The sequence below is a fragment of the Lactuca virosa genome, chromosome 1, assembly GCF_052849685.1.
Source record: "Lactuca virosa cultivar CGN04683 chromosome 1, Lactuca_virosa_CGN04683_v6, whole genome shotgun sequence".
NCBI lineage: Eukaryota > Viridiplantae > Streptophyta > Magnoliopsida > Asterales > Asteraceae > Lactuca > Lactuca virosa.
Genome location: NC_136426.1, coordinates 129,694,291 through 129,766,379, shown reverse-complemented (window position 1 = coordinate 129,766,379; position 72,089 = coordinate 129,694,291). Strand labels below are relative to the sequence as shown.

The 72,089-nt window shown below is 37.9% G+C and overlaps 3 protein-coding genes, 1 long non-coding RNA gene and 1 pseudogene across 6 annotated transcripts; 3 read left to right on the top strand and 2 right to left on the bottom strand.

Moving 5' to 3' along the window:
* Nucleotides 1-3,748: 3,748 nt before the first annotated feature.
* Nucleotides 3,749-11,038, top strand: LOC145158035 (uncharacterized). 2 transcript variants are annotated; one of them, XR_013737235.1, is made up of 5 exons: nt 3,749-5,394; nt 6,350-9,198; nt 9,584-9,665; nt 10,461-10,516; nt 10,859-11,038. It is a non-coding gene; the product is annotated as an uncharacterized LOC145158035 (long non-coding RNA). The 2 variants fall into 2 exon arrangements; XR_013737234.1 differs by lacking the exon at nt 3,749-5,394 and having other exon boundaries at nt 5,401-9,198.
* A 26,339-nt stretch (nt 11,039-37,377) lies between these two features.
* LOC145158016 (E3 ubiquitin-protein ligase SIRP1-like) lies at nt 37,378-39,094 on the top strand. The gene is made up of 2 exons (XM_079076981.1): nt 37,378-37,602; nt 37,932-39,094. The coding sequence occupies exon 2, from the start codon at nt 37,961-37,963 to the stop codon at nt 38,993-38,995; it is 1,035 nt and encodes a 344-aa protein (XP_078933107.1). The 5' UTR covers nt 37,378-37,602; nt 37,932-37,960; the 3' UTR covers nt 38,996-39,094.
* Nucleotides 39,095-39,404: 310 nt separating this feature from the next.
* Nucleotides 39,405-48,139, bottom strand: LOC145158024 (cytochrome P450 Tp4149-like). The gene is made up of 2 exons (XM_079076988.1): nt 47,042-48,139; nt 39,405-40,121 (listed from the first exon to the last, which is right to left on the bottom strand). Exons 1-2 carry the CDS (start codon nt 47,456-47,458, stop codon nt 39,513-39,515), a joined length of 1,026 nt encoding a protein of 341 aa, XP_078933114.1. The 5' UTR covers nt 47,459-48,139; the 3' UTR covers nt 39,405-39,512.
* An 11,093-nt stretch (nt 48,140-59,232) lies between these two features.
* LOC145120609 (E3 ubiquitin-protein ligase SIRP1-like) lies at nt 59,233-60,683 on the top strand (annotated as a pseudogene). Its single transcript, XR_013714263.1, has 2 exons — nt 59,233-59,315; nt 59,644-60,683. The product of XR_013714263.1 is annotated as an E3 ubiquitin-protein ligase SIRP1-like (transcript).
* Nucleotides 60,684-61,063: 380 nt separating this feature from the next.
* On the bottom strand, nt 61,064-63,577 carry LOC145158028 (cytochrome P450 Tp4149-like). Its single transcript, XM_079076992.1, has 2 exons — nt 62,618-63,577; nt 61,064-61,772 (listed from the first exon to the last, which is right to left on the bottom strand). The coding sequence occupies exons 1-2, from the start codon at nt 63,549-63,551 to the stop codon at nt 61,222-61,224; spliced, it is 1,485 nt and encodes a 494-aa protein (XP_078933118.1). The 5' UTR covers nt 63,552-63,577; the 3' UTR covers nt 61,064-61,221.
* Nucleotides 63,578-72,089: the final 8,512 nt, after the last annotated feature.

Sequence of the window (72,089 nt, the reverse complement as noted above, 5' to 3'; positions counted from 1 at the left end):
CTAGACCAAGATAATTATCACAAAGACAATCATCTTCTAAATAATCCTCTTTGGTGGGCCGGCATTGTGGCCTTAGACCCACCCCTACTGGAAGGTAACTCACCTCGTACGAGAAGCTGCTGATAATCTGTGCGGGAAATCTCCGTCCGCTGCTGCTCCGGAAATCCTCCGGCTACAACCCCCACAAAACACTCGGTTAGAAACTGATATCTACTCTTAGGGTAAAATGATCATTTTACCCCCAACCAAGTTCAAGTTAAAGTCAACTTCCAGTTGACCCGACTCGTCGAGTTGGGCCGTCAACTCGTCGAGTCCCTTCCCTTTACTCGACCTTATCCACGACTCGACTCGTCGAGTTTGGCGATGACTCGACGAGTTCCCCTTCCTTACGAACATCAATGAACCTTCATCCGACTCGCCGAGTCGGATGAACACTCGCCGAGTTCACCTTCAACTGATGAACAAGTCCTGGCCTTGACTCGCCGAGTTGTATGAACAACTCGTCGAGTTCATCTTCAAACATAAGGAGATTGCCTTGGACTCGCCGAGTCTGTTCTAGCACTCGTCGAGTCCCATGAACTCCAGGTCTGAAATTAAGTCCAATGCATTGGGTCACTCTTTCTGTCCTGCTACAACCCTTCTAACACCCAACTGAGTCCTTTTGACCCTCAACATATATGAGACTCAAAGCCTAGGACTCGTCGAGTCCCAAGAACGGACTCGCCGAGTCGGTAACGTCCACTACCAAAATCCTCGATTTCTGATGTACAACCCTTAACCAAAAGATAGATCTAAGCTCCTCCAATCGTTCTAGCACGTAAAGTTACAAACTTTACGTGCATGCATGGGACTTTGAGCTCAAAAGGACATAAAATGAGCTCTTATGATGCATGGGACCTTTCTTGGGTGCAAAAGCAACCCAAATCTGCCTTGTGACTCTTCCCAAGTGCTAGATCCGAAGCCTTGACCCCCAACCATGTTTGCAATCATGGTTGGTTACCAAAATGGCTTATAAAAGCCCTAAATCTCCCCAAAAGGGATCTATCAAATGAAAGAGCAAGGTTACAACTTTATACCTCCAATGGACTGTAGATGATGCACAAACTCGGTTTCCCCTGGTCTTCACTTGTTTCCTCAAGCCTTTCCCTTCCTTCTTATGGTCCCAACTAGCAAGATCCAACAAAATGCTTTAGCTCTTATAAAAAACGGATAGGGTTTGCTTATGGGGAGTTCTGGAAGCATTGGGGACGAAAAGGAGGCTGAATAAGTGGTTTCAATAGGGTGCAAACCCTCAGATTAGGGTTTTGTCCAAACAGGGCCTACTCGTCGAGTCCGGGACTCGACTCGACGAGTCTATCACTTAAATCCCGCGTCTCATCCCACTTCTACTCGGCGAGTTGGGCCTTCAACTCGCCGAGTCCCAGGCCAAAAATGCAAAATCACTTAAATAAAATACATACCAGGAACCAGGTGCTACAACACCGTATCGGCTGGCTCCCCCCAAGATGCAAGAATTGTCTACTGATGATATATGGTCCACTAGCATGGCCCAGACTGCTTTAGCATGCCAGCCTAGCCTGGCGCGCTCCTGCCAGCCTTGCCTGGCGTTCTCCTGCCAACCTTGCTGGGGACTCCCTTGTCAGCCTCGCTGGGGACTCTCCTGTTGGTTTATATGACTAGTTCCAGTCCGATGTCATTGGCCGTGTACCAATAACACCAGACTGGGGGGACTTGATGATATATGGTCCATTGTCATGGCCTAGACTGCTCCAGCGCGCCATCCTGGCCTGGCGCGCTCCTGCCAGCCCTGCCTGGCGTTCCCTTGCGAGCCTTGCTGGGGACTCCCTTGCCAGCCCTGCTGGGGACTCTCCTGCCGGCTCGGCCAGGTGCTCCCTCGCCTGGCACTCGCTTGGCATCCTCTCCTGGTGCGCGCCCGCCAGCCCCGCCAGGCGCCTCCGGGCGGCCTTGGCCAACTCCTTGCTAGTTGGGCCTGAATTGGGCTGGCCCAAGGCCTGACCTAATTGTCCCCTATATAATCAATAGTATCTCCTCCACGGAGAGGGATCTTTCCCGAGTGGCTCAGCCGCCACCATACTCCGGCCGGGTGGCTTAGCCGCCACCCGCCGCCGTCAGCCACCCTACACCACCACCAGCACCAAGATGGTTCTCTCTAGCTAAAGGGAGCCATCTCAGATCTACCAGATGATCTAACTTGACCGTCGGAGTGTGCTCCCGGGGCACAGTCCCTGGGGCGGCTCTAACGACTTGGCACAGTCCCGGAGGTCGATGTCGCATCATTTGTCGCCATCCCGGATTCGAGCAAGTAGCAAAAGCCTCAGTTGGTCTCAAGCTTGTTTTTGCCCAGATCCCTTCAGATTTGATGTGTTCTCATCTAAGGTTTGCTCAGATCTGTTCAGTTTTACATTCCTTAGTTCAGATCCGTTTGGATCTTGGCAAAAAACTACCCAGATCTGATTAGCTATGTTTCAGATCTTTCGATCTGATGCACCTTTTGTTCAGATCTGTAGATCTACTTCATTTTTAGCTCGGATCTTTAGATCCAAATGTTTTTGTTCACTTAATCACCTCTCAAGTTCAAAAACACCAACTAAGACCCGTTTTTACTGATATTTTCGGGGAGGGAAGAGGTTTTTAGGAACTCTTCTCCATCTTTGTTCATATTTTGGTGCTTTATCCAAGCAACTTGAGAGTTGAAGAACATTTTGGTTACTTTATGTCAGTCTATGTTGTGGAGAAATCATCTTCAATTTATGTTTTCTTTGCAAAACTCTTTCAAAGCTGTCTATTTTCTTTAAAAGATTAGAAAATGAAACACAAATTTGTTGCTCATATTATGATAGCTTGTTGAGCAAGTTGTAGAGGAAAAAGGTTTTATGAGAAGGAAACCGCATCAGATCCGTTTGGCCTTTGCCAAGATCTGTTTAAGATCCATTTGGTTCTTGCTAAGATCTTTTCAGATCTGTCTTAGCATCATTTGGCCTTTCAAACATTCCCCAAGCTTGCAAAAACCTTTTTAAATCCGTTTTTGTTTATATGTTGGGGGATTGTTGAGCAACTTCAGAAAAAAGAAATTTTTATGAGTTATTACTTCATTTTCTTTTTATATGTTACAGAAAAACGATTTTAGTTTAGATTTTCTGTAAAGAACTTCAATTCCTGAAGCTTTTATTTGTACATACAGCCATATGGCTTGTACATTTCATAAAAACCTTCAAAAAAAAAAAAAAAGGAGGAGAAGTCTTGATGGGTCTTAACCCACTTTCAGTCCATGTATTTTTCTGAAAATCTCATTTAGTTTACGATTTTCAAGTTCACTCAAGTTGTCTAAAAACTTGAAGTAAAAATAAATGAACTTTTTTATGTTCTTAAACTTCTCAGCTGAGAATTTCGTATGCTTTTCACCCACCATTTATTTATTTTTAGCCCATCTCAAAGTTACCTTTATGTTTTAGTTACCATTATAATAAATAGTTTTCAGAAAAAAAGGTACAAGAGTTATTAGTCAACAAGAATACGCATGGCTCAACAGCTATGTAAAGGACAAAATAACAGAAATGGTGTAGTATATCAACATCACATGTACAGTATAGAACAGTAATTCCCAAAAAACGTGTGGCCTACGCTATTCAAAAGTTGGCAGTGAAATAAAAAAAAAGATGAAAAGTGTGCTTTGTGTTTCTTGAAGGAAAAAGAAAAAGAATGGGTATGGGTGTATACCCAAAAGACAAAAGCATTTTCGGGTGGGACCCATTTGGTCCAATTCTTGATATACATAAAAGTTAAATGCAACCGGCCCCACTAGACTCTTTCTACTCACAGACGAGAGCCTCTTTAGTTAACCCAATCAACAGGCTTCTTCAATAAGTCACAATTTCAGTCGCCGGCGAACGAAACCAAGGCGTCACCGTTCGAATCCCCGGTAGTCACTCCCAACAACAGCGCCGACCAACGAAGCTACGACACTCCTGTAAAGACCAGCTGCAAACGGCCGATTTCAGCATCGCTTTCTCTCACTGCTCCAACCTCCTACAGCTCTAGCCCCGATCTCTTATCACCACGGTTTTACCAGTTAAATCGCCACCGGTTTCGATCGGCAACCACGGTTCCTTGAGCCGTCGCCGCTCCAGTCTCCACCTACGAACCAAAACCACCAGTCCGATGACCCACCAACTCAACTTCACCAGTCATCGACTACAGCTGCCGGTCCCCTTCAATCGCAACCTCCGTTTTCCCGCTTCGTCATTGGGTGGTGACTGTCAATCCGCAACGCAACAAGGGACCACCATCGGTAGCAATTGAGGCCTTGAGGGTCCCTGTCTTATGGATCGGACGCTGCGTCGCCAATCGACCGCCCCTGCTAACCTGTCACGATCGCCTTCACGAAACGATTCAACGAACCATCGTTGCCGGAGGAGCTCGTGGCTTCGATCCCTGTCACAATTGACAGATTCCGACGAGGAACAGCAAATCTATCACCTCCGGCCGCCATTCCGTCGGCCCAGCAAATCGGCGTTGTCGGCGAACTCGCTCGGATGTCCTCTGGGGAGGAGGTCGCCGTTTTCTTCTTCTTTTTGTCACCCTTAGTGCAGATCGCGAAAACGAGGGGGAGAGGCGTCAAGATTTTTCAACTAATGAAGAAGAATAGTGGGCCAACGTAGTAATTTGGGAATTCAATCAGTTTGCGTACGTAGGGTAAACGAGAAGATTGACGTTGGGCTCACAAACCTCCAGATGGGCCGTTTTAGATTTTATTTTATTAGGCTGGTTCATTTAAATGGCCTAGATTTTTCAATAATAAATTAGACAATCAACCATTCAAACGCTCAAGTACTACAATTTCATTCAACACAATCTGATTTTGGAAGTGTTGTTGTCTTTTCAGAAAAACGCTTCGCGACACTCAGAGTGCGCCAACAGCAAACTCGCAGAGCAAAGCTCGGTCTGTAAAATATTTACTGGGGACTTGCGAAGTGTGCACCGCTGACCAGTCACTCAAAGTTCCCATCTAGCGGGCATAGAAATATAACTCCCCACCCGGTGTTGGCTGCGGGTCTCGTCCCCCTCACCGGGGTGCGCGCGCGACGCTCAGAGCGTCTATTTCTATGAACAACTTTCAGCTGTGACTGGAACGCGGGAATCATGGACCAAATACGTTGTATCTATTTACAGACTTCGGAGCTCGACAACGGTCTTAGAGACTGTATGACGAGGTTATGCTTCTTAGCTACCCCGACCCGACATTTTATCGACATCAGTGTCGCGTAACACTCTTTAGCAACCTCGCACTCCTCTCAATGAAGGAATATCAAGTCAGCTCAAGTTGCATAAGCAATGCTTGGCTCATCACGCAACCCCACGACTCTCGTGGCTGAGGTTCGATCGTTCTCTCTATTATTTAATGTATTGGTGCTTTATCTAGTCTGATCTGATTGTCAGCAACCCAATCGTATCAGACTAGGGGGACTTGACGACGCACAGTTTATATGACTAGTTCCAGTCCGATGTCATTGGCCGTGTACCAATAACACCAGACCGGGGGGACTTGATGATATATGGTCCACTAGCATGGCCCAGACTGCTCTAGCGTGCCAGCCTAGCCTTGCGCGCTCCTGCCAGCCTTGCCTGGCGTTCTCCTGCCAACCTTGCTGGGGACTCCCTTGTCAGCCTCGCTGGGGACTCTCCTGTTGGTTTATATGACTAGTTCCAATCCGATGTCATTGGCCGCGTACCAATAACAGCAGACTGGGGGGACTTGATGATATATGGTCCATTGGCATGGCCTAGACTGCTCCAGCGCGCCAGCCTGGCCTGGCGCGCTCCTGCCAGCCCTGCCTGGCGTTCCCTTGCGAGCCTTGTTGGGGACTCCCTTGCCAGCCCTGCTGGGGACTCTGCTGCCGGCTCGGCCAGGCGCTCCCTAGCCTGGCACTCCCTTGCCATCCTCTCCTGGTGTGTGCCCGCCAGCCCTGCCTGGGGCGCGCCCGCTAGCCCCGCCCGGCGCCTCCGGGCGGCCTTGCCCAGCTCCTTGCTAGTTGGGCCTGAATTGGGCTGGCCCAAGGCCTGACCTAATTGTCCCCTATATAATGAATAGTATCTCCTCTACGGAGAGGGATCTTTCCCGAGTGGCTCAGCCGCCACCATACTCCGACCGGGTGGCTCAGCCGCCACCCACCGCCGTCAGCCACCGTACACCACCACCAACACCAAGATGGTTCTCTCTAGCTAAAGGGAGCCATCTCAGATCTACCAGATGATCTAACTTGACTGTCGGAGTCCGCTCCCGGGGCACAGTCACTGGGGCGGCTCTAACGACTTTGGACTGTGATGTCAGATCTCCGCCGCAGCAGAAGACCAGAAGACTTGCCGGAGGTCAATGTCGCATCATCTACACAGCTGCAGGAGCTGTTAGACTAGGGATTTGTTAGGCCGAGCAGTTCGCCTTAGAGAGCCCCGATTCTGTTTTGAAGAAGAAGGACGGGTCTCATCGGATGTGTATCGACTATCGGGAGTTGAATAAGGTAACGGTGAAGAACCGTTATCCACTCCCGAGGATTGATGATATTTTAGACCAGCTTCAAGGTGCATCTTGGTTCTCCAAGATTGATTTGCGATCGGGTTATCATCAGATGCGGGTCTAGGATGAGGATGTGCAGAAGACAGCTTTCCAGACTCGATATGGTCATTATGAGTTCGTGGTGATGACTTTTGGGATCACCAATGCTCCAGCCGCGTTCATGGATCTCATGAACTGTGTGTGCAGACTGATGCTGGATCGGTCTGTAATAGTATTCATTGATGATATCTTGGTTTATTCCAAAACTCAGGAGTAACATGAGGAGCACTTGAGGGAGGTGCTGGAGACCTTGAGGAGGGAGAGACTTTTCGCAAAGTTCTCCAAGTGCGAGTTATGGTTGCACGAGGTGCAGTTTTTGGGGCACCTTGTCAACCAGAAGGGTATTCTGGTCGATCCGACCAAGGTCGAGGCCGTGATGCAGTGGGAGGTTCCGAGGTCTCCATTTGAGATTCAGAACTTTCTTGGTTTGGCTGGTTATTATCGGAGATTCATTTAGGATTTCTACAAGATCGATGTTCCCTTGACCCGACCGACCAAGAAGTCGGTGACTTTTCGCTGGGGGCCTGAGCAACAAGCAACTTTTGAGACTCTTGGCAGCGGTTGTATGAGGCGCCGATTCTGACCCTACCGGAGGGTGTTAATGACTTCGTGGTTTATTTTGATGCATCGATCACAGGTTTGGAGGCAGTGTTGATGCAACAAAGTCGTGTGATCACTTACGCTTCGAGGCAGCTGAAGCCTCATGAGGCGAATTATCCGACGCATGATTTGGAGCTGGGGGCTATGGTTTTCGCCCTCAGGATTTGGCGGCATTACCTCTATGGGGTCCGGTGTACCATCTACACTGATCACAAGAGCCTGAGGTACTTGATGGATCAACCAAATCTGAACATGAGGCAACATCGATGGTTGGATGTGGTGAAGGATTATGATTGTGAGATCCTATACCACCCGGGGAAGGCCAACGTGGTAGACGATGCTCTCAGCCGCAAGGCGGTTGCGGCTCCGATCAGAGACCTATGTTTGAGGATGATCGTGATTACTCCGTTATTGGAGTGGATTCGTGAGGCACAGGTGGAAGCTATGATGGAAGAGCACCGGAAGAGCGAACGTATTGTAGGGCAGGTGGATTCCTTCGATTATGATAGTCGCGGATTGTTGACTCTGCATCGGAGAGTCTGGGTTCCGTATTGGGGCGGTGTCTGCCAGGTTCTGATGGAGGAGGCTCATAAGTCGAGATTCTCCATTCATCCCGGGGCGACGAAGATGTACAGGGATCTTCGTCCTGATTATTGGTGGCCCTGCATGAAGCAGGATGTATCATGGTACGTGGAGCGGTGCTTGACTTGCAGGATTGTCAAGGTCGAGCATCAACGACCTCAGAACAAGATGCAGCCGTCGGAGATTCCCATATGGAAATGGGAAGACATCACTATGGATTTTATCACGAAGCTTCCTAGGAATGTGCGTGGAGTGGATTCTATCTAGGTCATCGTGGATCGATTGACCAAGAGCACGCATTTCATTCCGATCCAGGAGAGTATTTCTGCAGAGAAGTTGGTCGAGATTTATGATCGGGAGGTCGTGGCACATCATGGGGTGCCGGTATCAGTGGTTTTAAACCGGGATGTTCGCCTTACTTCCATATTTTGGAAGCAGTTTCATGACGATATGGGCACTCGTCTCCATTTATGTACAACATTTCATCCGCAAATCGATGGGCAGAGTTAGCATACTATTTAGAATCTTGAGGATATACTGCGTGCGTGCGTGTTGGATTTTGGTGGGAGTTGGGATACGTATCTTCCGTTAGCAGAATTTTTGTATAAAAACAGTTATCACTCCAACATTGATCGACCTCCTTTTGAGATTCTCTATGGGAGGAAATGCAGGACCCCAATTTGTTGGGGCGAGGTCGGTCAGCGAGTTATGGGGAGTACCGAGGTGGTGTTCAAGACCACTGAGCTGATTCAACAGGTTCGGAGCAGGTTCCAGACAACTTAGAGTCGAAAAAAGAGCTATGCCGACAGGCGCCGATCAGACTTGAAGTTTCAGGTGGGAGATATGGTTCTCCTGAAGGTGTCACCTTGGAAAGGTGTCATCCGTTTCTGGAAGCAAGGCAAGCTGGTCCCCGGCTCCCCATTCATCTTCTGTCTCCCACGGATAGGTGCTTTTCGGGAACGTCTCTCTCCGCTACTCCCAAGTATATTGGTCCCTTCAGGGTTTTGGCTCGGGTGGGCCGGGTTGCATATCGTCTTGATCCTCTAGCCGAGCTCAGTCAAATTCATAACACATTTCATGTCTCTCAGTTGCGGAAGTGTTTAGTGGATGATTCCGCAGTTGTACCTTTGGAGGATATTCAGGTGGATGACCGTCTAAATTATATTGAGAGGTCAGTGGCAATTTTAGATCGGAGGACGAAAACCTTGAGGAACAAGGTTGTGGAGCTGGTAAAGGTGCAGTGGCTGCACCGCAAGGGGTCAGAGTGGACGTGGGAGCCTGAGGAGGAGATGAGCGAGCACTATCCAGAGTTGTTCGGGACAGCGAACTTCGAGGACGAAGTCTGATCCAAGTGGGGGAGAATCGTAACGCCTGATGGTTCCAAGGTATTATTCTCTTTTAATCATTTATTTAATTATTTTAATCATGTAAGTTATTGTTGGGCTTTGAGGATTTGGCCTTCATGGGTGGGCTTTGTTGAGGCCGTACGCTGGGCGTAAGCCTGGTCTACGCGGGGCGTAGATGAATCAAAAGGATCGCGGAGGCATGCACGTACGCACATCGTACAAGGTGGTACGCGCAGTGTACGTGGTCAGACCCCAAAAACCCTAATTTTAGGGTTCAAGCCCTATATAATGTCATTAAGTCCCAAGTGTTAGCCTCCTTTTTAGCCTCTTATGTCTAGAAACCCTAAAATCGAGTCCTATCTTCCATTCTTGAGTGTGTAAGCTTTTGGAGAGCTTTTGGTGTTCATTTTTGTGCATTTTGAAGGAGTTGAAGAAGCTAGAAGTTGCTTAGCCTGAAGAGGAGGTCTTGGATTCAGAACCTCTACCCATTTTGCAAGAAGTTTGAGGTATTAAGTTCTTATCTTGGTTACTAGATGTTTAGATCTCCTTTTTGGTTAAATAGTTATGTTTTTAGCCATGGTTTGGATGAATGTTGGGATTAGGACGTCCCAAAGGCTTATTCTTTCAGATCCAAGGTCTTCATGGACTCCTTTGGCATAAAGGTGCCAACTTTATGGATTTTAGGGGCTTCATGCATCCATTAAGTCCTCCATTAGGTCCTTTTTGAGCTTTAGAGCTTCTTATGGTCATGCATGGACGTAAAGTTGGCAACTTTACATGGTATTTCAACTTAAAGGGGGTCATATATACATTCTGGAACAAAGTCTTAAGGGGTTAGGAGCTTAATCTTGAAGTTGGCTGAATTGGTTGAGTACGTTGGGCGTACAAGCCTGTACGCACAACGTACAAGCCCTCGATACAGTACGCTTAGCGTACCAGCTGAGTACACCCAAGGTACTCAGTCTGATGGCATTTCGATAATGGACTTTCGGTTTGGGCCTTGGTTTGGGCTTGGAAGGTTAGGGTTAGTTGGGCCATCTGATTTTGGTAGTTTTTGGGCCAAGTATGTTATTGGGCCTTGGGCTAAGGCCCATGTGAAGGAGTTAGGCCCAATTGGAAATTAGGCCATATTTTGGGCCTTGATGGATTGTTTAACTTTTGGGCCCATTGGATTGTGGTCATGGGCTCCATTCTTGGGCCAAGCTAGGGTAGGGGTAAAATGGTCTTTTTACCCCAAGTAGAGATTTTTGGTTATAATGTTGATCCCAAATGTTAATTAGTTTTTATGTGGTAATTGATAGCTCAGGGAGCTGTAGGACCAGCAGCCAGAGATATTCGTTTCATTCAACTTTTCGAGGTGAGTTTCCTCATCTGGTTTAGCTGGTCTAAGGCAACAAGGCCGACCCTTGATTGATTATGTTGATATACTTGTTGTCTGTGTGATACTTGTATGTGCTTGATATGTATGTTTATAGGGCGGGGCCCGTATTGTGAGTGTGGTCGGGGCCAGTATCTCATTGGGCGGGGCCCATTATGCGAGTGTGGGCAAAGCCCGTATCTCATTGGGCGAGGCCCGTTATGCGAGTGTGGGCAGGGCCCGTATCTCTTTGGTCGGGGCACGTTATGTGATATGTTTGGTATGCAGTATCTTGGGTAACTCACTAAGATTTGTGCTTACGGTTTATAGTTTATGTTTCAGGTACTTCTGGTTCCAAGGGGAAGAGCTCGGGTTGACTGCATTACACACACCATATGGATTTTGTTTATGGGACACACTCTGATTTTCATGATGTTGACATATTTATTTGTTTGGGATGTATGAACAATGTTGTGGAATACTGTTTTTACTTAAATCAAAAATGAAATTTTTGGGTCATAATTTTTGGATGTTTAAGTTTTAGAAGGTCTTTGTTCTTAAATATACAAAGACATTCAATCTTTTGATGATTGATGTCTACCATCTGTGATGGGATATCTTCATTAACATCAACTGGACATGCTGGCAGAGGGGGCATACCATAAAAAAGGTTGTCGGTAAACTTAGTTTTACGTTCATCACCCAACTCATCTCCATCAAAATTGCTTTCTAAGTCAGTTATATCTAAAGCTACATCAGCAACATCAAAAAAATCCCCATAAGCATGTGCATTTTCATCTTTCTAAATCATAATTTTTTTCTTTTTACTATTATCTACTACACCCCCTATTCATAACTTTAACTTCTTGTTGGGGAACATCAACATAACGATCACCCACGTCATTAAGATATGTACCAACATCATCATCACCAACGTACTTGTAATTTTCAGGATCCACATAGTAAATGAGTGAATACCTCACATTAACATTTTCAGCAACACTATGAAACCGAGGTACATTAGGAGTCATGAAAATACCTATTGGATTGTTTCTCCCTTTATCGATGCATAAGTTAGCAACCGACTCATTTCCACTCTCGCCACTCTCCATAACCGCATCACCTTCATCAGCCACCACAAAGACTTTCACAGCCCTTCCTCCAATCGTTTTGATTACGTTGATCAACATTCTAACATCCATTTCTTCAACTATGGCTATATAACGATTCAGTTCAGGATGATGGAAACGAAGACTAATTTTACATTTGTTTAACAAACCGGTTTTCCTTCTCACCAAAGATACAAACTCACGATAACTAATATACTTAGAAAATATCAAAACGAATTCAGAAATACCTCCCTGTGGACATACATATTCAAGATTTGTTTCCACAACTTTCCACCTCCCACTAGTTACAACGCAAACCAAATATTCATTCATTTTATTAGAGAGGGTTTAAAGATATTTTCCAAAGAAATAACAACTAAACTGATAATTTTTTGCAAAACTTCATATATAATAAGGTTGTTTTGTAGTCAAACCCTATCAATTTCGTTGTCAAAATAAAAATAAAAAAATAAATACAAAATTGTAATTGGAATGAGAGGAAATCGTAGAAGAACTTAGTTCATCTGCGATTTTAGTCATAGATTACAGGTATTTATACGGAAAAAATAAAAAAACCTAAAAAAAACCTAAAAAAAACCATCTGCGAACGTACAAGTCACTAAAGCACGACTGTGCTTTAGCGACTTGTACGTTCGCAGATGGCTTGCTAAAATTGCAGATGAGCTTAATCGATCTGTGATTTTAATGGATAAAATTGTAATTTGGGTTTTTTTGGCTATTTTCCACAAAGTAATTAATAGATTAGGCTATATTTGTAATTTTCTTTTAAAATATTCCACAAAACTTTATTTTCGGTCACTTTGACATTCTATAGCTCGTTAAAATGGTAACAATAGAAAAAATTAACAGAATTGAGTAGTTTTAGTCAAATATTTTGATTCTAAACATAAGAATGGTGACCAAAATATAGTAACTAATTTGCTTTAATTCATAATTTTTTCTAGGTCGATCATTTTGACCTCCATGAAGGCCACCACCCTTTTTAATCCTTCATTTTTTTAACAATACTTGAAATCGATTCTAATAATTAAGTTTGACATAAATGCAATGATCTTAGTTTTATGCTTCACAAAATAAGTGGACAATGGTTCTTTCATTGTGAGGACACTTAGGTTGGCGAAGTCAATGGTGGAGCCAGGGTCAAAATAAAGAGGTATCCCAAACTTTTTTTCCAGGGTATCACCGCAATGGCTGAGCATGGGCCAGGTTGGGTCGATTTTGACCTAAACTGAACCCAAAACCGACAACCCCGATTTTGAAACTTTTAAAACCAAACTGAACCCAAACCCACCAGTTCGTTGTTTCGGTTTTTAGTTTGTACTTGGGTTTCCCCGGTTTGGTTTTGCTTTTAAACCCAAACCTTAATTGAATCCTTAGCTAACCTCAAGTCTTGTTATATAAACATGAAGTTGAAGTATCGTTTGATACTTGAATCGATGTGAGACTCAAAGTAGATATCAAATGAAGTATGAAGATAACAACTTTATATAATATATGAAAATGGCTGAGTTTACATGTGTTTGACAATGTGGGATAGAATAGCTAGGAAAACAAACGCATAGAATAGCTGGAAAAATAAAAGAAAGGTAAACAAAGGATATGCAAGGAGCAAGAATCGATCTTGAGACATTTCCTTCAATAAGTCAATTCCTTAACCAGTAGACTAGCTATTTGAATGGTGTTTGGTGACGAAATGTGAGGTGAATGCTCTACAAATGTTTTTTACATTTAATTAGTCTTTCCCATCAACCAAACATGTGGAAGTGACATTTAGGGTCCACGAATGAGCATATAGTTTATTCCTTTAGAAGATTTATTGATGACGAGACTTTGATTGTAAGGGGAAGAAGCTACTCCTTGTAATATAGTTCTTGTCCGAATAATGTTTACTATAACCGATCTTTCAATGATATGACACCATTTTATCCATATATATTGTAATGTACTTCTACTTCGGGTATAATTTTTCATTTTGTGTAATGTCACTTGTATATTTTGGAAAGGTTCTTTGACTCGATGCTTGAAATGTATTTTTCAACATTTATACTCCAAAATTACATCACATATATTATTATTCTTGTTATATTGCGTAGGCTTTATAGAAAAGAATAAATATTTTCGGTTTATGCCCTTGAATTGGACCATTTCAGACATCACTTTCGAAGACCTTCAAAATTTGGAGTATGGAATGCATTTTTTTTAACATTTGTACTATAAATTGACATCATTCATGTTTCTTTTCTAGTTATAATGTAGCATCCGAGTTTCAAGTAAGATTTTATACATTAAGTTTGGGAGGGGGGGGGGGTGAGTTTTGCTTGGTCGCGGCGTGGTGGTGGAGACCTATTGCTGCGCAACCATATCATTTAAGTAGCGTCGCAGTCAGGAATTGGACCGCGACGCGGTGGCGGCTGGGCATAAAACCTTAAATTTCGGAATCTATGCCCTATATAAGTGCACTAACTTCTAGGGTTTGCAGATTCTCTACGCCTCCATCCCCAGAAGATAAATCCTAGACTTGAGAGAGTGGATATGGTGTGTTTGTGTTGAAGAATTTGAGCCTTTGGGAGCGCTTTTGAGAAGAAGGGGGTGCTTGTGATGGGTTTTAAACATTACAAACAAACTTAAATCCTTAAGTGTGCATGCAACCTAAAACAAAAGATCTATGTTTTCTCTATTGAACCTATAACTATGAACATCAAAACAAGATCTATAGAAACCCTAGGTTATTTCGAAAATACTAAGGAAAAGATTACATACCTTATTCTTGTTATTGTAAAAAAGTCAAAAAACCTCTTCTTGATCTTTTGGAAGCAAGCACCACAAATGTCGTGCCTCTGATGGTTCACACCCAAGCTAGCAAGAAGGATATTTAGGAGAGAGGAGGGAGGAGTGAAATTTCGGCCCTTGCTTTAATAATAGAGTGGCCGAAATTTCCATGGTGTAGGACTCCTTATATAGTGCTAATAGGAAACCCTAGATAAGTCCCAAACCAATAAAATAACATTATCATATTTTTGGTAATTATCTAGCTTCCTAATTATCCTCCAAGGATAATTCTAGAGCCCCATTTATCTCCTCAAAACCGTCCACCCTCCTTGGTGGAAGGTTCTGGAGTCTTTTGCTCAACTATTTAATAATTATACTTTAGTCCCTGCACTTTTAATTAATTCAATTAATCCCAAAATTAATTCCAATTAATTTCTGATTAATTATTAATTAAATAATATGATTTCTAATGAATATATTATTTTCACAATACATTAATAAATCATTTATTTCAATTTATTACTTAAATAATAAATCAACATCAATCTTTCCAAAATCGTCCTGTCCAATTGCTAGGTTTGAGGGCAACCAAAAGGACTGTGCTACTATCAATTCAAGTATATACCAATTATAGTTATGGGCTTAGACACCCAATCCAATAGTCTCCCACTTGGATAAGTCTGTAACTATAACTGCCAGTATAACTTCCAAACTAATCAGCAAATTGTAGCTTCCAAAAGCCGCTGTCGAACTCTGACCCAGTCAGTTACGTGTCCTAAGATAAGTGATCAAATATTCCTCCGTTTTACAAGATATCGTACGGACATGAGACATGGATTATAATCAATCTCATTGACCAAGTGTTGTTGCCCGATTTCTGATTTGTGATGACGACATAAGACTTCTAATTGAACACATCAATTTAGTATTGGCTAGGCCTAACACTTATAAGTCAACACCAAATCACTGAGGGACCCAATGATATCACTTTTCCCGTTAGGGAAAAAGGAACGAATAAAATTTGACTTATATGTTTGCACTATTTACTCATCAAATCATGCACAACAATACGTTTTATAACATCAAGTTACTAATGTGTTTACATATTATCAATGCACAACTGACTTGTAAACCACAACTCATATATCTCCGTTTCAAGAATATAAGATATTATTGTCTCATAATTACTCGTGATAAAATCCATGAAGTAATTCTATGAGTGTGGGTTTATCCAATACTTATAATCCCCATTACTAAGTACTCATGAACATTGCATCAAACAATTGCTATGTGTAAAACTCTTTAGACAATCTACAATCCAGTTCATGATAGTCTTAATTCGCTACTTACTTCCAAAAGTACAAGATTGTTGAATTTCGAATAATCAAATCATTCAGGAAGTAAAACATGCAAAGTGAAACACACTAATAACCTAATTAACTATGGTATCAAAACTATTGAATATAAATAAAACTCTCATTATTTAATCACCATATTAATTAAGACTTTATTCATTGTATAATGTTTCGAGTAATTAACTAACCTTTTGAATTAAACATCAGTCATGCCTTGTTATAAACATGCATACTATGTTTCTCTATGGTCCTTCCTTTGTGAACAGATGGAATGGACACTATTCCAATGATGCTCATTTCACAAATCGAAATTCTTGTCACTACTAAAACGTGTTGGGATTCCAACCTTACATGCATTGTCCTTCTATGATGTCGAGGCTTTAAAGTCACATACTTAGCCAACGATATTACAAATGTCCCATTGGAACTTTGTTACTAGAAACAATTCCATGGTAATGAAGTTTTTAAATTCAAGGTACACTCTTTGAACAATTTTTTTGCGTTAAAGTTTCCAACTCACATATAGATTCAACAATCAACTCTCATTATGGAAACATTTCCATATTCCCACACGACCATCAATTTTTATCAAGAATCATCTCAATCTAAAACATGTCACTATGGTCCTTCCAAACAATACCATACTTCAATCTGTCCATAAGCAACCAATCTTTTGGTATAACCTTAGAACGTTCTTGACAGTTGTTTAACAACTTTAGTCACACAAAGTTCTAATCATTTTTCCCTTTTCAATGCCCAAGGAATTTGAAAAAATTAGAACAAGTGAATATTATAGCATATGAAGTCGATCCTATATCCGAAGCATATGGGTCTCGATTCATAATGTCTTACATAACGACCTTGTATCTCTTGCTATAATACTTCTATATATCGAAATTCCTATGTTGAATCATTTCAACATGATATTCATATATGTTTATGACTAAGTTCTCTTAAACTATGTAATCTAAACTTTTAGATTCGAAATGAAGTATGAGTGCCCTCTCCCTTAAGTCTATCATAGAGAAACAATTCCCAAACTTTGCAATTTGCAAATTGAAAACTTTGTTCCCTACGAATAGTATTGTCAACGTATAATACTAGCATAACAATTCTGCTCCCACTAGTATAACAGTTATGCTCCCACTAGCTTTAATATGTACCTAAAAATCAACTGGACTTCTAGAAATCAATACTCTTGACTTTCTTACCGAAAGTGCAAATTTCTGATACGTGATGCTTCGATAAGTCTCCAACTAGACTTCATAAGCTTATACACCTTCATTAGATAGCATATGTGTGTGTTCAAACCCTTTCATAACTTATAGCTAAATGTATTGAAAGTTCAAACAATTCCTTGCCATTTCTCATAATTCGAACTATGAAAAGGGATGCCGTAATCATATTGCGAATTTGAGAATGCAATTAAGACAACCACTAACCATAATGATGTTTATCAGATCTTTAAAATCTACTAGTGAAAGGGTTTCCTCAAAATTAATCTCATAAATTAGAGCGAAACCTTTTTCCACCTAGATTTTATAGTGCATATGTTCCCATCCATGTGAATCTATTATTTCCAACCTACAATCATAAGATAAGGTTTATGACAAAGCCAAATTCAAATTTAGCTTTCCTTTCATGGACTGATGCTTCCGTATTGTTAAGCAGCTCACCCATATTGATTAATGTTCATTCACTGACCAACGTGCTCTGCCTTTTGCAGTCAAATGAGAACCACATAACTTATAATTATTGCCAACTCAAATGGAATGTGCACAAAAATAAGAAAGTGTCAACTGAACACGATAGGTTATCAACCCCAGGTCGTGTGCTAGTGATGAATAAAAGGTTTATTCTTAATTGACTCCTGAAACTCTCAAGATCAATAAGACTCCTACTGACTTCTTGTCATATAAGTCTCTCTCTCTCTCAAGGAATATTCCTTGACGAGCTAAAATAAATTGTTAAAAAGTAAGTGTGGATTCCCGACAGGAAAACACTTCATGAAATTGGTCTTGGTTTATCATTTGTTTTAACCAAAACATCATAAATTCCAATTCCAAACGTGCTAGAGTAAGAAAACATTATTACTCCACATTTCATGAGGTGTTATAAACCTACTTAGTACAAAATAAGTTTTTCAAGATACGATCTGTAGTAACTAGAGCATGGCTCTAAAATTTGATTGGAAACAACGTATGACTCATCTCTCGATTCAACCATTTCAAGAATATCAGATCCCTATTCTTAGTCATACAATTGCACTAAGATGTTCTTCAAGGATCAATCGTGATATAGTTCCACAATCATTAAGACGATCACAAAACATGATACTAAAGTACTCTCATTTCCTTTCAGATTGGAGAAACTTTTATCTTTATGCCTAATAGATTCTTCTATCTGTTCTACTACTATTTGAGACTTTTCAAAGCATCAGAATTATGATTAATCTTATAAACATAACCATATTTACTAAAACATTAGTAAATCATGTCAAATTGTGTTTTCATACTTTGTGGTGGATCTGAAGAGTCCATATCAACATGTACTAGATCCATTAGTCATTCACTTGATTCACATAAATATGTGATCATTGAATTAGTCATAATCTTCAACAATCAAGATTCTCATACATCATGCAATTCAAATTGCATGGCTCCAAGTTTTTATCCAATTGAAATTTTGGTGATGAGAATTCTTTATTACTTAGTCAATTATGACATTTCCACAAGCGATGTATAACAAGAATCAAATCCACAATTAACATTGCTAATAATAGAAATGTAACCAACACTTTCATAAATGCCATTATAAAGTAAGCAAACCAGATAAAACAAAATTTCACTTTTATTGATAATAAACAAAAAATTGGAACTTGTCCTTACAATGCATAAAATTGAAAACTATGTTTCTAGACATTTCCTAAGCAATCTATTAAATTATCCTAACTCTCAAGTAGCAGCTCCAAATTCTGATCATTGAACAATGTGACTGAAGCCCATCTTTCACGATCAAATTTAGCTCAGTCTTCTTAGGCTTCTTTCTTTCTCTTAGATCCTGCAATAACATCAAAATGTGATCATCACATCATGTATTAAGAGTCTATGAATAGGAATTTATTAAGATAATGAAGTTAGATAATGGATGTACCTGAAGTAGAGTCATTCAACTTGACTTCACTGTCTCTGAGATCTTTCAGGTAGTTTGGGCAGCTTCGCAACCAATGTCCCTTCAATTGGAAATAAAAACATATGGACTCTTTAGGGTTAGCACATAGAATTATCTCAGAACTAGCCTTTCTCTTTACCATACAATCAAACAATTTGACCTTTTCCGACCCCTTTCCATTGGGAAGAGAAATATTTTCTGGACCACCATTGTCACCATTTTCAATGTTCATGGAAACTTTGGAATTAGACCCTTTAAGCACCTTTGCTTCATTTATGCTCTTAAGCATTTCTGCTTCAACAACAATGAACATCTGGGTCAGATCAGTTAGGGTCACGTCGAGGTTCCTCATATAAAAATTCTCAATGAACTGATCATATGAATTAGGAAGCGAAAGAAGAAGCAAGTCAATGGCTTGCTCCCTTGGGAAAACGACACCCATTCTATCCAATTCGTCAATGTACGATTTCATTTCCCGAACATGCGCACACACAAAATTTCTATCTTGATGTCTACATGCCAATAGGGCTTGAGTAGTTTCGTATCTTTCAACTCGAGGAAAACGTGATGTGGGGAGAGTCACTGGAGGAGGAGGAGGAGGAAGAGTTGGAGAAGCATGACGTCTAATTCCACCATTTCCCGAAGAAGAGAAAATATTTTCACCTTGATTAGAAAGTGGAAGATCATCTTCTGAAGGAAGAGGAAGACCATTTCCAAAGGAATGAGAAAGACCATTATTGTCTTGACTTGACATCTATAATAGGATACAAGAGTGTTGGGTCAAAATTATGGTTTATACTTTGCTTTTCTAGGAAAATATATTTTTTTTGTTAAGTATTATGTGTGTACGGTTGTGTGTACGGCCAACTGTCTCATATATATATATATATATATATATATATATATATATATATATATATATATATATATATATATATATATATATAGGGTGAGGAGTGCATGAGAGTAAGAGGCTAAGAGAAGGAGAGCATATTGTAGAGAGAGAAAACTAGAGAGAAGAATTGTGTGTGAGAGAGAACCTAATGTATGAAGCATCACTCATATCTTTGAATACATCATAGATTCAAGTTTGAGTGCATGATAGTAAGAGGCTAAGAGAAGGAGAGCATATTGTAGAGAGAGAAAACTAGAGAGAAGAATTGTGTGTGAGAGAGAATCTAATGTCTGAAGCATCACTCATATCTTTGAATACATCATAGATTCAAGTTATTCTTCTTCTTATTCTCTTCTATTTTGATCTGGCATCATCCGTTTGATTGGGATTCCGCACCATAAAACAGATCTGATTGATACACAAGCAGATTTGGCACTTTCAATTGGTATCAGAGCTTGGATTGTATCAATCAAATTTTCCAGATCTGGAGCTTATTTGATCTTATTTTTGAAGGATTTTTGCGTTTTTAGATAGATCTTGGCAAAATAAGGGGGTTTGTTCTTCGCGTTTTTGATAAAAACGAGTTCTGGATCGAGTTTTGGAGCAAAAAGGGTGAAAAACGTTGTTTTTCTTCGCATCTGTTGAAGGTGTACGGCCGTACTCGCGTGTATGACTAGGGTTTCTCGAAGTGTACGACTCGGTGTGCGGCTCGGTGTACGGCTTGGTGTGCGGCTCGGTGTACGGGCCGGTGTACGGTTCTCGGACGTTTGCGGTCTTCGGTGTATGGCCATACACGGGAGTCCGGCTTCGGAGTTTACGGCTCAGCAACAAAAGTCCTCGCAGCGTGCTTCCATTAAAAAAGAAGCGATTTTGGGGGTGCCGGGGATCGAACCCGGGTCTCCTCCCTAATCAACCAGCGCCTTACCAATTGAGCTACCAAGTCACACGCTTCTCTCCTTCCGAATTTAACTCATACGGCGTCCTTATTTCAATCCAAGTTTCACAATTTTGACATTTTTAACCCAAAAATCAATTTCTTTTAATTTTAAATTCCATTTTCAACCCAAAAATTTAGTTTTTAATTTTTGACATTTAATTTTGACTTTTTACTTAAAATTTTGACTTTGACTTTCAAGTTTGACATTTGACTTTAAACTTTGACTTTCTCGTTTAACCTTTAAATTTTCAAATTTAGCTTTTCGGTTTGACTTTTAAGTTTGACTTTTTAAGTTTGACTTTTAAGTTTGACTTTTTAAATTTGACTTTTAAGGTTGACTTTTGAGTTTTTAGTCAAATGCCATATTTTTAAAACAATGAGTTCTTTAAACACCAAAGTCAATGAAATTTCTTGTTCTCAAACATGCATTGATAATGTTAAAAATTTACTTGGGCATATCAAATTATTACGCAGAGAGAACGAGGACCTAAAGTACAATGGATATCAACTTAGGAAGGCACAAAAACCCCTAAAAGAACAATTAGAGACCAAAACCAAGGACTTCCGAAAACTACAAGAAGAATATAGCAATAAATGTGCAAACTATAGATATGTGACATAACAACTTGCTGAATTAACTGCTGAACTTGACACATTGAAAAATAAGTTTGAAAATGCAAATTTTAATTTCAGAAAATTTGATGTGTCAAGTGAAGTAGTTGCGTCAATGATGGAAAATAGTTTGAGATTTAAAACTAATCAGTCAAAGGCTTTAGGGTATGATAAAGTGCCTCCTCATTTTAATCACACCTATCAATATAACCCTTTGACAAAAGAGGAAATGGACAGAAAGGTACATCTCAAATATGGCAAACCTGCTGTATTTGTGTCGGGAAGTGGTCCTAAGGTTGAGAATACTAATGTTTCTACTTCTTATGCAGATCAACCACTAAGTCATTGCAAGCAAGCAGCTGAAGAGAGTGTGTCTGATAATAAAATTGTATTAAAGTCTGATGACTTAAATTTTTTCGATATATTTGATGATATCTTTGATAATACTTCCATGGTTGTGCCAGAAAGTGTCAGGCTGAACGATTCTAATGCTTCTACTTCATGTGCAGGTAAAGTAACGGAAGATGAGAACAAGGAGAAAACTGTTGAACAAACCAATGTCTCCTTGAACTCTGAATCTGTTGCTTCGAACTTAGTTGCTACTAATCAACCTGCTGTTGGTAAATACAGGCCACCAGTTCAAGCTAAACAGAGTGCCTGTTGCAAGTGTGCATGTAGGAACAACCTGAAGTGAGGCAAGGGTACGCCACTAGGGGCAGGAAGAAACAACTTCCCAGTGAAGAAAAAGACATGTTTTCACTATGGAACACCTGGAAAAATTGCCAAAAATTGTCCAAATAGCGCATACGTTCCCTACCACGCACAAGGCTGGCAGAACACGCCAAGAGGGAGATACCCGAAAAGAAGCCCTTCAAGGTCAAAATCACGAAATGGCGACTGGAATGCCAACAAGGCCAAGTATCCAAATCCCAAGACCAAGAATCAAAATCCCAAGGGCAAGAAGGGAATGTCGGCCAAGAAGTCCAATCCAAGAGATGCTCCAGTAAAATCAAGACCGGTTAGGTCAAAGTCATCTCAACGATTGGCTTCCAGTTCAAAATCAAGTGCCGAGGCATCCATCGGATCGAAAAAGAAATGGGTTAAACCCAACTACAGATGGGTACCAAAGGTTAAATCTCCCAAATCACCCAATGACTCTAATATTTCTTCATCTTCTGTTTGTGTTAAACAGGATATGTCATGGGAGAGAGTACGGTGCAAGGATGAAAAAGGTCAACCCAATTTCAAAATGGACTGGGTTCCAAAGGCCAACTGATCCCGCTCTGTGTCGGAGCAGCTATGGAGGCATATTATCAGACTTCGGTTTGTTGATAGTGGTTGCTCCTGGCACATGATTGGAGACATCTCTCAACTGTACAACACTCAGAACTTTGTTTGAGAGTATGTGTCCTTTGCGGGAAGGGAAGAAAGTAAAGGATCACACATGGGGTGGGTGCTTAACGATGTGAAGAATTTTCGAATCTGTTCTGAGATTATGTGTGCTGTTCTCAGACCTTCTGGATGCAATTTCAATCGGTGACTTATGGTTTGAGTTTTCTTCTCTATACTACTGAGTTTATCTTAAACTAATTCATTCTGAAGACAATCTTTTATTTTCTTATAGTCTTTCGTTAGTAGGTATTATTGGGAAGTGATATGAAGTATAGTGCTAAAGGGCAATTTATGATGCGTGTAATGCACTAAAGCCGAATTGTCTAGAATCTGTATTCAATGTGCTGGTAGGCACAAAGGATTCAAAAGGACTAGACATTGATTGACCATGAAAGGACTAGATAATATAGACTTAGATAGTTTCATTTGGACTGACCATACGACGCTCGGGTAGATTGAGCAGTGAGATAAACACGGGAACCCACGAGATACACTAAATTAATACGCATGTAGAACTGTGGCTTAACTCTTCCTTGATGTACGTGTTGGATTAATGTCTAAGTCCATAACTATAATTGGTAAGACTTGACCCGACCCGACATGGTCCATTTGGGTTGCATGGCATCATGCATTTGGATAGACTATAATGAGAGAAATAACACTTAAGGTTTGTTAATATATTATAAGTTATAATATATTAATAAGATTATTTAATTAGTATTGATCAAGAATTAGTTTCGAATTAATTAAGTGATCAAAAGAAGACTAATTAAATATATGGGTTGATTGTGTAAATCACCCATACTTGTATAGTGGGCTAGTGCTCCATGGATTGTCAAGTTGGGCTAAAATCCATAAGATGCTCCATGGATGCTCCATGGTATGTTTGAACCCATGGATCCAAGGAAATGGAAAGCCATGACAATTAGGGTTTACCCTAATTGTCACTAACTATATAAGCATCTTATTGTTGACAAAATCGGCGACTATGTGTGATAGAAAGGGCTAGCCGATTTGATGAAGTGTTCCAATTCTCTCAAGTTATTCCAAGTGTATTTGGTGTTGTGTGAACCATTTGAGGTGTCACACTTGGGGCACTAGGCACTCAAGCTTCATGAAGTCATTCTACATCAAAGAGGTATGTAATTCTAACTTGATATATTCATACGAATCAATGTTATTATGCTAGTTAGGATGAATACCTTGGAAAGTTCATATTTGCATGTATAATAAAGAAAACATAGATCCAAGGTATTTAGGGTTGCATGTACACTTAGGAGTGTTAGAATGCTCAAAACCCAACAGTGGTATCAGAGCCTAGACTTGTTTTCTTGTTATACTTGCAAAAATGGCTGAAAAATCGAATTTTGTTGCTGTCTGAACAACAGACTCGCCGAGTCCATAAAGGGACTCGACGAGTCTAAGGCAAAATACATCCAACTCGCCGAGTTGGTTCATGCACTCGACGAGTTGGACCCCCTGACAGCATATATTCGACTGTTTTGGCTGGAATTGGACTAGGAACATTACCCTAAGCTGTTTTTGACCTTATAAACTTGTTTTTGATGTGGTAATGTTCATGCTAATCCAATTTCAAAGATAATTGTCAATAGATTCATGTTTTGTATTAGTTTAAGTGTTATGCTAATTACATGAAAAAGTTTGATTCCAATTATCTTGTTCATATGAGTTGCTTAGATTAATAGAAAAGGTTGATTGATTATGTGTCTTTGATCCATTTTAATCTAAGAGTGGATTCTAAAATGTGTTTGTGTAACTTGTCCTCAAGTTACATGAAAAGTCACATTAAAGTTTCTTAAAACTCATAAAAGTTGGCAATGGTTACAAAATGAAGAGTCTTGTCCTCTTAAATGGTTTTATGACTCCATAACTTGTCCTCAAGTTATGGAGGTTCAAGAGTCACTTCAATAAATAATAAAAATGTGTAACCTTAATTAGTTCCATAAGATACAAAAGAAGAAGAGTTACATTCTTTAATAGTTTAAAGTCTTCCATAACTTGTCCTCAAGTTATGGAACTTGAAGAGTTTTCTTATTTAAAACTACTTTAAACTCATGAGTTATGGAATTAATTAGTTTTGAATAGTTTCAAAACTTGCCCTCAAGTTTTGGAATTTGTAAAATTTCCCTCAAGAATACTTTAATTCCAAGTTAAGCCCTTAGAATTTTAAAAGTTAAAATTCAACCCTTATACTTTATAATATTATAAGTTAATAATATATATATATATATATATATATATATATATATATATATATATATATATATATATATATATATATATATATATATGTAAGAGCAAGTCAGTCTTACCATTAGTAGGCCTCATTCACGAAGCCGGTCTATAAGGGGGGTATAAGGTTGTTGCCTATAAAATGGCAGCTTAATGGGTGTCCACTCTCACCCACCGCTTCCTTGACTGGTGGAGGGTCGTTAGCCGAACAGGTAGGACAAGGACTATAATTCTCCCTTCATTAAAAGTATTAATGATAAATACTAAGTAACTAAACACTTATAAATTCCCAATCTTAGTTACTTAGGAAAATGTGAATAAGGTGCTAATCCATGAAATTACACTTTGCACTTTGTATAAACCGTTAGTGGAGCTCGTGTGGTTAACCGGCACACTAACCTGGATTTAACAAGGTAGGCAAAGGGTAACTTAATATTTATCATAGTATCGGTGGAGCTCGTGTGGTTAACCGGCACATCGATTGAGGGGTAAATATTAAGGGTACCAAGTATATTTGCATGGTTACTTCACACCTTGTTTTGTGATCCTCGGCATCCCAGTCACAAAACCTGAAGGGCACACTCGAGATTGAAACATGCCATTGAACAATTCAATGAATCTCAAAAGATCTAGGAGTTTCAAAACCAAGTAAAACCTAATAAATTATTCCGTTTTCATGGTGGAAATTGGTGAATCGTCATTCACCTACCTTCAAATATGTTATAGCTTGGATTACGGCATCCCTCTTCCAAGTTATAAAAGTATTGTGTTGGGTCCTAGCCTTAATATCTCATATTGGGTGTTATATTAAGGACTTTGAATCAACTATCTTGAATATCTCCCAAAAGATGTCTAGCTCAGACATCTATGATCTTCCCAAATCTCTTGGAACTTTACTTCCTCCACCTCCTCCAATTATTCTCCCTAACCCACAAGTTGAAGGTCACTCAAGCCCTATTGGCAAGCAAGGTCTATGTGTGATCACATCTTAGAGATGAAGTCACATATTGACAAGCCGGGAGAGTTGGGTGTCAAAGTCTTAAGAAAGTTGAATGTTCAATCACTTTCTAAGTCACATAGTGAGTTCCTTTAGGACTTCTATGAAACAGACTATGACAAGACCCTTAATGATCTTATCTATTTGCTTGGTGCTGCTGAATCAGAAATGATCTGGAACACTAGTAAAGCAAATGTGATTAGAATATCAACTTCCCAAACTTCCATGGACTTTGAAAATGGTAACATTGGATATCCAGAAAAGCTTTCGCTTCCCAATGGAAAGGGATTGGCCATAGTCAACTCGGTTTACCAAATGGTAAAGAGAAAGGCTAAGTCTAAGATAGTCCCATTACCAAAGAGTCCATATGTTTATCTTGCCAAAGGAAGGGGCATTGATTACAAAGCTGCCTATTTACCTGAAAGATCATAAGGTTGATCAAGTCAAGAAGTTTGACTCTTCTTCAGGTAAAAGTCCACTATCTAACTCTGTTAAGTTTCTATTATGAGATTCTCATTACATGATGTGACTGGGTCACATGTTGATGCTTTAAGAATCAAAGAAAAGTGAAGAAACTTAAAGGAAGTACATGTTGATTCTGATCACGAAGATGGATTTCGATCGCATGGTTTGGTGATCAGAATTTTGGAAGCTGTTACTTAGGAGTTATGATATATTGCTTAGGAATAGATAACAACAAGTTTTTCATATGCATTTGCACTGTAAGGATAAGTTTTTTCCGCAAAGTTTTGAAATAAAATAAAAGGTTTTAATTTTATATTTATTTTAAATATCCTTACAAGTGACATTTGTGAAAAATGGTTGTTTATATGATTCCATTGATAGCAATATTTGAAAAAAAAATGAAATTGATTCTTTCGTTTGTGGTAGTGTCATAATTTACCAAATAAGGAAAGATTCTCATTCCCAAGGCTTCAGTTGGATAGAAACTTGGAATCATGCAAGTTGAATAGTATGATGAATGAGAACTTCCATCTTTGGAAAATTAAGACTAATTCCTTGTTCACATGGATGTGTGAATCAAGTGAAGGACTAAATAGATCGAGTGCACATTCTTGTGCACTGGTCATGTCCACCACAAAGCTCGTTAAGACTATTCGTCATGATTTACTAAAGTTTAGTAAATATGGTTATACTTACAAGTTTAAGTATAATTCTGAAACATTGGAAAAGTCTCCATGTATGGCAGAACGAATGGGAAGAATCAAATTAAGCAGAAAGATAAAAGTTTCTCAAATATGAAAAGATGGGAGAGTACTTTAGTATCATGTTTGTGATCATCTTAATGATTAAAGAACCACATCACAATTGGTCTTCTAAGGACATCTTAGTGCATTCTTATGACTAAGAAGAGGAGTCATGAATTGTTGAAATGGTTAAATCAAGAAGATGAGTCATACCTCGTTCCAAAACAATTCTTAGAGTCATACTCCAAGATTGTAAGTTGAGTGATATATCTTAAAGAAAGGTTTAAAACACTTGTCAAATGTAAGAGTAAAAGTGTCCTACTCTTGTACATTTGAAATTGGTAAGTTGTGATGTTTTGGGTTAAACAAAGACCAACTTAGGCCAAGTGTGTGTCTTGATAAGGAAGCTGCACTATCTATTGAATATTTGGCAAGATAGTCTTATATGTCAAGAGGACAGTGGGAGTCTTAGAGATTCTGAAAGCTTTAAGGTCTAATCAAGAATAAAAAACCTGTAGTTTAACACTAGCACACGACGTGAGGTTTATAACCTATCGTGTTGACATATTTCTATTTCTGTGCCCATTCCAGTTAAAGTTGGCTTTGCATATGAGTTCTTAGAGTTCTCAATTGGTTGCATAACAACTTGGAAGCAATGGCAGGCCCTGTACTGCCAGGTGGCAAGAAGTTAAGATTGCACAAGTTCAATCCATATGAGTTTGGATTTGTCACTAACCTAGTCTTGTGATTGTGGTCTTGACAGATTCACGTGGATAAGAACACATACACCATAAAATCTAAGGGTCATAAGGTTTCTCTCCGATTCATGAAAAATGATGGTGAGGAAACACTTCCACCAAGTAGATTTGAAGCAGATGGCAAAAGGTCTAAACAATTGAGACTATGATTACGACATCCCTTTTCATAGTTCTGAAATTGTTTAGACACACATGCATGCTATCTAAGGAAAGGTGTATGATTTTGATAAAGTCTTATCAAAGCAATCTAGTATCAGAAATCTGAACTTTGGTAAGAATGTCAATAAAGTATTGACTTCTAGAGGTCCAGCTGTTTTCTGGATACATGTCAAAGCTAGTGGGAGCATAAGTGTTATGCTAATAATCATCATGTTAGTGGGAGCATGATAATTATGATAAGTATTGCAATGATGTTAATTATAGAAAACAAAAGTTTCAATTCGTGAAGTTGCAGGGTTGAAAAAGTTGTTTTGCTATAATTAAGGGAGATGATATACTTCATTTCAGTTCTAAAGGCTTAGATTGAGACCTTAATCATCTTTAGTCAAGAATATATATATGAATTTCATGTTGGATTGGTTCAACTTAAAGAAATTCCATATATTGCGTTCTCAAAATTCGATTATGATTACGGCATCCCTCTTCATAGTCAAATTTAGAGAACATGGCAAATAAAAATTTTTGTAGCAAAAGACTGGTCTAGAATCATGTCTTTATGTGAGACATCATGAATCGTGTACCATTTGCTTTGGGTACAGGATCGATTGCATGTGCTATAATATTTATCCTTTCTAAAATTTTCCAAATGCCTGGGGCATTAAGAAGGGAAAAGGTCTAGAATTGGATATGACTAAAATGATTAAGCAATTGTCGAGGACAATCTACGGTTTACCAAAGATTGGTTGCTCAGGGACAGTTTGAAGTATAGTGTTTAATTTTGGAAGGACCATATTGACATATTCTGAAAAGAGGCATCTCTTGTTCAGAAGTGATAGTCAAAATGAGAATATGGAGTTGTCTCCATAGGTGGAAGTTATCTGTGTAAGATTAGAAAAACTTAATGCAAGAAGCATGTTCAAGGCAATGTACTTTGAATATGAGACTTAGTTTCCATGGAGTTGATCTCCATTGGAATACCTTATAATGACTGTTGACAAGTCTTTGTGACTTTGGACATATTCATTACAGGAGGGTCAGTGCATATAAGTTTAAAATCTAAACAGATTTCGATAAATGATAGGAATTTGAAATTCTCACATTTTTCGATAAGGATTTGGAAGTGTGAAAGTAGAATCATTGAAATTATGTTCAATTGGTTTATTTCACAAAGTTAGGATCATAGAAAAACATAGAGTGCATACTTGGTGTATGGCAAAGCTATTGTTTTGAAAAACATAGTGTACATGCTTGGAGCATGGGACAACTAGTGTTTTAATTCAAGTATAAAGTTGATAAAACCGAAACAATGAATAATGAGTAATTAGTATGGTGATAAATAAAAGTGTCTTATTTATATTCATAGGTTTTGATACCATATTGGATTCAATTATTCTTGTGTTTCACTTTGCATGTTTTGACTTCCAGAATAAACTAGGTCATTCTTCCTGAATGACTAAGTTATTCAAACTATCCACAGTCGGTCATATGTTGGAAGTAGATATGAATCAAGACTGTCATGGGTTGGCTTGTAGAGGTCTAAGATGTTGGACAAAGTGGTGCTATAACACTCATGAGTGCTCATAAGTTCTGAGTATTGGATTCAACCCACGCTCATTTGAATCACTTCATGGATTTTATCACGAGTGATCATGAGACGATAATATCTTATATTCTTCAAACCTATAGATATGAGTTGTTACTATGAGTTGGTTATACATTGATTGCACGAAAACGCATTGGTAACTCGATGTTATAAAACGTGTCTTTGTGTATGATTCAACAAGTAGTAGAACAAGCCATATGAGTCGAAGTTTATCCATTCCTTTTACCTTCGGGATAAAAGCGATATCTGTGGGCCCCTCGATGATTTAGTGATGACACATGTGAGTGCTTGGCCAAGCTAGGACTGATTTGATTTGTTCAATCAGTCAGTCATCATAAATCGGAAATCGGGAAACAACAAATGGACTGAGAGAATGATTGATAATCCATGTCTCAGTCCATATGATATCTAGAATGGAGGAATATATGATCCCTTATCTAATGGACAAGTCATTGACAAAGGTCAGAGATCATCGTCAAGGTCAGAGTTCGACGGAAGCTTTTGAGAGCTACGATTGCCAGTCGGTTCTTGAAGTCATACGCAATAATAGTTTTAGACTTATCCAAGTGGGAGACTGTTGGATTAATGTCTAAGTCCATAACTATAATTGGTAAGACTTGACCCGACCCGACATGGTCCATTTGGGTTGCATGACATCATGCATTTGGATAGACTATAATGAGAGAAATAACACTTAAGGTTTGTTAATATATTATAAGTTATAATATATTAATAAGATTATTTAATTAGTATTGATCAAGAATTAGTTTGGAATTAATTAAGTGATCAAAAGAAGACTAATTAAATATATGGGTTGATTGTGTAAATCACCCATACTTGTATAGTGGGCTAATGCTCCATGGATTGTCAAGTTGGGCTAAAACCCATAAGATGCTCCATGGATGCTCTATGGTATGTTTGAACCCATGGATCCAAGGAAATGGAAAGCCATGACAATTAGGGTTTACCCTAATTGTCACTAACTATATAAGCATCTTATTGTTGACAAAATCGGCGACTATGTGTGATAGAAAGGGCTAGCCGATTTGATGAAGTGTTCCAATTCTCTCAAGTTATTCCAAGTGTATTTGGTGTTGTGTGAACCATTTGAGGTGTCACACTTAGGGCACTAGGCACTCAAGCTTCATGAAGTCATTCTACATCAAAGAGGTATGTAATTCTAACTTGATATATTCATATGAATCAATGTTATTATGCTAGTTAGGATGAATACCTTGGAAAGTTCATATTTGCATGTATAATAGAGAAAACATAGATCCAAGGTATTTAGGGTTGCATGTACACTTAGGAGTGTTAGAATGCTCAAAACCCAACAGTACGGACTTATGTCCTTAATTCTGGTTATGATAGGGCGACTGGGGGTTCTGATAAAGTAGGTCTGTAGGAAATTATTTTCTTGCTTTCTATCTGTCAGTCATATGTTGCTTCCTCTGCGTGATTGGAAGAGATCCGACATGGAATGCAACATATGCAACTCTATTTCTATGCATCTTCTTTATCTATGCAATTCTTTCTATCTGTTAGTCATATGCTGTCCCCTCTGCGTGATCGGAAGATCCGACCTGGGACACAACATATGCAACATTCTACCTCTCAATCCCTCTATCCTAGTTAGACATATGTTGTCCCCTCTGCGTGATTGAAATAGATCCGACCTGGGACACAACATATGCACTTATTTCTAAATCTGAATTCCTCCTTAATAATTGTTTACTCACCTAAAGTAAGGAGTTCTTTGGAAGTTCTTGATTACCGGGGTATATCGGGAAGTGGGAGACATGTTCTAGTATAACTAAAATTGAACCATTTAAGAGGTTGTCTGTAGATCTCGCTGCTTAATTTAAGTGGACAACAATATCCTTGGTCATCGTCAGCTAAATGTCCATTTAAGAATATATATCACAATGACTTGTCACTTATAATCTATCCAAATTGTCAACATCCTTTGTGTTTAAGTGGACCAAAATACCGGTGATTGACCAGATCTAGACATGCAAGCGTGTGCTGATAAACGATATTGGATTGCTTGACAACTTCGATCCCAAATATTTTTGCTTTTGTTAAATTTGTTCATAGTTATCCTCTATGCACAAATTAAGGGGGAGAATTAAAAAAAAAACAAACAAAAATTAGAAAATTAAAAAAAAATCCAAAAATAGTGTTATTTCTGTTTTATTTCTTTTTCAGAAAATATGAAAAATCCAAAAATATTGTGTGCTAAGCTTTATTTTAGTTTTGTTTCTATTTTTAGCTCTGTTTGTCTTGAAAAGTGAATTCAGATGTAGATGAGACTCATGGAGACTGAATCGAAAATTTCCGAGCCAAGGCTTCATCCGTGATCATCGAAGAATTCTCATTCGAAGAAGCAAGAAATGAAGATTATTCTTTAAACATTCAATCCTTCAACCCCAAAAGCAAGGTGAAGCTGCACTTGAAGATCATGTGACAGATTGCATTGAAGCCTCCTCAATCAATTTGCTACTATTCTTGTACTTGCTGAAGTGATCCAGAAGATTAGATCTCTCTATTGTTCTCTCTGAAGATACTCAAGCTGAAAGCGCCATCTTTCAAGAATATTTTCAAGAAGCCTCCTCACCCAATGTGCGTTCAATGTCAAATTCTGAAGAAAAGCCCAACTGCTCGAGATGAAGTCATTTATTGAAGATTCATATGTTCATCTTGAAGTCATGAAGAAATTGAAGATTAAAGCTGAAGCCAAGCTCCCATTGAAGATTGACAAGAAAAGCCAACTACTTTTTAGGGGGAGCTTGTTGGGTCAATTAGAAAAGAAAGCTATAAACCAAGGGGGAGATTGTTGGGTCAAAATTATGGTTTATACTTTGCTTTTCTAGGAAAATGTATTTTTTTTTGTTAAGTATTATGTGTGTACGGCCAACTGTCTCATATATATATATATATATATATATATATATATATATATATATATATATATATATATATATATATATATATATATATATATAAAGGGTGAGGAGTGCATGAGAGTAAGAGCTAAGAGAAGGAGAGCATATTGTAGAGAGAGAAAACTAGAGAGAAGAATTGTGTGTGAGAGAGAATCTAATGTACGAAGCATCACTCATATCTTTGAATACATCATAGATTCAAGTTATTCTTCTTCTTCTTCTCTTCTATTTTGATCTGACATTATCCGTTTGATTGGGATTCCGCACCATCAAACGGATCTGATTGATACACAAGCAGATTTGGGACTTACAAAGAGAATTCAAGTTGGTTGATTTTAATCCTTAATTATTAACCCATAAATTTTAAATTAAGGTTAGGATCCATATTTTCGATTCGAACTTTGAAGAGGGATGCCATAATCAAATTCGAATTTTTTTTAGGTAGGTAAGGCTTTTACCAATTTTAATCTTATGAAGCTCCTAGATCTTTTGAGATTCATTGAATCTGATCAATGACATGTTTAATCTCGGATTATGCTCTCACTTTTGTGACTGGGATGCCGAAGATCACAAACGAGATGTGAATAACCATGCAAATTAGCTTGACACTCTCGATGTCATTTATCATCTCGTTTTAATGTGCTGGTTAACCACACACACTCCATTAATTAATGATAATTTTTGAGACACCCACTACCACTCTTTATTAGTCCCCCATTAGAGTGTCGGTTAACCACACACGCTCCACTAACGACTTATAAAGTGTAATGTACACTTTCATGGATTAGCATACAAATTCACATTTTCATAAAGTAACTAAGAGTGGGATTGTTTTAAAATAGTTTAGTTACTTTATGTCATTATACTTATTAATGAGATTATGTCCTATCAAATCCATTTGGCTAACGACCCTCCACCATACAGGAGAACGGTGGGTGAGAGTGGACACCCTTTCAATGACCATTTTATAGGCCGCTTCCTTATACCCTCTTTATAGCAGGGTTTCGTGAATGAGACATAGTAGCGATTTGACCGACTTGGTCTTATACATATAGTAATAATTAAAATTTTAATTTTACATATTGTATAAGGTGTATTTTAAAACTTTTCAAAATACTATGTTTAATATTTGAATTTCAAAATTATAAAAATTTAATTTAAATTTAAAATTAAACCAAATGATTTAATAATTATCTATTAATTAAACATTTAATTAATTATATTAAATCATATAGGGATTATCTAACTAAATTAATCTAATAATTTAATCCTAATCCACACCCCTAATTTTTTAAAATATGGGTAGGGATTTATCCAATTTTGTGATTATACTATTTAATAAGATAAACTAACAATTACCAAAAATAAGAAAACCCTATCCAAAGATACCGATTTTCGAAAATAGTAGCTTAGGGAGGAAGGTAGGGATTTCAATCCTTACCTTAAATTTCAAAATCTTGAAGGGCAAGAAACCCTTGCCAAAATCGAAACTTGTGTGGCAAGGTAAGGGTTTCATCCCCTACCAAAATTTTGAAACTTAGGGTCCAAGAAAGCCTAATTTCGAAATCCATAGCCTAAAGGGTTTAATTTCCATAAACCCTAATTTGATAAATTCATCAATTATAACCATTCAATAGAAAACAAACCTAACGCTCTGATACCACTGATGGATTTTAGACATTACAAAACAAACTTAAGTCCTTAAGTGTGCATGAAACCTAAAACAAAAGATCTATGTTTTCTCTATTGAACCTATAACTATGAACATCAAAACAAGATCTTTAGAAACCCTAGGTTATTTCGAAATTACTAAAGAAAAGATTACATACCTTATTCTTGTTATCGTAAACAAGTAGAAAAACATCTTCTTGATCTTTTGGAAGCACGCACCACAAATGTTGTGTCTCTGATGGTTCACAACCAAGCTAGCAAGAAGGATATTTAGGAGAGAGGAGGGAGGAGTGAAATTTCGGCCCTTGCTTTAATAATAGAGTGGCCGAAATTTCCATGGTGTAGGACTCCTTATATAATGCTAATAGGAAACCCTAGATAAGTCCCAAACCAGTAAAATAACATTATCTTATTTATGGTAATTATCTAGCTTCCTAATTATCATTCAAGGATAGTTCTAGAGCCCCATTTATCTCCTCAAAACCGTCCACCCTCCTTGGTGGAAGGTTCTGGAGCCTTTTGCTCAACTATTTAATAATTGCACTTCAGTCCCTACACTTTTAATTAATTCCATTAATTCCAATTAATTTCTGATTAATTATTAATTAAATAATATGATTTCTAAATAATATATTATTTTCATAACACATTAATAAATCATTTATTTCAATTTATTACTCAAATAATAAATCAACCTCTCTCTCTCTCTCTCCAAAATCATCCTGTCCAATTGCTAGGTTTGAGGGCAACCCAAAAGAACAGTGCTACTATCAATTCAAGTATATACCAATTATAATTATGGGCTTAGACACCCAATCCAACAACTTGATGTTTGTAAAGCTTGTTTCGGCCAAGATCCTGCCCTACTAGCACTCTCTGGACCTTATGAAGGTGTAAAGTTCCCACCTTTATTGCTTATTGGTTCTCATTACATGCTTAGAGGTCTCTTTTGATCCTTTAAAAGAATGTTCTTGGAATTATGAGCAAATCCAGAACCTTAAGATTGGATTGTGTTCATTTCTGGACTTGTTTTGATGGAAAAAGGTGTGTGCGTTGGTTCCCTTGGAGCCATGCACAAGTTATTGTCCTTATGAGCATCCAAAGGAGTTAGGGTTTGAGTTATGGTCTCATTTTTGGTTGGGAAATGGATAAAGTCAGGAACTTTATCCATTAAGCCCCTTTGAAGAGCCGTATATGAAGATTTGAGCTATGGACGTTAATGGCTAAGAGCTTGATAGATTAAGCTGTTAAAACGTAAACTGGGAGCGGTGGGTTGTGGGTCGCGATGCGGGTCGCAAGATCTAGTCGTGATTGTTTTGGCTTTTAGTGAACGTTGTGCGACCAAGGAGTTGGTCGCGACACAAAGGTTGTTGATCGTTGACTTTTTGACCAGTTTGACTTTTTTTGATGGTGTATACCTTTAAGATCTACACTTGAGAACCATCCTTCATAGAACCATCTATGTGTAAGGGGATATTCCATCATAAAGTACGACTGTGAAAATAATATGATTCTCATCATATAGTGCTAAATGTTAGTTATACATATCCACGTTTAAGTATTTACCTCCGCCATTACAACGTTACTAATGTTGTATCATGTCACAAAAAACCTCAATGAGCATCGTTAACATTACATTTTGTTCATCTTCCTATAACGTGTATAAGGTATCCATAATACTAGAGGTCATTAATTATAATGCACACTAGAAGCATACCCTTATCTATTTTTCTTGACCAATATTAAATTACACGTTGAAGCCTAGAAAAGCTCTCATCAAAATCACACGTTCTATCAGTGTATATGTTAGCCATACCAAACTTTCCACTGTTTGATTTTTTTGGTCCTAACTCGTAAATTCATCATGATTTATCGACAACAAAGCCCATAATATGCTTTTGGGAAATCATATCTAATGGCCATGTAAGTGGAATCAGCCATATCATATATGCCGACTAATTTCCCAACTTCCCTAAGGCATTCCTTTAGCCTCATTGTAAACCAAGACCACGATTCTCTACTCTCTATTTTGCATACTCTGTACGTTAGGGAAAGTTTAGTGGTTTCCGTCCATGAAAACTGCTAAGAACATGGTTCCTAAGTAGCTCTCTTTAAGGGGAAACACCTAATCTACAAATATTTTGACCATCAATCACAACGATTAATGAAATTGGAACTGCAAACTGGTGTTGTATTATAAATGAATCTTACCATGCAACCGGATCTGACAAATAAGAACTCAATCCGATTGGAGTCATACTTCTTGATATGTGGAATTCATCATTTTAGATTGTGACAGTAGATAGGAAAACTGAAAAGGTTTTCTTTATGGATGAACTCATCGCTAATGAACCATAATTTTGCTTGTGAAAAACCATATCACTAATATATCGGCGACGGTTGAGATAAGTTTGTCAAAACTTTAAAATCATATACGATGGAAAAAATTCAATTACTCCGAAATAAATGTCAATCTAACATGTTAGTTCGAGACATATTAATAGGGTGTTTGACAGAGCTTATTTAAAATAACTCTTACTTATGGCGTATGTTTTTGTGTCGATGTAGGTTTAGGTTAATGTGTATATTTGTCAAATTTTGAATGATGAAATAAGGAGTTTTTGATAAGTAAGAGATAAATGACTTATCAAAAAATGATTTATTAGAAGTTCCAAACAACTATAAGCTGTTTTTTAAAAACTTTACCAAAACTCTCTTTTTGACTTATATCGAACCGGTAATAAGCCAAAAAGTTCATTTTTTAAGCTTTGTCAAACACCCTCTAGTCACGTATGAAACAACATAATTTTCGAACACGGTTATTACTCCTAAAGGGCCCTAAACAACATTTTTTTTATTTAATATTTCACAATAACACTTCATATTCTTATGAATATTCTAAAATAAAAACATAAAAATCATTAATTAAATAAAGTAATATCGAATTATTTATCAATTTTAAACAGCAAACAATAAAAAAAACGCGGTATTCGTTGTCAGACTTCCTACTTTCTCAGAAACTTCTCCCATTTCTTGTTATTCCATAAATCCAACGATCAAACTTTGGATGCTCATCTGGCTTCTCTTCAGAGACCATAAATTCCCAAAATCCACTTCCAGCAACACGACAACTCCTACAATTCATATGACCCCACAATACCCATTCAGATTCCACCACAAACGTCTTTGATTGCAGTTTTCTAACACACCGGATTTCGTCTGCTGATACTGGTAATTGTTTCACTTTCTCTTTCTTATCTGAGTCAGTTTCGATCCATGTTGGTTAGGTTTACAAAGGAATTGAAATCTAGAAGCTTTCAGATTCTTCATGTATAGATCATACAAATCTTTACCAAGAAATTTGACTTTCTGGATCTGGTTAAATTACGTTTTGAAGATCTATTTTTCTTGTTAATTACTAGTAGAATTCTATCTTTGTAAATCTCAGATCAAGGGTTTCTAGGGTTTTATATACTTCGATCTGTAATTATATGTTTGAATTAACAAACCCAAATTTTTTCTACTCCGTGGTTGCTGATCTTGATTGCGATTGATAACAGAGCTTGATTCTGATTTCTGAAAGTGAGATATGGATGAAGATAGAGAGTCAACAAGATACTGGTGTCATCAATGTAATAGGCCCGTAGTCCCGATCATTGAAGTGCTAACAATCAAGTGTTCGAGTTGTAATGGTGAATTCATGGAGGAAATGGATAGTGTAACAAGCGACCACCACCACCACCACCACCACCGTGAAGATGTTCCTGACCGTGGTCAGTCGTTATGGGCTCCAGTCTTTCTCGGCATGATGAACAATCCTCGCCGTCGCCGGAGATTTTCCCACATCGACTTTGATGATGATAACGAGGAAGAAGACCGCCACCGGAGCTACAACTTCCGGGAGGGAGGAGACTCTGATTTGGACCGTGAGTTTGAGTCCATCATGAGAAGGCGGGGCCGGAGCTCCGCCGCCATCCTCCACCTCCTCCAAGGTGTTCGATCTGGATCTGAAAACAATACATCACAAGAACGTGATCATGATCGGGAACGTGTTATTCTGATTAATCCTTTTAATCAGACAATAGTTGTTCAAGGCAGCGGTGGTGGGACCCATCCAATTGGTTCTTTAGGTGACTATTTTTCGGGTCCCGGATTAGACGAATTACTGCAACATTTATCTGAAATTGACCCGAATAGACACGGTACCCGACCCGCACAAAAACAGGCGGTGGAAGCAATGCCAACTGTAAAAATCGATGAAAATTCAGTTCAATGTTCGGTTTGTTTGGATGATTTTGAAGTTGGAAATGAAGCTAAAGAGATGCCATGTAAACATAAGTTTCATAGCAAATGTATTCTGCCATGGTTAGAGCTTCATAGCTCGTGTCCGGTTTGCAGGTTTGAGTTACCTTCTGATGAAACAAGACCCGGCCAAGAGGCAAACGGGTCGGGTGATAGTGAAGATGGGGATGAGAGAAATTTGAGGCGTTTGTCTCTTCCTTGGCCTTTTAGTACTTTATTCGGGCCAACAACTGGGACCCAACCCGGCTCGATGTCATCTGCATCGAGTTCGGGTTCGTCACCATGGGCTCGTAGAGCCCATGGTGAGGATGAGGAACAGTAAGTTCTCATTCTGTTAGAGAGTTGTGTACAGAGATTGGTTGGGAAGTGTAATGTTGAAACTTATCGGCTTTTAAAAATGTATTTATACGTATCATATTAATGTTCTTGTGCCTTTCTAAATCGTATAATGACATATTTAGGCAACCAATTATGACCAATTTGCTATAAAGGTCATGGAAGTTGTTAGTGTTAAGTTATAGTCATGTTCTTTGGATCAATAAACCGTGATTTGTGTTCCTCATGCATATAATAATGATTGTCCAAGAAAGAAATTAAGAACAACAAATAATCTCCTCTCATAGTATGTGTTTGATCAATTTAATCATAAAACTAAATTAACAGCTAAATCATAACGATGTTCCAAAAAAAATAATGTATGATTATGGAAAATCAATCATATCTTAAATTTAAAGGGATTTGTATTTAAAGCTAGACACCTCTTCGGTTATTACATCTATTATAAAACATATATTCACTATTATCATCATTGAAAGTTACATGCTATGGGCGGGCAACTACTAGAAACGAGAAGTTGCCACGACAATTAAAGGAGATTTCTTGTGCACAACAAGGCCATACTTCTCACTCATGTCCAAATCCTTGCCTTTGACCCTATTTGGTAATGCCAAATCGAACTTGTATATCACATTTGCTAATGCTAATTCAATGATGACTATAGCGAATTGAATTCCAGGGCACCCTCTTCGACCACCACCAAATGGAAGCAGTTCAAAGTGAAGCCCTTTGTAATCTGTGGAAGTGTTCAAGAACCTTTCAGGCCTAAATTCCTCTGGTTCTTCCCATAAGGTAGGATCTCTTCCTATGGCCCAAGCATTCACACTCACTTGTGTGCCAGCTGGAATGTCATACCCCATTAGTTTCACATCTTGTGTTGATTCTCGAGGAATAAGTAGTGGAACTGGAGTATGCAAACGTAAGGTCTCCTTGATGATGGCTTTAAGATAATACATTTTCTCTAAGTCCTTCTCCACAATCATTGATCTCCCTTGTGCTATTTCTGTTACTTCTTGTTGTACTTTTTCCATTACGCTTGGGTGTCTTATTAGCTCACTGATTGACCATACCAAACTTGCGAATATAGTATCTGTTCCAGCAGTAAAAACATCCTACAACAAACATAAGTTTTAATGCATGGTGTTCCATTACTCTTGGGTGTCTTATTAGTTCTTATTGTTCCTTTAGCATCGTCATTATTGCGTGTTTATTAAAGTCATTATTCCTAACAATCCCTTCCCTGGTCGAAGTCGGGTGGTAACCCTAATATTTTAATAACATTTATTATAATAATCTAATCTTAAAACAGTAAAAAATAATTATGATATCTAACATAAGACATGCCACCTCATTTGAATCAGTTAGACATCTCTCATAATTGTTATGATAGTTCTAGTTGTCTTGCATAGATGAACCACAAGAAAATAACATCGGTGGGACCAATGTTCTAAATAACGTTAGGTGTAACTTAACAACAATGTTAAGCCTCTAGTTTTTACGAGTCGTGGCGAGCCGTGTCATTTGTAAGACGGAATTTTGTTAAAGCATTGTGCCAAGTACAAGCCTGGAGCCATGACGAGTTGTTTAGAACCTTGAGTAGGAATATCCGAATGAAAAATCCAAATAGAAACAAAATCTACATATTATACTAATTAAACCACATTATCGATTTTGAAATTTACTCTTGTTTCAAATATAACTTGTGCATAGTAACATGGTAGTATCTATGAATTTTGTAGTTTAGTTTAGTAGTTCTAAATTTTCACCACGTGAGCGGTTTTGTAGCTAAAGTTGTTCTAATTTTAATCTTACATTATTTAACTTCCCTCTTTTAATTCTAACTAGAAAATTTCGTATCCCTGCGTGGCCTTAATTTTAACTAGAAATTACTATCCCCGCGAACTTGGATCGAGTGAGGACTCAAAAGTAGATGGGGACTGACAGGACAAATCTTTGCCGGATGATTGAAAAAAATAAAAGGTGGAGATTTGCTTTTATTTATTGTCAATATCTCGCGAGATGATAAGACATTTTTGTAGTTATGTGCGAGATTTTGATATTTTCCAGCAAAGGTTAATTGTTTAAATGTTAAATGCATAAAACGAAAAAGGAAAAAGAATATATATATATATATATATATATATATATATATCTTCGTCAACTCCAGCCCTGCCCCACCCATCACCCGCCCCCACTTATTTTTTCTCTCTATAATTTTTTTAACAAAAATAATAGTTTCAAATAGAGCGTGTGAGTCACACTAGTTTGCTGCAAAAATTCGACAAAATTTACTTTGTGAGTAAATTTATTCATTAATATTGGTCATGTAAATAAGAATTACCATCCTTAATTATTTTTTTGGGATACATAATATTTCACTATAAAATAACATTTAGCATGGTCCAAGTCACTACCATTAATGATTAGGTGTCTAAGACCACTCGTTACGGGCAATGCCGAAGGGCGGTATTCCGACGTAACCAACGAATAACGCCGTTATAACGCGCGAACCCTCCCCCCCTCCCCGGTGGCATTATTTGGTGGTACGACATTAGCCATGTTTGTGGTAACGGGAGGGAACGACTCCAATTTCGGTTGAATTTTTCAAACGGTCAAATTTTAGACTGTTTAAAAACAGTCACAAACCCATATATATATATATATATATATATATATATATATATATATATATATATATATATATATATAGACACACACACCTCAATAATACACATTTTATCTCATTTTTACCTACAAAATTCATCAATTTCTCTCAATTACATATTTCTTTCAATTTCCCTATCTTTTCTAATTTTCTTTTTATAAAAAATGAACTATTTGATCCGTTCCATCCATACAATGATGATAACAACGACAATGATATATTCGTGAGTATGATGTACTGATATTCTACGAACATGTTACCGCCAGAGCCAGCTCCACTACGACAAGGCGTGCGATGTCAAACAGAGATCGTGAAGAAGGGCATAGACGTCTAGTACACTGCACCCTGTTTCGAGTCGTTTCATAATGCGGGGTCGTGACCCGAAGATCAAGTATCATAAGGCTTCAGGTTTTGGGAAAGAGAGGTTTAGAGCCATTCGTATGTGGGTAATGTAGATTATATGATCCAAGAGTTCGGTTTGTGCTTTGGAGTCAAAGGGTAAAATGGGAAAAGTAGTGTTTCAGACTTCTTTTATGAATTATGGATTTTAGTTTCAATGTGTTTTAAGTCAAAAGTAATTAGATAGGGTTGTAAAGCTCTTCAATACCTTTCCATGGATATAAAGATCATTGAAATCGGAGTTGAAACGAAGAAGTTATGACCGTTTGAAATTTGGGTGGTTTTGGGTTGAGCTGCGTATGCTGGGCGTACTAGGGCATCCATGAGTACGCTGGGCTTACGCGATCAGTGCCCAAATCCCTATTTTCGTGATTTGAGCCATATTAAGGCATCCGCGTACGCTGGGCGTACTAGGGCATCCATCAGCCTCCACCTCTCCAACACCCTCCCATGAAACCCTAACCCTAGTTTGAGCCTTGTGAGCTAAAAGAAGGTGTTTTTGAGTGCTTTGGAGTGTGCATAGCGCACCTTGGAGAAGAAGGAACTCCTTGGAGAAGTGTTGGTTGCATTGGAGCTTATAGATCCAAAACCTTGTTCACCCTGATCTCTCTTCTAGAGGTTTAATTTTAAATCTTGATGATGCATTTATTAGATCTAGCTAGTTTTGGATGTCATGAGCTTTTGGTTATTTTAGTGCATAAAGTTTAGAAACTTGATCCATCTAAACATCATTGTGATTCAGATCTGAAGGTTGGAGACTTGGACTTAATGGATTAAGTTGAAAAAATGCACTTTTGGTCCCTTTGATACTTAAAGGCTAGATCTTGGTGGTTTGGACCATTCTAATGGATAAAGTTGGAAAATTTATCTATTATGGAGCTATTAGGAGCCATAAAAATGCGATCTTGGTCCTTCTATTTCTTCCATGCAAGTGTCATGATGTCTTTATGGATTTATAAGTTAAGGTTTTGGCTTTTGGACTTTTTCTAAACATGGAAAGTCATGAAGGTGGAAACTTTATGAATTAGAATGATGTTGTGGGACTAGATATGAGTGTTGGATGAAAGGGCTTAAGAGATTAAGCACTTAATGGAAAAGTGCCATTTTGCCGAGTACGTTGGGCGTACCTTTGAGTACGCTGTACATACTCGTATGGGGTCGCGTTTCTGGATGGTGAGTACGCCATGCATAAGAGTTGAGTACGTTGCACGTACTTAACCTGAAGTTTGACTTGTTGACTTTGACTTCCATTGACCGTTGACTTTTTGACCAACTTTGACCTTGGGTCAAACTTGAGGGTTTTGGGCTATTAATTAAGATTTTATCTGGTTCTGATGTTAGTGGATTTGCGGGTGCAAGCAGTGCAAAAAAGGGATCGTATCGTAGTGTTTCAGAGTTCTTCGATTCAGGCGAGTTTTCTCACTGTGCTTGTGGGTCGAAGGCACCAATGCCGGCCCACTAACTTGTGTATGTAGGATGTTTGCTGTCTTTGTGACTCTTGCATGATTGTCTGTGTATATACATGCTGACCAACTGGGTCTTATTATTTGTTGTTATATGTAAAACTGTGTATGTTGAGACTTTGAGTACTCTCCAAGGTTGCTGATAACCCATAGGGTGTGCTGTTTGTCCACTGAGACTTCGGGTAGTCTCCAGGGTTGCTGATAACCCACGGGGAGTGTTGTTTGCCCACTGATACTTAAAGTAGTCTCCAGGGTTGCTGATAACTCATAGTTGTTTATTTGTGCTGTGTTGTGTGTGGTATTTTGGGGAACTCACTAAGCTTTGTGCTTATGATTTGTGGTTTACATGTTTCAGGTTTTCTTATATTAGAGGAGGGGCACAACTCGTTTGCATCGAATCAGTGGGGGATTTGTGTACATGATAGCTTTTAATGATACTCTGATAAATGTTAAGATATTGTAGTTGTGATTTGAATAAACACTTGATGTTTTAATTGAAAATTTTGGGTTGAAATTTGGGGCGTTACATATACGATTATTTTGCGGATAATTGTGTCTACTAACCTAGCGATTTCAAAAGAAGGTTTCGTTTGCGAAAAAATATGTTTCAACGGATAGCCAATGCATTGGAAAGCATGTATCGTAAATACACTTTTTAGATAATTGTTTTTTTAGATAACATAAAGACAAAATTGCAAAAATGGTCCCTGTGGTATGCATTTTTTTGGGGTTTTAGTCCAAACCACGACTTTTTTGGATTAGTGGTCCTTTTGAGCTAGTTTAGTTGCGGATTTGGTCCCTCCGAAAATTGAAATGACTATAATACGCTTGGGGTATTTATTTTTCATTTTTCTTTCATTTTTTTTAAATTTAATATTAATTTATTTATTTTAAAAATTAAAAAAATAATAGAGAACCTCTCTCTCTCTCTCTCTCTCTCGTTTTCTTTTTCCTTAGAAATACCTGCAATCTCTAAAATTAAAATACATACACACGTTAATCTCACCATCACATACCAACACCACCATAACCTTCGTCACGATCAAATTTGACCACCACCAATCCGACATCATCACAATAACTTGTTTTTCGGTGGATCAACAAATCATCCTTACCGATACTCACTCACATACATACATGAAAACCTTACATTTCAATTTAACCACAAATCAAAACCAAATCCTACAAAAAAAAGATCAATTTTGCATCTGGGTGGGTGGCGGAGGAAACGAGTTACTTCCTTCCTGAATCTGGGACATTTGATTTACCTGAAACATCTTGGTTAAATCCCCCCAACTGGGTTCTCCTTCCTGAGAGCTCCGGCGACCGGCGATATTGATCTTCTCCAGCAAGACGTCGTTGTCGGTGGTACATAGAGAATAGAGAAATATGATGTGTAAAGGGTATCGGGGTTTTGCAATGGTAGAGAGTAAAAATAGGTCGAGTAAAGAGTGGAGGTGGGAGCATTTTCCGGCGAGAGGAAAGGGTGAAGAGGCAATCTGTCAGCAGGGAGTAGATCCAACGACGATCTGATAGTAGAGTGCAGGTTTAGTTGTGGTGGACTGAGGTCCGGTGGATTTTCTACCGGAGGCAACGAAACAGGAAGATGTGGGTTATTTGGATTTCTGATCGGGTTTTGGTCGATGATTTGTGGTGGCTGGAAGGAGGGACGGTGGTGACTGGTGAGGAGCTGATATAAATTGGGTTTTGAAGAAGTGGTGTTGAAGAAGATGATACCATCTTGATTCCTGGAGAGAGTGAGTGAGAGAGAGAGAGATGTGGGCCCAAAATTAATTAATTATTTTTTTCATTTAAATTAAATAGAAAAAAACATAAAAAATAAATCAGAAGGGCATTATAGTCATTTCAGTTTACCGAGGGACCAAATCCGCAACGAAACTAGCTCAAAAGGACCACTAATCCAAAAAAGTCGGGGTTTGGACTAAAACCCCCAAAAAATGGATACCACAGGGACCATTTTTGCAATTTTGTCTAACATAAATATACTTTTTAGATAATTGTTTTTTAGATAACATAAGTACGCATTTTTTACAAATTAAATATATGTTTAGATATGAATTTTTCCAAATGAGGTATGATGCGAGAGGTAAAAAAGGTTTTATAGGGTTGCAAAAATGTGCTGCTGCAATCAAGCTTATGACTATGGGGTAGTCGCCCGATTCCATTGATGACTATATGAGAATGTCGGAGCGAACTGCACGAGAAATTTTGTATAGATTGGTGAGAGGTGTTATCGAAACCTTCGGTGACAAATACTTGTGCAAACCTTCATTGAATGACATGCAACAACTATATGCACCACATGAAGAACGACATGGTTTTCCGGGTATGCTTGGAAGCATTGATTGCACAAAGTGGATATGGAGAAATTGTCCTGTGGCGTGGAAAGGTCAATACATAAGTGGTCATCTTGGAGCGCCTTCGTTGGTATTAGAGGTTGTTGCTTCACAAGACTTATGGATTTGGCATGCTTTTCTCGGACTTGCGGGTTCTAACAACGACATAAAGGTTCTTGATCAATCACCACTTTTTTCAGGACCTTTTGACAGGAAAGGCACCAAATGTTCCTTTCACAGTGAATGACCATGAGTATAAGTTTGAGTATTACCTCACGAATGGAATATATCCACCAATTCCACGTTTGTGAAGGAGTTTCGACACCCAATAGAACCAAGAGACAAATTTTTCAAGAGAAGACAAAAAGGAGCACGTAAGGAAGTGGATCGTGTTTTCAGAGTTCTGAAAACAAAATGGAACATAGTTGAACATACGACACAACCATATCAATTGGACACTCTACGCGATATTATGTATGCATGTATCAGAATGCATAACATGGTGATTGAAAAATAAAAGAAGAAACATTGCGGAGTATTCACCTACGGAACCTGGACACATTCAATTTCAACAAGGGACATCTGAATACTTACATAGAGTCGTTGGCATTCAAGACCAACGAAAACACAAACAAATTTGAGAAGATTTGATAGACCATATCTATGATGGTACCGAAGATGAATAAAATAGGGAAAAAAATGTAATTTTTCTCATATTTTATTGTTTTTTAGATTTTTAAATGTTTTTGTTCTTTGTTGTAATTTTTTTTAATGTTATTTTTAATTTAGGATTTATTAAAATTTTATTTTTAGTTTTTAAATATTATTTTTAATTTATGATTTAATTTATATGATACGTTTAAATATTATGACATAAATAAAAAAACAAATGGGAAAATAGAAATTAAAAACATCAAAAAAAAATAAAAATAATAATAAAGAAATAGAAAATAAAAGATGTTATCACATGTTATTTGGTGTTGCTCATTTCCACATTGAGTGTTATAACACCAAAAGTGTGACTAGTATGATGTGGTGGACAATTTGGGTTTGATAATATGTAATAACATGTTTAGATACACATGTGACCTTATCAGAAACAAATAGATCACAACTCTTTAATTCAAAATTAAAAATAAAACTCTTACCAAAATGAGGGCTTTGATGACATCTCTATGAAAGGTAAAGCCAGTTGCGTTATCTCTTTGTACATCCAATAAGGTGTCAACTAGATCTTGATCTTCACGACATTGAGCATCCATTTCTGTTCTCTTGTTTACATGTTCTTCAACAACACATTCAAGAAAGTCATCAAATTCTTTAGCAACTTTATGTGCTTTCTCCTCTAAACCACTCAATCGGTCTATCCAAGCCAACCATGGAATATAATCACCAACATTGAAACCACTGAGCAGATGCACAAACCTGTCCATTATGTCTGCAAACGTTGACCCACCATATTTCCTCCCTAGACTCGCCATGCAGACAATGTTATTCGTAAGCCAAAAAAACAACTCATTAAGATCAACTAAAGAACCACAACTGTTTTTGATCTTGTCAATCATAAGAGCCACCTCTTTTTTCCTCACTTGTTCAAATGACTGGACTCGTGTATTATTTAGAAGATGAACTACAGCGATGCTCTTCAGTTGCCTCCAATACTCTCCATAAGGAGAAAACGTTATGTCGTTGGAGCCATACAAAAGTATGTCGGGAATTCTTAACTTGGGTCGGCTTGCAAATTTCAAATCATGGGTTTTCAAGATCCCTTTGGCTGCTTCAGGTTAGGAGGCAACAAGCATGGGCACGTTGCCAAGGTGTATCAACATGAGTGGACCATGTTTTTTGGACAGGGCCTCAAGTGAGCGGTGGGGGCTCAACCCTAGTTGGTGGAGGTTTCCGATGATCGGAAGCCTTGGTGGAGATGGTGGTAAATTTTTATTGGTCTTGGAAAGAGTTGAAATCCATTTCAAACTGATGAGAATTATTAAAACGATGCATGAATAGTAGAAAAGAGGAGAATTCAGTAAGAAAGAAAACATTTCCCTTACCAAGAGATTTATGATGCCCAATAATATGGAATGGTTTATATAAAAAGCTAAAATCTCAGCACGCCAACAATTCTTTATTATTATTTCTTGGAGCTAAGCGGTTCGTTTGTGCGGTATGCATTATAATAGATAGATTAGTGTATGGATAAGGACTAATATGCCCGTTGTTTTTTTTTTTTTTTTTTTTTTTCTTTTTTTTAGATGGCTTACAATGAAATTGAGTTGTTGTTCAAGAAACATTTTGATAATAGTTCTAGCCCGTTTACATGTTAAAGAAACATCATTACATTTATTTTTGTTGTTTAAAAAACACCGTTAAACTAACTTCAAGAAACTACCCTAATAGTCAACTTCGACAAACATCAATTTCTTGGTTATATTCTCCGGCCAACACAATTCCAAAGAAAAAAGAAGACACCATTTGATCCGGTCATTTTGTAAAAAATATTGCAAATCACACAGTCTCGTCTATCTTCTTTCTTGTGAATACGCCGCACCCATCTCTTTACGAATTGTCGGCCTCCCTTCCATTGATGCTCACACCTTTCCCCACTACTAGAAATAGAGGTATCAATGACAAAATCAGCAATGTAAGTTATCCCAAGCTAATAAATGGCAAACTTTCAAGGGGTCAACAACATAAAAAACCAGGATTTCTATTCGGTAAATTCTAGCCATTTAAAAATGGATTGGAGAGGGATTAGCGATGGATTCAACAAAAAAAACATCTCTCATTAAACGCGGATTTTCAATTTTTTTTTATTGTATTTATTGATTTTCAATTATCTCCTATTTTTCGCCCCCACCCGGAATCTCTATATTCTTAACTTAATTTCATTTGACACCCCCATCCTAACATCGAGTCCGGTCACCCCCAATCCTAACATGGTCGATTCTGGCAACCGCTACCCTGTTATCTCCGATTCCAGCCGCCTCCACACCTATCGTTGCAAATTCACGAATTTAGGTACACAACTTTTTTTCAATGACGTCAAGTATCAAGAATATTTAAGCTATATGTCACGAAGTCAAGATTGTAGTTTCTCTTTGAGGCGTCGACATCCACAGTTATGTTATTTGTTGGCCATCCCAACAACACATCATCAAAACTAAGACTTTCAGGTATCTGTCAGATGCTCTAACTTGAACGTTGTTTAAAAGGATTACATATTTTTCTATATTTTTTGTTGGTTTTGACCATGTTCGAAAGAAGTGAACTAAGTAGAGTTTGTATGTCTTTGAAGTTATCCAATTTTGGTTTTGACCATGCTCAATATTATAGGATCAGGGATCAAAAGTAAATGTTTGTTGATTGGAGTCTATCACCGGCGATGGAGATTGGTAGGGATGGGAAGGGGAAGGGAGCAAAGTGTTTTTAATTAAAATATTTTGAAAGAGAAACATGTGGTTAGAAAAGTATTATTGTATTTTTATATTGAGTTATTTGAGGATCACACACAACTTAATTTTTAAAAAACCTCAATTGGTTGTCATTAACTTGTGTACTTGGTAAGGCATAACGATATACAAGCCACAAGACTTAACTCGTGGCTAGGTAGAGGGTGCACCACGTTCGTGCACACCATCCTCGGTGCCACGACCGTGGTGGTTTGTGGAGAGTGAGACGATGAGAAACGCTCTAATGGGGGAAGAAGCTGTGATTACTAAGGGTTAAACGGCTACTTGTGGCATTTTCTTAAGAAAATCATATTTACTTAAACACACTCATCATCTCATCTATATATACCACTAAAATTTCACTCAAAGTCTTCATTATCTTTTATCTATTTTTAACACTATAAACATGGAATTTTTTGAAAAATATGTTTTTGTGATGACGGGGAGTTTTTCTCATCATTCGTTAATATTGTTACCAACACTGTTGATCAATATTTCATGTATGTTAAGCATACAAGAGCCATTGTCAACCAATATCGTCAAGCTTCATATGAACATTTGGTATGTGATTATTTTGCTGGGAATTGTATTTATAAGGAGGAAGCATTTGATCATCGTTTTGGTATAAATAAAGAGGTATTTTTACGCGTTAGTAACACTTTAGAGGCGCGGTATGATTTTTTAGCAGAACCGGACCTAGAGGTAGAATGGGCTTTACTTTTATACATAAATGTATGACTGCACTTAGGTATCTAGGTTACGGTATTACCTATGACGCAACGGATGAGTTTTTAAAATATATGTGAGAACCGCACGAGAGTGTGTGAAGTATTTTTGTGCATATGTTATGGAGGTTTTCAGCAAAGAACACTTGCGTAAACCTACTAGACGTGATATTGAAAGATTGTATATTACTAGACGTGATATTGAAAGATTGTATATGGCTCAGGAACAAAGCATGGTCTACCAAGAATGGAATGATAAGTAATCTTGATTATAGGGATGAACATATGGACCGAGGAACCGGCCGGAACCGGTACCGGAACCGGAACCCAATGGAACCGGTCGGCCCGGGACCGGGACAATATTCTTGTGGATTTTTGGAACCGGAACCAATAGGAACCGGAACTGGTAGAACCGACAAAAACCAGTAGAACCAGCAAAAACCAGAACCGTATGTTGCTATTTCTCGAGGACCTGTTCCAACATTGAAGGCACGACAAGAAGCGGTAGGAACCGGAACCGGTAGAACCGGCGGTCCGGTTCGGTTCCTATTTTCCACCAAGTTCAGTTCTCGGGCCGGTTCCAGCCGGTTCGGTTTCTTTGCTTATCCATACTTGATTGTATGCTTTGGGAGTGGGAAATTGTACAAATATATGACGAAGTAAATTTACCCAAGCTGAAGCTGATATAGGTGCACCATCTTTGATACTAGAAGTTGATGCATCTAATGATTGTGGATTTGACATGAGTTGTTAGGGGTAGTAGTATCCAACAATGACATAAACGTTCTTAGTAATTCCCCGATTTTCAACAATATACTGACCGGGTAAGCACCTAATATGTTTGTGATAGTGAATGGAAGAGAATACAAATATGGTTACTACCTTTTTGATATGATATACCCTAATTACGCTACTTTTGTGAATAAGTACCGGTTAGTACGAGATTAAAAAAATCACAAAAGGCAAGAATCTACGATGAAGGACATATTTAGGGAGGGAGTTTGGTGCATTAATTAAGAAGAAATGACATGTAGAGAAACACTGCACGACTATAGGATGACGATAAGATACACAACATAATATACACTTTTAACATATTATATAGTATGGCGGTTGAGCCAGTAGGACGTGCTATTTGCACGTATGATTTAAGGTTGATGTGGTTAATTAATCGTCCGCAATAATTCATTTCCATGTACAGATGATGAATACATGGCAAGAGCTCTCAAAATACAATCTATTGAAACGTGCCAAATTTTTGTACAAGACTTTACAGAGCATTTATACCAAAACAACGTCGTCGAGGACGAATAGTAATTTTATGTTTGAATTATGTCTTTTTTTGTAAGTTTTATTTTTATTTATGTAATTTTCATATTATTTGCATTTTAATTTTAAGTTTATATGTTAAATTATTAAAATTAAATATTATTAGGTTAGATAAAAAATGAGAAAATGTCATATTAGCCCAACAAATTTATAGCATTTGTTTTAAAAGGTCATTCTAAGTTTTTTTTTTTTTTTTTTTTTTTTTTTTTTTTTTTGTATTTGTATTTGTTTGTATTTTTTTTTAATTGAAAGAAATGAAGTATGAATTTACCTGCTAAAGTTGGGTTTAGTCGAGCCATGAAAGACAAGTCACTCAAATTTCAAGGGCCAAAAGTGTAACTTGGCATAATAATCAATTCAACTGTACCTGAATTGGGTGAAGGTGTTTAATGAAGTTGAAGAGTGGTTGAAGTCTTAAAGTCAAATAGCTAGTAGCAGTGTTGTACGTATTCATATCATTTGTTTGATAGAAATTTGTCTTTATCATTTATTTGACTTTGGCAGGTAAAACTCATATAAAATAAGTTTGAGAAAAAACACGAGATAGAAAACTGAAAGTAAGGAAGTTTATTTTGTGCAGAGCCTTTCGGTTGGCAGCTAAAAAAATATGAGTGATACCTTTGGGTGAGTGATCATGTTACAAGTGTAATTTAGCTTTGTATGATTGTAATTTTTTTGGTGATAATAAAATCCCTCTCTCTCTCTCTCTCTCTCTCTCTCTCTCTCTCTCTCTTTCTCTCGTTCGCCAGTAGATGTAGGTCAGGTTAGATCGAACCACTTTAAATATTGTGTACATTTTTGGTTTGTAGTTTTTTTTGTAGTTTTATTCCGTGAGTGTTACCGACATCATTTGTCGTTTTGTCTGAAGTCGCTTAACTTGTTTTGTTGAATACCCAAAAAAACCGGTATCAGAGCTATGGTTGAAGATGAGAAAGTTAAGATCGAAAAATTCGATGGTCAAGATTTCGTTTTCTGGAAACGCAAATCAAAGATTATCTCTACCATAAGAAGTTACATCTACCATTATCCGAAAGGAAACCAGAAGTGTTGGAACAAGACGAATACATGGCAAGAGCTCTCAAAATGCAATCTATTGAAACATGTCAATTTTTTTGGACAAGAGTTTACGGAACAATTATACCAAAACGAAGTCGTTGAGGATGAATAGTAATTTTATGTTTGAATTATGTCTGTTTTTGTAAGTTTTATTTTTATATTTGTAATTTTCATATTATTTGCATTTTAATTTTAAGTTTATATGTTAAATTATTAAAATTAAATATTATTTAGTTAGTTAAAAAATGAGAAAATGTCATATTAGCCCAACAATTTTATAGAATTTGTTTTAAAAGGTCATTCTAAGACTTTTTTTTTAATTGAAGGGAATGAAGTATGAAAAACAAGTTGGGTTTAGTAGAGCCAGCAATTTACCTGCTAAAGTTGGGTTTAGTAGAGCCATGAAAAACAAGTCACTTAAATTTCAATGGCCAAAAGTGTAACTTGGCATAATAATTAATTCAACTATACTTGAATTGGGTGAAGGTGTTTAATGAAGTTGAAAAGTGGTTGAAGTCTTAAAGTAAAATAGGTAGCAGCAGTGTTGTACGTACTCATATCCTTTGTTTGACAGAAATTTGTCTTTATCATTTATTTGACTTTGGCAGGTAAAACTCATATACAAATACGAGTGCTTTAAACCAAGGTTGTCAAGATCGGGATCCTATGTAGGATCGTTTTTGGGTTTGCAAGATCGGGATCGGGATCCTAAGATCCCACAAAATAAAACATAATTTTAATTTATAATTTTTAAACATGAAAAATATTTCAAAAATTTAATTTTTCGTTCAAAAGTTATAAAAACTTCAAAATATTAGTCGTAAGTCACAACACAAAATTATAAATGGTAAATAGGTAAAGGGTAAAAGACATAAATTGGTAAAAATAATTTTCATTTGCAAAAAAAATAAAATAAAAATAAAAATAAAATAAAAAATCAAAGGAAGGTAGGATCGGATCGGATCTCGATCCTACGATCCTACCTACGATCTTACCTACGATCTTACGATCCTACCTGCGATCCTATCCCAAATACGATCCTTTTACGATCCAGATCGTTTTTCAAACCTAGGATCGTACGATCCTACGATCAGGATCGCGATTTTGATAACCATGCTTTAAACAAATAAGTATGAGAAAAAACACCAGATAGAAAACAGAAAACTGAAAGTAAGGTAGTTTATTTTGTGCAGAGCCTTTTGGTTGGCAGCCAAAAAAATATGAGTGATACCATTCAGTGAGTGATTAGATTACAAGTGTAATTTAGCCTTGTATGATTGTAATTTTCTTGGTGATAATAAAATCCTCTCTCTCTCTCTCTCTCTCTCTCTCGTTCGCCAGTGGATGTAGGTCAAATTAGACCGAACCACTTTAAATATTGTGTACATTTTTGGTTTGTAGTTTTATTCCGTGAGTGTTACCGAAATCATTTATCGTTTTGTCTGAAGTCGCTTAACTTGTTTTGTTGAATACCCAAAAAAACCGGTATCAGTTGAAGATGAGAAAGTTGAGATCGAAAAATTCGATGGTCAAGATTTCGTTTTCTGGAAAATGAAAATCAAAGATTATCTCTACCAGAAGAAGTTACATTTACCATTATCCGAAAGGAAACCATAAGTGTTGGAACAAGACGAATACATGGCAAGAGCTCTCAAAATGCAATCTATTGAAACATGCCAATTTTTTTGAACAAGAGTTTACGGAGCAATTATACCAAAACGAAGTCGTCGAGGATGAATAATAATTTTATGTTTGAATTATGTCTGTTTTTGTAAGTTTTATTTTTATTTATGTAATTTTCATATTATTTGCATTTTAATTTTAAGTTTATTTGTTAAATTATTAAAACTAAATATTATTTATTTAGTTAAAAAATGAGAAAATGTCATATTAGCCCAACAAATTTATACCATTTGTTTTAAAAGGTCATTCTAAGTCTTTTTTTTTTCTTTTTTTTTTAACTGAAGGGAATGAAATATGAATTTACCTGCTAAAGTTGGGTTTAGTAGAGCCATGAAAGACAAGTCACTCAAATTTCAAGGGCCAAAAGGGTAACTTGGCATAATAATCAATTAAACTGTACTTGAATGGGGTGAAGGTGTTTAATGAAGTTGAAGAGTGGTTGAAGTCTTAAAGTCAAATAGCTAGTAGCAGTGTTGTACGTACTCATATCCTATGTTTGACAGAAATTTGTCTTTATCATTTATTTGACTTTGGCACGTAAAACTCATAAACAAATACAAGTGCTTCAAACAAATAAGTATGAGAAAAAACACCACATAGAAAACAGAACACTGAAAGTAAGGTAGTTTATTTTGTGCAGAGCCTTTCGGTTGGCAGCCAAGGCAGCCAAAAAAATATGAGTGATACCTTTTAGTGAGTGATCAGGTTACAAGTGTAATTTAGCCTTGTATGATTGTAATTTTCTTGGTGATAATAAAATCCCTCTCTCTCTTTCTCCCTCTCTCTCTCTCTCTCTCTCTCTCGTTCGCCAGTGGATGTAGGTCAGATTAGACCGAACCACTTTAAATATTGTGTACATTTTTGGTTTGTAGTTTTATTCCGTGAGTGTTACCGAAATCATTTATCGTTTTGTCTGAAGTCGCTTAACTTGTTTTGTTGAATACCCAAAAAAACCAGTATCAGAGCTATGGTTGAAGATGAGAAAGTTCAGATCGAAAAATTCGATGGTCAAGATTTCGTTTTCTGGAAAATGCAAATCAAAGATTATCTCTACCAGAAGAAGTTACATCTACCATTATCCGAAAGGAAACCAGAAGTGTTGGAACAAGACGAATACATGACAAGAGCTCTCAAAATGCAATCTATTGAAACATGCCAGTTTTTTTGGACAAGAGTTTACGGAGCAATTATACCAAAACGAAATTGTCGAGGATGAATAATAATTTTATGTTTGAATTATGTCTGTTTTTGTAAGTTTTATTTTTATTTATGTAATTTTCATATTATTTGCATTTTAATTTTAAGTTTATATGTTAAATTATTAAAATTAAATATTATTTAGTTAGTTAAAAAATGAGAAAAATGTCATATTAGCCCAACGAATTTATTGCATTTGTTTTAAAAGGTCACTCTAAGTTTATTTTTTTTATTTTTATTTTTTAAGGGAATGAAGTATGAATTTACCTGCTAAAGTTGGGTTTAGTAGAGCCATGAAAGACAAGTCACTCAAAGTTCAAGGGCCAAAAGTGTAACTTGGCATAATAATCAATTCAACTATACTTGAATTGGGAGAACGTGTTTAATGAAGTTGAAGAGTGGTTGAAGTCTTAAAGTCAAATAGCTAGTAGCCTTTAGTGTTGTACTTAGTCATGTCCTTTGTTTGATAGAATTTTGTATTTATCATTTATTTGACTTTGGCAGATAAAACTCATATACAAATATGAGTGCTTCAAACAAATAAGTATGAGAAAAATCACCAGATATAAAACTGAACGTAAGGTAGTTTATTTTGTGTAGAGCCTTTCAGTTGACAGGTAAAAAAAGAAAACTAAAAGTAAGGTAGTTTATTTTGTGCAGAGCCTTTCGGTTGGCAGGTAAAAAAATACGAGTGGTACCTTACAGTGAGTGATCAGGTTACAAGTGTAATTTAGCCTTGAATGATTGTAATTTTCTTTGTTATAAAATAATCATCTCTCTCTCTCTCTCTCGTTTGCCAGTGGATGTAGGTTAGATTAGACCGAACCATTTAAATATTGTGTTCATTTTTGGTTCGTAGTTTTTTTTTGTAGTTTTATTCCGTGAGTGTTACCGAAATCATTTATCGTTTTGTCTGAAGTCGCTTAACTTGTTTTGTTGAATACCCAAAAATCTGGTATCAGAGCTATGGTTGAATATGGGAAAGTTAAGATCGAAAAATTCGATGGTCAAGATTTCGTTTTCTGGAAAATGCAAATCAAAGATTATCTCTACCAGAAGAAGTTACATCTACCATTATCCGAAAGGAAACCATAAGTGTTGGAACAGGAGCAATGGGATCTGTTAGATCGGCAGGCTTTTAGTGTTTTCAGGTAGGTTGTCATTGGCAAAGAACGTTTCTTACAACATTTTCAATGAAAGAACAATGTTTGGTATGCTCAAGGCGTTTTCTAACATGTATGAAAAATCCTTAACGACGAAGAAATTTTTCTTGATACGACACTTGGTGAATCTGAAGATGAAGGAGGGTAGCTCGGTGACTGATCGTGTTAACGAATTCAATTCTATCATCTCAAGGTTGATTTTTGTTGATATTGAATTTGAAGATGAAGTCATGGCGTTGCTGTTATTATCTTCGCTGCCTAAAAGTTGGTCCAGAACAATGACAGTAGTTAGTAGTTCAGCCGAAGGTGCTAAGATGACATTCGAAGGTATCCGTAACTTAACCCTTGGTGAGGATGTGCTAAGACGGAGTTCCGGAGAAGATTCCAGTAGTCTTCTAAGTACTGAAGACAGAGGAGGCGGTGATAGATGAAGATCGAAGACAAGAAAGAGAGGTCAATCGAAGAACAGAAAGGATATTATCTGTTGGAATTGCAAAGAGAAATGTCATTTCAAAAATCAGTGCCCAGAGCCTTCGGCAGATAAAGGCAAGAAGGAAGTGAATATGACAGTAGATTCTGAAGATGATGCACTCATTTTTTGTGTCAAAAAAATCAACGAAATCCTGGATCATGGATTCTGGTGCGTCTTTTCATGTTTGTCATGCTAGAGAAGTAATGCAGAATTTCAAGCAGTACAAAGGGAAAGTCATATTAGCAGACAATAAGATCCTGGATATTACTAGAGTTGGGGATGTGGTCCTCAAGACGACTTGGGGTACAAAGTGGACTTTGAAGAATATCAACTTTATTCCAGACTTGAAAAGGATGTTAATATTAGTAGGGTAGCTTGATGATGAAGGTCACTATGTTACATTTGGTGATCATTAGTGGAAAGTGACAAAGGGAAACTTAGTTGTTGCTAGAGGTCAAAAGCAGGGTACACTTTATATGGTGGAAGTTTATGATGCTGAAGCACATGCTGTTGAAGAAGTTGGGACATCTACTATATGACACCAAAGACTTGGACATATGAGTGAGAAGGGAATGAAGATGCTAGCCTCCAAAGGAAGAATACCAGATTTATAGACTGTGACAGTTGAATTCCATGAGCCATGTGTTCTGGGTAAACAGAAGAAGGTTACTTTCACAAAGATATGTCATCCGCCCAAGTCCAGAAAGATGGAGTTAGTTCATTCAGATGTTTATGGTCCCACTTTAGTTTCTTCAGTGGGCAGATCCCGATATTACGTTGCTTTCATTGACGACTGCAAAAGGAAAGTTTAGGTTTATTTCTTGAAGCATAATTCTGAAGTTTTCAGCACATTCAAGAAATGGAAATCTATTGTAGAGAATGAAACAAACTTGAAAATCAAGTGTTTCAGATCAGACAATGGGGAGGAATTTAGTAGCAAATAATTTTTTGATTATTGTGTTGACTAGGAAATCAAAATGCAGAAGACTATTCCGAAGACACCTCAGTAGAATGGAGTAGTTGAGAGGATGAACTAAACATTGAACGAGAGGGCTAAAAACATGAGACTACATGTAGGTTTACCAATACTGTTATGGGCAGATTCGGTCAACACAATTGAATATTTAATCATAGAGGACCCTCATTCCCCATAGGTTTTAAGATTCCAGAAAAGCAATGGCAAGGTCGGGAGATTTCGAGCAAACACCTGAAGGTATTCGGTTGTGTCTCGTATGTTAAAGTTAAAAACTCAGAGAGAGACAAACTAGAGGTGAAGGCAAGGAAGTGCAACTTTATAGGTTATGGGTTGGATGACATGGGGTACCGCTTCTAGGATAACAAGAATAAAAAGGTTATTAGAAGTCGGGATGTGGTGTTCAACGAGAGTGTTGTATACAAGGACGAACTTGAAAAGATCTCTGGAAATGAAAAACAACCAGAAAAGAAAGATTAAGTTGATTTAGAAGAAATATTAGATGACAACGTTGTAAAACCTATCAGTACTCTAGAGATAGGTGAAACATTAGGAAGTAGTGGGAGCTCAGATGTATCATAGGATAGTATTTTAGAGGATGAGGTTGAAAATGAAGTAGAGACCGTTACACCTATTGTTCGTAGATCTACCAGAGTACGAAGACCTACAGTCAGGTATTCTCTATAAGATAATTACGTGTTATTGACTGGGAATGGTGAATCTGAGTCTTATCTAGAGGCCTTGAGGATGAAAGATTCCATACAGTGGAAGAAGGCTAAGGAAGACGAGTTAAGCTTGCTGGACAAGAACCACACTTGGTCATTGGTCAAGCTCCCAGCAGGGAAGAAAGCACTACAGAACAAATGGGTGTTTCGGTTCAAAGATGAGATTGATGGCAAAAAAACGATACAAGGCAAGGCTTGTGGTCAAGGGGTTTCAACAGAAGAGGAGAGTTGATGACAATGATATATTCTCTACAGTTGTGAAGATGACTACAATCAGAATGGTCTTGGGTATTGTATCCTCTAAAGATCTCCATCTAGAGCAGCTAGATGTTAAATCAACCTTTCTCCATGGCGAACTAAAAGGAGACATCTACATGACACCACGAGAGGGTTTTCCCACAGTTGGTAAAGAAAATATGGTGTGCAAACTCAAGAAAATTTTGTATGGATTGAAGCAAGCTCCAAGACAGTGGTACTTGAAGTTTAATAGTTTCATGCAAAGGGAGGGGTACAACAGACAGTCCTACAATTCATATGACCCCACAATACCCATTCAGATTCCCACCTCAAACGTCTTTGATTGTAGCTTTCCAACAAAAACGTCTTTGATTGCATCTTTCCAACACACCAGATTTCGTCTGCTGATACTGGTAATTGTTTCTCCTTCTCTTTCTTATCTGAGTCAGTTTCAATCCATGTTGGTTAGGTTTACAAAGGAATTGAAATCTAGAAGCTTTCAGATTCTTCATGTATAGATTATACAAATCTTTACCAAGAAATTTTACTTTCTGGATCTGGTTATATTACGTTTTGAAGATCTATATTTCTTGTTAATTACCAGTAGAATTCTATCTTTGTAAATCTCATATCAAGGGTTCTAGGGTTTTATATACTTTGATCTGTAATAATATGTTTGAATTAACAAACCTAAATTTTTTCTACTTCGTGATTGCTGATCTTGATTGCGATTGATAACAGAGCTTGATTCTGATTTCTGAAAGTGAGATATGGATGAAGATAGAGAGTCAACAAGATACTGGTGTCATCAATGTAATAGGCCCGTAGTCCCGATCATAGAAGTGGTAACAATCAAGTGTTCGAGTTGTCATGGTGAATTCATGGAGGAAATGGATAGTGTCACAAGCAACAACCACCACCACCGTGAAGATGTTCCTGACCGTGGTCAGTCGTTATGGCCTCCGGTCTTTCTCGGCATAGTGAAAAACCCTCACCGTCGCCGGATATTTTCCCACATCGACTTTGATGATGATAACGAGGAAGAAGACCGCCACCGGAGCTACAACTTCCAGGAGGGTGGAGACTCTGATTTGGACCGTGAGTTTGAGTCTATCATGAGGAGGCGGGGCCGGAGCTCTGCCACCATCCTCCACCTCCTCCAAGGTGTTCGATCCGGATATGAAAACAATACATCACAAGAACGTGATCGTGATCATGATCGGGAACATGTTATTCTGATTAATCCTTTTAATTTCAAGGCAGCGGTGGTGGGACCCATCCAATTGGTTCTTTAGGTGACTATTTTTCGGGTCCCGGATTAGACGAATTACTACAACATTTGTCTGAAATTGACCCGAATAGACACGAAACTTGACCCGCACGAAAAACAGGCGGTGGAAGTAATGCCAACTGAAAAAATCGATGAAAATTCGGTTCAATGTTCGGTTTGTTTGGATGATTTTGAAGATGGAAATGAAGCCAAAGAAATGCCATGTAAACATAAGTCTCATAGCAAATGTATTCTGCCATGGTTAGAGCCTCATAGCCCATGTCCCGTTTGCAGGTTTTAGTTACCTTCTGATGAAACAAGACCCGACCAAGAGGCAAACAGGTCAGGTGATAGTGAAGATAGGGATGAGAGAAATCTGAGGCGTTTGTCTCTTCCTTGTCCTTTTAGTACCTTATTCCGGCCAACAAATGTGCCCCAACCCGGCTCGATGCCATCTGCATCGAGTTCGGATTCGTCACCATGGGCTCGTAGAGCTACGAGCCCATGGTGAGGATGAGGAACAATAAGTTCTCATGTTTGTTAGAGAGTTGTGTACAGAGACCGGTTGGGAAGTGTAATGTTGAAACTTATCGGATTTCAAAAATGTATTTATACGTACTATATTAATGTTCTTGTGCCTTTCTAAATCGTATAATGACATATTTAGGCAACCAATTATGACCAATTTGCTATAAAGGTCATGGAAGTTGTTAGTGTTTAAGTTATAGTCATGTTCTTTGGATCAATAAACTGTGATTTGTGTTCCTCATGCATATAATAATGATTGTCCAAGAAAGAAATTAAGAACAACAAATAATCTCCTCTCATAGTATGTGTTTGATCAATTTAATCGTAAAACTAAATTAACATCTAAATCATAACATGTTAGGATGTTCCAAAAAAAATAATGTATGATTATGGAAAATCAATCATATCTTAAATTTAAAAGGATTTGTGTTTAAAGCTAGACACCTCTTCGGTTATTACATCAATTATAAAACATATATTCAGTATTATCATCATTGAAAGTTACATACTACGGGCAACTACTAGAAACGAGAAGTTGCCACAACAATTAAAGGAGATTTCTTATGGACAACAAGGCCATACTTCTCACTCATGTCCAAATCCTTTCCTTTTACTCCATCTGGTAATGCCAAATCGAACTTGTATATCACATTTGCTAATGCTAATTCAATGATGACTATGGCGAATTGAATTCCAGGGCACCCTCTTCGTCCACCACCAAATGGAAGCAGCTCAAAGTGAAGCCCTTTGTAATCTGTGGAAGTGTTCAAGAACCTTTCAGGCCTAAATTCCTGTGGTTCTTCCCATAAGGTAGGATCTCTTCCTATCGCCCAAGCATTCACAATCGCTTGTGTGCCAGCTGGAATGTCGTACCCCATTAGTTCCACATCTTGTGTTGATTCTCGAGGAACAAGTAGTGGAACTGGAGTATGCAAACGTAAGGTCTCCTTGATGATAGCTTTAAGATAATGCATTTTCTCTAAATCTCTTTCCAAAATCATGGATCTTCCTTGTGCTGTTTCTGTTACTTCTTGTTGTACTTTTTCCATTACCCTTGGGTGTCTTATTAGTTGTTATTGTTCCTTTAGCATCTTCATTGTCGTGTGCTTGTTTATTAAAGTCATTGATCCTAACAATCCCTTCCCTCTATTGAAATCGTCGAAGTGGGGCGATGACCCAAATATTTTAATAACGTTTATTATAATAAACTAATCATAAAATAGTAAAAGAAAAAAAAAAATCATGATGTCTAATATAAGGCGTGCCACCTCATTTGAATCAGTTAGACATTTCTCATAATTGTTCTTAGATCTAGTTGTCTTGCGGCGACGAACCACAACAAAATAAGTAATAATATTTTATATATTTTCTATTATTATTCATTTTTGATATACATATATACTTAAGATGACATTTTGTTAAAGCGTGGTGACAAGTACAATATAAAGCCAAGGTGTATCATGACGAGCTTTTAAGAACCTTTGAGTGAGACTATCCCAATGAAAAATCCAAATAGAAATAAAATCTACAAATTATACTAATTAAACCACACTAGCGACTTTGAAATTTACTCTAGTTTCAAATATAACTTGTGTTTAGTACATGGTAGTATCTATGAATTTTTTAATTTAGTTTAGTCGTAGTTCTAAATTTTCACCACATGAGTGGTTTGGTAGTTCACTATATAGTTGTTCTAATTTAAATCTTACATTCCTTTGTCTTTTAATTTTAATTTTTTAACAAAAACAATAGTTTCAAATATAGCGTGTGAGCCTCACTAGTTTGCTGCAAAAATTCGACAAAATTTACTTTGTGAGTAAAATTTTTTCATTAATATTGGTCATGTAAATAAGATTTACCATCCTTAATTATTTTTTTGGGATACAGAATATCTCACTATAAAATAACGATCACAATTCTTTATTTCAAAATTAAAAGATGAAAATAAAACTCTTACCAAAATGAGGGCTTTGATGACATCTCTATGAAAGGTAAAGCCGGTTGCGTTATCTCTTTGTACATCCAATAAGGTGTCAACTAGATCTTGATCTTCACGACATTGAGCATCCATTTCTGTTCTCTTGTGTACATGTTCTTCAACAACACATTCAAGAAAGTCATCAAATTCTTTAGCAACTTTATGTGCTTTCTCCTCTAAACCACTCAATCGGTCTATCCAAGCCAACCATGGAATATAATCACCAACATTGAAACCACTGAGCAGATGCATAAACCTGTCCATTATGTCTGCAAACGTTGACCCACCATATTTCCTCCCTAGACTCGCCATACAGACAATGTTATTCGTAAGCCAAAAAAACAGCTCATTAAGATCAACTAAAGAACCACAACTGTTTTTTATCTTGTCAATCATAAGAGCCACCTCTTTTTCCCTCACTTGTTCAAATGACTGGACTCGTGTATTATTTAGAAGATGAACTACAGCGATGCTCTTCAGTTGCCTCCAATACTCTCCATAAGGAGAAAACGTTATGTCGTTGGAGCCATACAAAAGTATGTCGGGAATTCTTAACTTGGGTCGGCTTGCAAATTTCAAATCATGGGTTTTCAAGATCTCTTTGGCTGCTTCAGGTGAGGAGGCAACAAGCATGGGCACGTTGCCAAGGTGTATCAACATGAGTGGACCATGTTTTTTGGACAGGGCCTCAAGTGAGCGGTGGGGGTTCAACCCTAGTTGGTGGAGGTTTCCGATGATCGGAAGCCTTGGTGGAGATGGTGGTAAATTTTTATTGGTCCTGGAAAGAGTTGAAATCCATTTGAAACTGATGAGAATTATTAAAACGATGCATGAATAGTAGAAAAAGGGGGAATTCTGTAAGAAAGAAAACATTTCCCTTACCAAGAGATTTTGATGCCCAATAATATGGAATGGTTTATATAAAAAGCTGAAATCTCAGCACACAACAATTCTATCATTATTATTTCTTGGAGTTAAGCGGTTCGTTTCTGTGGTATGTATTATACTACAATAGATAGATTATTGTATGGATAAGGACTACTATGCCCGTTTACGTATTTAGTTTTTTGTTTCTATTTTTTTTTTTTAAGATGACTTACAATGAAACTGAGTTGTTGTTCAAGAAACATTTTGATCAGGTAGCCACCCAGCGGTTTACAAGTTCAAAAAACATCATTACATTCATTTTTGTTGTTTAAAAAACACGGTTAAACTAACATATGTTGTTCAAGAAACTGCCCTAATAGTCAACTTAGACAAACATCAATTTCGTGGTTATATTCTCTTGCCAAGACAATTCCAAAGAAAAAAGAAAACACCATTTGATCCGGTCATTTTGTGAAAAATATTGCAAATCACACGGTCTCGTCGTTCTTCTCTTTTGTGAATACGCCGCACCCATCTCTTTACGAATTATTGGCCTCCCTCCCATTGATGCTCACACCTTTCCCCACTACTAGAAACAGAGGTGTCAATGACAAAATTAGCAATGTAAGTTATCCCAAGCTAATCAACGATGAGCTTCCAAACCAGGATTTCTATTCCGTAAATTCTAGCCATTTATAAATGGATTGGAGAGGGATTAGTGATGGATTCAGAAACAAAAAAACATCCCTCGCTAAATGCGAATTATCAATTTTTTTTTATTGTTTTAATTGATTTTCACTTATCTCCTATTTTTCGCCACCACCCCAAATCTATATATTCTTAACTTAAATTTCATTTGACACCCCCACCCTAACATCAAGTCCAGTCACCCCCAATCCTAACATCGTCGATTCTGGCCATGCACCACTACCCTGTTATCTCCGATTCCAGCCGTGTCCACACCTATCGTTGCAAATTCACGAATTTAGGTACACAACTTTTGTTCAACGACGTAAATTATCAAGAATATTTAAGCTATATTTCACGACGTCAAGATTGTGGTTTCTCTTTGAGGCGTCGACCTCCACTGTTATGTTATTTGTTGGCCATCCCAACAACACATCATCAAGACTTTCAGTTATCTGTCAGATGCTCTAACTTGAACATTGTTTAAAAGGATTACATATTTTTCTATATTTTTTGTTGGTTTTGACAATGTTCGAAAGAGGTGAACTAAGTAGAGTTTGTATGTCTTTGAAGTTATCCAATTTTGGTTTTGAACCATGCTCAATATTATAGGATTAGGGATCCAAAGTAAATGTGTGTTGATTGGAGTCTATCACCGGTGATGGGGATTGGTAGGGAGGGGAAGGGGAAGGGGAAGGGGGCAAAGTGTTTTTAATTAAAGTATTTTGAAAGAGAAACAGGTGGTTAGGAAAGTATTATTGTACTTTTATATTGAGTTATTTGAGGATCATAACACACAACTTAATTTCTAAAAAACCTCAAATGGTTGTCATTAACTTGTACTTGGTAAGGCATAACAGTATACAAGCCACAAGACTTAACCCGTGGCGAGGTAGAGGGTGCACCGCGTTCGTGCACACCATCCCTGGTGCCACGAACGTGGTGGTTTGTGGAGAGTGACACAATGAGCATCGCTCTAATGGGGAAGTATTTGTGATTGCTAAGGGTTAAACGACTACTTGTGGCATTTTCCTAAAAAAATCATATTTACTCAAACATGCTCATAATCTCATCTATATATACCACTAAAATTTCACTCAAAATATTCATTATCTTTTATCTATTTTTAGAAATATAAACATGAAGTTTTTTGAAAAAATATGTTTTCTGATGACGGGGAGTTTTTCTCATCATTCTTTAATATTGTTACCATAACTGTTGATCAAGAATTCATGCATGTTAAGCACACAAAAGCCATTGTCAACCAATATCGTCAAGCTTCATATGAACATTTGGTACGTGATTATTTTGTTGAAAATTGTATTTATAAGAAGGAAACATTTGATCATCATTTTCGTATGAATAAAGAAGTATTTTTACGCGTCAGTAACACTCACTTTAAAGGTGCGATATGATTTTTTAGCAGAACCGGACCTAGAGGTAGAATGGGCTTTACTTTTATACATAAATGTATTGCTGCACTTAGGTATCTAGGTTACGGTATTACCTATGACACAAAGAATGAGTATTTAAAATATGTATGAGAACCACACGAGAGTGTGTGAAATATTTTTGTGCATATGTTATAGAGGTTTTCAGCAAAGAACACTTGCATAAACATACTAGACGTGATATTGAAAGATTGTATGCGGCTCATGAACAAAGCATGGTCTACCAGGAAGGGAATGATTGGTAATCTTGATTGTATGCTTTGGGAGTGGGAATTTTCCAAATACATGGCGAAGTAAATTTACCTAAGGTAATATAGGTGCACCATTTTTGATACTAGAAGTTGATGCATCTAATGATTGTGGATTTGACATGTGTTGTTTGGGGTTGTAGTGTCCAACAATGACATAAACGTTCTTAGTAATTTCCCCATTTTCAACGATATTTTGTTCAGGTAAGCCTAATATGTTTGTGATAGTGAACGAAAGAAAATACAAATATGGTTACTACCTTTGTAATAGGATATACCCTAATTACACTACTTTTGTGAATGAGTACTTGTTACTACGAGATTAAAAAAATCACAAAAAGGCAAGAATCTACTATGAATGACATATTTACGGAGGAAGTTTGGAGCATTAATTAAGAAGAAATGACATGTAGCTGCACAACTATAGGATGACAACAAGATACACAACATAATATACACTTTTAACATATTACATAGTGTGGCGGTAGAGCCAGTAAGACGTGCTATTTGCATGTATGATTTAAGGTTGATGCGGTTAATCGTCCGCAACAATTCATTTCCACACCCTTTTTAAGGAATGCTTAGTTCTCCTTCCCAGCCGATGTGAGATCAGGTGCAACCCACCTTCACCCCCCATTATTGGGTTCGACGTCCCTGTCGAACGCATCGAGTTTGGAAAATTGGGCCGATCATGGGTTTTGAAGTAATTTGGGCCTTTTGGATCAAGAATTAGGACTTGGGCCTTGGCCCAATTGGGGAAAGGGCATAGTGGACATTTACCCTAAGTATGGATCCTTAGTCAAGGATGGTAATCCAATTGTTAATTGGATGTTTGTTTTGTTGTGTTAGTTCGGGATTTTCATGAGCCAGCAGTCGGAGGTTTTCAGTGGGGTTTGACATTGTGAGGTGAGTTTCCCTCGTTGTACTAATGGGTCTAAGGTACCAAGGCCGACCCTTTGGATTTGATATCCTGACATGTATGCTATAGTGTTGTGGTGATCTGTTAGATTGGTATCCTGGTATTTAGGATGTTGTTATGCTTAGTGATCTGTAGGATCTGTCTGTTTATTGCTGGCTGGTTAATAGTATGTTTATCTGTATTATGTGCACATGATTTATTGGTGGCTGAGGCTTCACTGCTCTGTGCGTAAGCCAACAGGACGAGGCATTCCAACCCGATGATTGAGGGCCTAAGGTATTCTGTTCCGAGGATGATTGGACCCATAGTATGTTGGCATTCCAACCCGATGGTTGAGGGGCCTGGGGTATTCCAACCCGATGGTTTATTGGACCCAAAGTATGTTGGCATTCCAACCCGATGGTTGAGGGGCCTGGGGTATTCCAACCCGATGGTTGATTGAACCCATAGTATGTTGTTTTGTTTTTGTGTTATTTGTTATGTATTGGTATTTGGGGGAACTCACTAATCTTTGGGCTTATAGTTTTGGGTTATGTTTGCAGCAGATCCCATAAGAACTCTACAGTTAAGCGTGCTCGAGCGAGAGCAATCCAGGGATGGGTGACCCCTGGGAAGTTTTCACGTCGGGAACTCAAAGCGGACAATATTGTGATACGTGCCAGAGGAGGATGTTACAAAAGGTGGGTTGCACCTGATCCCACATCGGCTTGGAAGGAGAACGAAACATTTCCTTATAAGGGTCTGGATACCTTCCTTGTCACAACGTGTTTTAAAGCCGTGAGGGCAGTAGATCCCATAAGAACTTTGCAGTTAAGCGTGCCCGGGCGAGAGCAATTCATGGATGGGTGACCACCTGGGAAGTTTTCATTCCGGGAGCCCAAAGCGGACAATATTGTGATACGTACCGGAGGAGGATGTTACAAATGGTATCAGAGCTGGGACACGGGTCGACGTGTTCGACGGGGACGTCGAACCTTATAATGGGGGGTGAAGGTGGGTTGCACCTGATTCCACATCAGCTTGGAAGGAGAACGAAACATTTCCTTATAAGGGGTGTGGATACCTTCCTTGTTACAACGCGTTTTAAAGCCGTGAGGGCAGCAGATCCCACAAGAACTCTGTAGTTAAGTGTAACGCCCGTGTTTCTAGGCTAGACATTAATGATGATGTAATAGTCTAGGTCAACCTTTGTAACTTGTTTTGATATAATAAAGATGTATTATGTGATTTATGTGCTTAATTACTTAATTATCATAATTTAATAAGTTAAGAATAAAAATAAGCGTCGAAAATAAACGTTAGATAAACCTGATATATAAGAATAAAGTTGTAGTGGTTGAAACAAGGATTCCGGAGATAAAAAGAATTCCGAAATCCGAGTTATAACAAAGAAGTTATGACTCGTCGAAGTTTCAGGACAGAACCGACACAACGTTGTATGACGTAAATAGTGAATTTACGATAGAACGATTTTTAGCCTTAGTTATCTAAACGAAAGTCGTAGCATTCATTAAACCGAGAGCGTGCATAAAAAGAACGCCCAAATCTGACTTCGTATGAGAAAGTTATGATTTTTCTAAGTTTCGACTTAGCAGTGTGCAGCCCAAAACTCGAAATTTAGATCGAGTGATTTTTAGCCGAAACAATCTAAACAAGAATCGAATATCTCATCGATATTAGTGCAACGGTAAAAAGACAGACGAAAACGGACGTCGGATGAAGAAGTTATGAATTTTTAACAGACTTTTCTTGTCCCAGCCTGTTAAAAATATAAATTTAAAAATAAAGTCAAAATTAGCCAACGGAGTCTATTAGCAAGCGGTACCCGAGGAACAGGCTTAGTCAGAGATTCAAAGAGTTGGGTTAGCGATCCTCCTTAACAGAGTCGGGAAAGGGATAGATAAACAGAGTCGGGGTCATAGTACTGGTTCGCATCTATGGTCAATCAATAGGTCCGCGGATCCATTCTTCTATACGATAAATCGCCATCTCGTAGCACCACCACGACACCGATTCCCCGGCAAAACCCCCGATTTCCCGAGAGTGAGATAGCCGATAGTAGTAGACTAAGGCCGCTATTCCTGACCGTAGCGCGCTAGCGTGCGTACTATTCCGGGGACTCTATCCAGATCTATGGATCTCCCCAGCATCCAAGCGAGACTCCATCAAAATCTGCCACTCGTTGGGCGACGCCTTCTTTTCTACGAACACCCCACCACTGAATGATGAACTTTGCCAGTTTTCGCCTGCTGCGTCTTGAGATCCTAATTGCCATGGTTCCGCTGCATCACAAGGAGCAATTGTGAGAAATAGCCATTCTAGAACAATCATTTGATCTGTTTCATTCTTTGACTGCTCTGCTCCCCCAAAAAAATGGAGAGGCTAAGGGGCGGACTTCATCTCTTCTATTCTCTTCACTTACACTAGGACAGAGGAAAAGGAATAGGTTAGAGACAGAGGTTAGGGACGATTACGAGTGCCTGTTCTGGTTCTTATGAGTAGGAGAAGAGGAGATTAGTAGCCCGAGTGAGAACTCCCAAGCCGAATCTGTGCTATTTCAGTAGTCTTGGTAAATATCCTTTCTCCCTTCCTAACCTAACCTTCTGTTTCCCGCGGGCTAGGCAGCTATTTTCTTTCTTTTTTATTTATGATCTTTCTTATTTACCTTTAAGGCATCCTATTCTCCGTTTTGAGTTTCTTTTGGAATCGTCTTCTTTTCAAAAAGATCTTCTCCCTTGTTCTTCCCTCTTCCTATGATCTTGACCTGCAAAGTTATTTCCGAAAGCTCCCACTATGACTAAAAAGCTCAAGTGAATTGGTTTCGAGAGCATTCCGCCACTTTTTGGCGACTTTCACTTTCAACCCGATTCACCGCCTACGTGCCCTTTACGCCTAAATGAAAATTGTAGAGCATAGTCTCACCTACGCGTGGATAAAAAGAACGTCAAAAACGGAGCTCGTATGCGAAAGATACGAATTTTAGAAGTTTGTAAATTCGGAGTATGCCCAGCGTAATCGTGTTCATGGTCTGAGTTGGGCCACGTAGCCTACTCCATCGCATGGTCGACACGTGTACGTAGCTTCGATGAGTCCGAGATGATCCACCCGTACACCCAGCGTACTCGGCGTACGCCCAGCGTACTGGACCGCCTCGCAGTATGCCCAGCGTACGAGGACATTACGCCCAACGTAACCCCAATGTTCAGCCACTATAAATAGAACTCAAGGCTGCCCGATTTTTATTTACTTTCTTCACATCTCTCACCCTTATACTCTCTCCTAAATTGCAAGAAATACCCCCGAAGCCTAGTATATCGTCCTAGCACCCGAAGCAAGTTCCAGAGCCCCGAAGTCTCCAAGAAAAAGAGTTTGTCGAGTTGAAACTCTGCTCGTGTGGAGCCCGGTTTTTGAGAAAACGCCCCGGTTTTATCGGAAACGATTGTTTTAAGAGACGAGGTGCTGCGCAATTATCGTCTTAACAAGTGAGTGTGTAGTCATTTTCTTCATACACATAAATATAAAGTATTTTCTATAAAATACGTGCTATGTGTAATTATATTGTTTGTTTATTTGAGATGGTGTTGAATAGATGTTTTATACAAGTTTAAAACTGTATATATATTTTTATCTACAAATATGTTGGGTAAAACATGGGTAGATGAAATAGTTAATGTGTGTTAAAATGATGAGAGGCCTCGATGTTGTTGTTGTAGTCATCTAGCGGAGTATAGATGACGACCACAGACCTTTCTAGACAGTCCAGTGGAACGCTAGCAGGTTCGCAACCTGTAGGTGTTGGTGAACTATATGTTCGCTGGTGTACTCCATCCCCCTCATGGTTGCCTTATTTGACATAAATTGCTGAGGAATCCCTAAAGCAGTGTTGTCATCCCGATGAAAATCCTTAGACTAGGTCCCTTATGATAGGTGTTTAGAGACGTAAAGTGAGGACAACGGGAACGGGTAATCAGGGTTATTGCTGGTTGATGAAATTAATAAATTTATTTTTGGTTGATGAATTTAATAAATTTATTATTATTTGTGGGTTGAAAACCCTATATGCTCACCAGGCTCCCAAGCCTGACCCACTCAGCTTTTTATATTACAGGTAGTGGACCCCGAGCATAGTCGGATGACGATGAGAGATTTTTGGATTATAGGCCAGTAGTTGTAAATAACTGTTGTAAGGCTTATAATGTACTATTTATGCTTTTGATCTGTATCGGAACATGACATCCCGAGGTTTTGATATATAATAAAAATATATATTTCTTTAAGAAATGTTTTGATAAATTTTTATCATGTTTTGTTTTGGGGACAAATTCCGCAACATCTTTTATAAATATTACTCTGATTTTATTTTAAAAAAGCATAAACTAAATCGGTCTTTTCTGGCCGAGAAATTTGGGGATGTCACAGTTGGTATCAGAGCATTAGTTTAAGCGAACTAGGAATTTGTATGATTTGTAGACTTGAACTTAGAATGATAAATGATGATCGTGAGATGAGTGTCTAGCATATTTTAGACACGAGCACTAGTATATTTTAGGAAAGATGCCTAAAATGTTTTTATGTGCTAAATGCTATATGTTTGCCATATATGCCATTATTTCGGATCTATGGTCTGTTGCCGACCGGATTTGGAAACCTTATGTGTTTAGGATTCTAAGCGTATGATTACGATATTAGAACTAGCATGTAAACGTTTCGGAGTGATAAGGAGAATTTAAGTATCTATCGTGAATAAAGATCTAAATTCGTCTTATTTGGTATATAGATTATAATGGCAAGAACTCGAAGTGGAGCTGGAGATGCAAACAGAAACCAACAACCTCACCCCCAAGTGATGGAACAGGTGCCTATAGCAGGAGCTGCACCATAACCCATCACCATGGCTGGAGTACAAGCCATGATTCAGATAATGATGGCTGAACAAAGTGAGGAAATGAGGTAATTATTGCTGAACAACAGGAGTGAACCTTCAATACCTGTTGAACAGCCTGAATTAAATGACAGTCAGTCTGGGGAAGGAAATTACAGTAGATCTGTTGGTCAAAGTGAACCGCTTGTGGTTAGGAGAAATAACCACGAGGATGGAGTGGAGAGAAATGGATGCAAGTACAAAGACTTTATGACTTGCAAGCCATCAACTTTCACTGGAAAAGAAGATCTCGTCGGAGTAATGGATTGGATCTCGGAAATTGAATTGGCTTTCATGACATGTGGTTGTCAAGGCAAG

What these genes read in the sequence shown, in the direction of transcription:
- LOC145158016 (XM_079076981.1), top strand. Translation starts at nt 37,961, where the DNA reads ATGGATGAAGATAGAGAGTCAACAAGATACTGGTGTCATCAATGTAAT.
- LOC145158024 (XM_079076988.1), bottom strand. Translation starts at nt 47,458, where the DNA reads ATGATTGACAAGATCAAAAACAGTTGTGGTTCTTTAGTTGATCTTAAT. An exon ending in TCATCAAAGCCCTCATTTTG is followed by an intron (nt 40,122 to 47,041) that starts GTAAGAGTTTTA and finishes TGTTTGTTGTAG; the next exon opens with GATGTTTTTACTGCTGGAAC.
- LOC145158028 (XM_079076992.1), bottom strand. Translation starts at nt 63,551, where the DNA reads ATGTTTTCTTTCTTACAGAATTCCCCCTTTTTCTACTATTCATGCATC. An exon ending in TTTTAATTTTGAAATAAAGA is followed by an intron (nt 61,773 to 62,617) that starts ATTGTGATCGTT and finishes AGGAACAATAAC; the next exon opens with AACTAATAAGACACCCAAGG.